Below are 72089 nucleotides of genomic sequence, written 5' to 3'. Positions count from 1 at the left end.
TGTTCTCCTTCAACTTTAAAATAATACATGATTAATATTATTAGAAAAATATAAATTGAATATTACATAGGAGTAGGCTAGCTTAGAGGGCCTGGATTTTCTTTTTAATGGGTTCAAATATGGTCCTGTATTTTATTTTCAATTGGTTCAAATATATTTGTTGGGTTCAATTTTTTTATATTAGTTCAAGAATATATATTCAGGTGGTTCAATTTTGGTTCAAATGTAAAGCTATTAAGCAAAATTTGAAATTCAGGATATTCGTTTAAATATCTTGGTGCTCATGTGGCTCCGCCCATACATATAAATGGAGAAATTATTTAAAAAGAAATAAAACATTAGAAAAGCAGAAAAAATAGTGCAGGGTGATAGACAAAAGAAGTGGGTCACGAATAAAAGATAATTAATTGATGTATTTTGTGTATATATATAGTCCCCTACCGACCAGAGAACAAAGGGAATAAAGTAAATTCATGCACCATGCAGCATATACTCCCATATGACATCAAACTAAAACACTCATGATGAATATATATGATCGATTTTATATTATATACACAATATTTCACACATTTATAGCAAGAAAAAGATGTTACATTACATCACCTGATCTTTTGAGTGTAAGTACTAATTAATTTTTATGGTTGTGCATTCTCTAGAAATGAGTAGTACTATATTGTTTATGATGGCCATAGAATGATTAGTACTATATGTGATCTGCCTAAATTCATTTACTCAACATTCAAAAAGACTGTATAAACTCTCCCTATCAAAGAAAAGAGTACTATAATATACAGTATATATACTCTCGTACCTTATGTTATTTCAATGATATCATACTCTCTACCGTGTAAAACCAAAAGTTGGTTTCCTTTTATTCAAGGTTTCCCTCAACACATACACTTTTTTTAAGTGTAGTACATTCAATAAGCGGTGTACGACCTAAAGTTTGCGTTTGTCACGCAGAACGATGAGACAACACATAACATGATAGAGAGAACTGGTCATCCTGATCACAAGATATATCATATGTATAGTGGTTTAATAAAAGAGAATTGACATCAGAATTAGACTTGTGAGATGATCGGTGGTACCGTTGTAGTTAACTATATATTTGAAACATGTGAATATTGATTAGTATTGTCAACTATAGACTATAAAATGATAAAGTAAAGAACATAAAAATGAGTTGGAAATGATAGGCACATGCCGGAATTCAGTTTTTTTAATTTGTATTAATTAGATTCAAAAGTAAGTAAGAATGATTTACATGAAGACGTGTCTTATTGCTTGATTAAATAATAATATAAATAAATAAATATAAAAAAAGCAAGTTATATAGGAGATCCATGAGTTTGCAAATTGCATGCAGGGAATGTGCACAACATGCTGTACAATTCATGCTGCTTCTCTGTCTCACCTTTACCTCTCACATGCCTTCGCCAATTTGCCAATTATCTCTCTCTCAAAAAGAGAAAGAAACAGAAGGGAAAAAAAGAAGTGGTATTTTCGTTATGTGTATGGGGTAAGATTGAGAGTCCTCGAAATAAAAAATAAGTAACTTTAAAAGGAGGAAGAAAGAAATGGAATGAAAGAATTAAAAAAAAAAAAAAAAAAAAAAAAACAAAACAAAACAAAAGCCGATCGATGTTATACATTTTGAATTCGATAATGAATTACAAACTTAGGATGAAATTAATCATATATATTTCACATCAAATTTTATTTTTCATTTAAAATGATTTTATACTTAATATTACGAATTAAAAATATTAGATTCGAGATTATAGAATTTGAAAAAAAGAAAATCGATTTTTTTTATAATATTATAATTGTGCGGACTGCACGATTCGAATCCCTCACCTCACGAATGAATGAGGAGATGCTTACCGATTGAGCCAAATCGAAAAAAAAAAAAGAATGTTGAAGGAAATAAATGTTTTGTAATTGTATTGAATTAAATTAAATAATTTGAAATGAAAATGGAAGTATGCATGTGCAGTCCATGTGCTTCTCTCATCCAGTATTGAGGCTTTGCTGGCCCATATCATCTTCACATGCTCCCTTTAGGCGAAGCCACGCCACTCCACAGTTTTACACTTAAACACTTTTTCTATCTTTCCCATTTTGCCCCTTCTTATCCACTAATCACCTCATCAATCTCTAAAGCTTGATTAATTTTAACTTTTTATTCCCACATTGTACTTGAAGTTTAAAAAATTATGAAAATATTCCTCTTCACAAGCAACAATCGAGCATTATATTAGTATTTAAGTAAGTTCGAAGTACAAACTAGTACTACATCCAATTTATCGATATTTGTCCATGTCCAGCCAAAAGATTACCTATAAAGAAGATAAATTTTAGATTTAGTAGATGAAGTACTTGAACCCATAGTTGTTGGGAACATAATTCCAGAATGTAGAAACACTCTTTCGGGAGAAAACATATAGGAACATATATAGGTAGAACGGTAAGAATACTGTCGTACAGTTGGAATTTAGAAACGTTAGAAATGAATGGATTTTTTTTGTTTGAATTTTGTTAACCAAAATGATGTCATTTAAGGCTAAAAAACTCATCAAATCAAATTGAAACAAAACGAGACGTGTTCCAAAGATAATACTAACATGATTATCTTAATTAGTAACAAAAGTATTATAATTATGAATTAGGTGGTGACTTGTACAAACCTCGTGCGAGAACATATAAATGTTAAGAATGAATGGAGTTTTTGAATTTTCTTTAACAAAAACGATTTCGTTTAGCGCTAAATAACTAAATCAAATAAAAGATATGTTCCAAACATAACACGAACGAATTATCGAACTTATAAATATGATTAAGGATGATGATAATAAGGGGATAGTTTGGAAACGAGTGATACATTAATGTATGAATGAATGACAGTATACCCTCAAGCCAAAAACTTCACATGTGCCGTTACAGATAGGCAGGCTTTTGCTGCTACAGCGTACTGGAAAATGGATCCCCACTTTCAATTTTCTTTAGCTAAGTTTTTTTAAAAAAGAAATAATAATTTTCCTAACATGGCCAATTTCTTTTTCCGACAATTTCTGACTCTGAGATTTTGAAAAAAATTTATGAGAAAATTACGAAAGGTAAAGTTTAAACATTTGACGAAGCATGCGTTATAAAAATATATTTATCTGTGATTAAGATGGTTGTCCTGAATTCCTGAGACCACCCACTGTGTACTGCTAGATTAATTAGAATCGGAATACAGACATCCTTTTTCATGTTCCTTTCAATCTAAACCTTATACTATTACATTAAATCATCTGGGTCCATTCAATTTTAGCACCAAAATCTATGTTTTAGATTTTTGTTGGTCCATTTTTACATCATTTTAAAGGGTATTTCCTTTAATTTGTGTCACATTATCAATCACATATATAATTTCTCCTTGTATGAATAAAATTTATTTTAATTTTCTAACTTAGTGTACCTTGAGAACATTACTTACATATAAAACAATTACTTAACCAATTGATCAATCTATTGTCGACAAATAATAATACTCCCTCCGGTCTACTTCAAATGTAGCGTAATGAAAGTTGTGAAATTTAAAAAAATCATTAATGATAGAAAAAGATACATATTTATCCATTATTTATTACTCTAAAATCATATATGTTTATATAAATATAAGGGCAATTAAGAGTGGAAAGAATATGTTTAATATGCATAGATTTCATAAAACGATACTTGAAATGGACCAAAATAATTTTTCATCGTGCGTCACTTGAAATAGACCAAAAGAAATAAATTAAAAATGTGTAATGAAGCAGGAGGATAATCGACTTTTACACTCATTAACTAATTTAAAACGAAATTCGAAAGACCACTTATCCTCATCTCTATACTATATAACTCTTTTCGATGTTGAATGAAACCATATCTTAATTTTTCTTAAAAAAAATGTAATTGACATCTTAGGTTTCTTCGAAACAAAATATCCTACGACATTCAAATCGCACAATTGATTTTTACTGTCCAGAAAGATATTTTTCCAAACAACAAAAAGTGGAGCGATCGAAAGTCCAAAAGAGACGGAATAGAAACATTAATAATCAAATTAATTATACATCACTAGACGACAAAACAAAAGCCGGCCTAGTGGTATTCTTGTAAAAAACACAAATCTCAATGTCAAATATATTAAGTTAACATTTACTTAAACACCATAAACCATCTCTCTCTGCTCATCCCTGAAACTTCGTAAACTCTCCAATTCTCTCCCCCTCTCTCTAAAAAATTTCTTTTTAGAGAGAAAGACAATTAGATATTTAATTAGTGAAACTAATTAAGCAATGAGAAATTGTACGAAGAAAATCAATAAATCTTGTCTAAGGAAAACTCAAAGAAGGAGAGCAGTGATTAGAGGAAGAAAGCTAGCACAAAAGAATGCGCGTGTTTACAAGACTCGCCGGAGCAATGCGGCGGCCAACGGTGGAGGAAACAAGCTTTCAGATAAGTTGGAGGCTTTAAAGCAGCTCATTAATCCAGATGGAGGCCATGAGACAGGGACGGTTCTGAAAGCCGACCAGTTGTTTCAGGACACAGCAGATTATATAATTCTATTGAGGACTCAAGTTGTCATTTTGCAAAAGTTGATTCAGTTCTATGGATCTTCTGCCAATGAGAACTCTAAGTCTAAGGCTCTTCTACTCTCATAGCTATATCTCTAGATTTTTATCTTTTTTTTTCCTTATTCAATTATCTTTTCTTAATTTATCACCACAATCTTTATTTTTTCCCCCTTTTTATTTTTATTAGGATTATTTTGACATGTCCTCTTTCTCATCCTTTTATATGCATTGTGTTTTATAATCTTTCATTTTTAAGAAAAAGATTTGATACTACTATTAAGCTGTACTTTACAGAGTTTAACTTATTGAATACAATAGAGTTTCATGAAATTAATGTTATAATACTAGTTCTTATGTCAGAATTGTAGGGTAAACATTCCTGGTAAGTAAAATACCCACTGTGTTTAGATGAATATTGTAGGTTCTAGTCATGAAATTTTACTTTCGATCAAGGTAAAGATAAATCATATATTTTCAAACTAGATGGAAGTATGCTTTTAGATAGTAAAGTTGCAAAATCTAATTAACCAAAATTATCTTTTAAGGTATTCCATTATCAATATTCACTTTGAGATAATTAATTTTTTTTTTATGGCATAATTAATTTTTATATACTAGTACATATTATATATATATAGTGCGCAAATATCACTTTATATTATTATTACAATGAATAATAGGATAAATGAAAATATGCAAAACTAATTAATTAAGTAGCTACAAGATCTAAAAAGAATTAGTCCCACATTTGTGCGAGTAAAAATAAGGTTTAGAAAAGATTAATCGATGACCCAACTAGTAAAAATGGAGACTACATTACTGTAAGAAACGTGATGTCCCCAAACCCCAAAAAGAGAATTAGGAAAAGAAAAAGAAAAAGAAAAAGAAAAAGAAAAATAATTAATATGTATATATACTGTGTATATATATATATATTTGAAAGGTAGGGGAGATGACATGCTTTCATGTTCATAATACAGCAATATTGTATGAGAGTGCTTAGGCGTGGGAAGGGGATTCAGGATTCGACATCGGGTGGGACCGAAATAGTCATGAATTTTTAGGTGCGGCTGTATGATTTAAGTTGGTGGGATTAAGGGAAGTTTATTATCGTTTTTCGAAATAAGTTAATGATATATATACTTATTTATTTTTAAGTAAGTCAGTACATTAAAATTATGGGGATTGTAGAAAATTTAAGTCGTATCGCGAATTTTTTTTATCATATCAAATATTGATTCATAAAAATTAGTCACAAATAATAATTACTTTTACTTATTGACTGAAATTTCAATACATTTTTTACTATTAAAATAAAATTGTAAAATTTACATGAAAACATAGTCATACTAATATGCCAATAGAAATAATTTATTTATATTAATCTAATTTATATTCGAAGATTAATAAAAAATTTATATTTTTATATTTAGAATGACTGTATATATTAATACAATTTATATTTAAAGATTAAAAATTTTAATAATCATATTTAAAGATGTATATGGATATAATAATATAATTTTAAAATTAGAAGAGAGAATAAAAAAAAAAACATAAAACAGAAAGAGAAAAAAAAAAAAAAAAAGCATAAAAGGCTATCCCATCTCTCAATAGGTTCAACCTGAGATTTTCCAGACTAATACTAACAAATCTAACCACTGCACCATACTTTTTATTAATGTATGTTTCCTGAAATATAAATTATATTTTTTTTTATAATTATTTTTTAAAAATATTAGATAGGATCCAGGTCCTCAAACAATACGTGGATCCGTCTTTGGGCGTGGGGAAATTGAGCCGATGACACCGTGACTGAGTCAGTTATATTAGACGGTCACCTTCATCCGCAAACTAAACCAAATTTGACATATTTTTTTTTAGTATAAAGTCTAACATATAGTAGAAAAGTTAAATTCACTTAGCGACATTACATCATTTTCTTTTCTGTACCTATATACAACTTCTCGTAGTTATTTCCCAAAAAAAAAAAGCTTCTCGTACAATAATTCAAATTTTTAATTCTATAAAGTTAATAAAATACTCTACGATTATAATTTATTTTTTTACATAAAAAGTTTAGGGTCCGTTCAGTAGAGAAAATTTTTCGTTTTTCGAAAACTACTGTACAATTCCAATTTTCATTTCGTTTTTATTTTTTATAAAACTTGTTCCGTGACCATTTTTCATTTCGTTTTCACTAATTTTGGTCAAATCCCTAATTTTAATCAAGCCAGTCGCCGCCGCCACCATCAGAGCTCGCCGTCGTCACCACCACCATCAGAGCTCGCCGTCGCCACTCCCGACGTCGTCTCCTTTTTGGATCCGGTCGTGACATGCTCATGACATGGCTGTGACGCGGCTCAGTGGTGCGAGGAGCAGAGTTGGCGCGGTGGTTGTCGGCTGCAGAGGGCTGGCGCCTGTGGTGGAGGTTCGATTTGATGGCGGAGAAGAGAGACGTGGTGGTGGCTCGACGAGCGGAGGAGTAGAGGCGGCGGGATCTGGTCCATCGTCGTGAATTCTCATCGGATCGACAACGTGGTCACTAATTCAATTCCAGGTATTATTTCTACGACTCTTGTACATTACTTACTACTGGTTAGGTATTTTTGTGATTGAAATTCTTGTATTTGATTGAATGTTAATTGGTGCGGTGGTAAGGGATCGGGATCGGGATCGGAATGGTCGGAGATGAAGGAGGTAGGCGGCGTGTGGTTGAACGCTTCCGATCGAAACTGGTGGTGGTAGGTGGTGATAATACACTTTGACCCCTGATGTTTCCTTTTGTTTTCATTCCAGTCCTTTGAGAATTTTGAAAATTTCAAATTTGACTATCTCATTTTTTTGAGAATTTTGCGAAAAACTAAAACGAGAACGAAAATCGTCTACTGAACGCATTTTCAAAGGAAAATGAGAATTTTGTGAAAAATGAGAAATTTTCGAAAATTTTCCGAAAACTGACTGCTACTGAACAGCCCCTTAAAATTTATTTATGTAACTATTTCAATCTATACTTTTAGTTAATTTACCCAATCTAGACTTTTTATATATACATATTGAATGTAAGAATTATCTATTCGTTAATAAAATAAGAAGCGAAAAAGAATACAATGTTTTAATAAATTTTCCATTATTTTGATCGACAATGGCCAAGCTGAAATAAGAAGTCGCCTACTTGGTTAGGATAAATAGCTAGAAAAGTATTGGACTGTTATCGGCGGATCCGGACTGCTATAAGCTCCTCTACAGGTTGTCCTATCATAGAAAAGTATCTGACTGAATTAGTTTAACAAAATACAAAGTTTTGAGGTAATTTTTTTTTTTTTTTTTAAAATAAGTCGAGGACTTGAATATGTTTAACTTAAAATGGAGTTTACTGCCATCACAGCGAAATAACTGCATGTACTAAAAACTTAACGGATTGTAATTAAGTTGAGAGGTAGTGATTTGTAAACGTTTGCAAGTTGAGATAGTGACTTTTAAAATAAGAAGTTGAGGTATGAATTTTTAAACCGAAAACAAGTTCAGAAATGTTCAATATATTTATCCCAAATAATAATCTGAAAACAAAATAATTTCAACATCTTATACTATAATGCCTCAACTTTGTTCAGTATATAACATGAAATCGCATCTACTTATATATTTTCACTATTAATTAATGAAATATAAGTTATTTTTTTAAAAAAAACATAAATATGCTAGAATAAGTAATGGGCCGTTGAAATAGTTGACAAATTGTCACATTCCTAAATCGATGGGCTGTCTGTTAAGGCGGGGTTTTGTGTTGTACAATATTGCTAAGTGCGATCATGAAAATTAAAAATCCGACTTGTGACTTAACGGGCCGTATTGAGTTAAATAACGATGGGCACGTTTACATTTACGTGGATTTGATTTATTAACGCAAATCAATCTTTCTTAGTAAAAACACACCACAAGTTGTGATGGTAAAAAAATTAAAATCAAATATTAGTGTCAGTAAGTGACACGTGTCACACCATTAATTACAAATTTTATAAAAAAAATAACATGTACTACTACATTAAAAATTATAATATAATATTATTTTATATTAAAATCAGCCATTAATTATAATTAATTAATCAAAGTCATAATTTGGTAAATATAATTAATATTAAAATATTTATATTTATATACCTGTAAGATTCGATAATAAATTTTTCATTATTGTCTAATCAAATCACATTCATAACCTAACTAATCAATATTTCCAATACAGTTATATATCGTAAATTTCATAATGATGTATTCCAAAATCTCTTTCAAAATACGTCATATATTTCCCTATAAATTGTCCTATATATGCAATCTTCTTTCATCTCAATTACTGCATGTCATTAATTTATAGTGTTTATCCTCATTTTTTATTTTTTCTCAAGTTGACTATTGTTTTTGGTGTTGTGTTGATTCGAAATAGTTTCTACTTTATTTTGTAATAAGTCTTTGATTGATTCATCTACTACTTCTACTTTCATTCCTTTTCATACACATTAAGCTTCCATTATCATTCTTTATGTACCATGATTTTATATTTTTTGAATTTTATAGATTTTTTTTTTAAGTTTGAATTTTGTAGATTTTTGTCTATTTTCTAACGATTTTATCATATTTTTTAAGATTATTGTGATGTTTGTTGCTTGATTTACATGATATATGGTGATTTCAATCATGTATAAAAGGTGATTTTTTTCATCTTAAATTTTTTACTTGATTGTATGTTTTTAATCGAGTATTTATGTTAATTCTTCATGTTTTTATTTATAATCTTATTCGTCGAGTTTCTATTTATGTTGCAAAATCAATTTTTGAACAATCTTTTCGAGTCTATTTTTTTAAATCATTGTTTAATTTATAGTGTCATGTTTTCTCCACAGGTGTTTAAATTTTATGTTTCTTAAATAAAAACTATCTCGAGGAGACGAAGAGATAAAAAATAGATCTTTGTACTCATACATGAGGAGAAGACCAAAGATACGAAGAAAAAAAAGGTTGATGGATGGTTTATTTAATTTATAGTGTTATTATTTTTAAAATTGTCTATCTTTTAATATAATTAATTTGATTCGATTTGATTCGATTCCAATTTATTTTTTTTAATCTAACTAATCAATATTTAATAGTATTTAATATAAAAGTTGGACTTTAATCTCTTCATATATATGTTAAATTATATCACGATTATTATTCTTATTTGAATTTAAGTTTTGACATTTTAAGCATCAGATATAACGTTTTCTGAGTTTTATACAAAATTATAGACTATGTATTTTGTAAGTTAAGTCATCCAACATTTAAAAGTAATATGTTGACTTGTGTAATTTAATTTATGTAAAGACTTTGAGTAATATTCCTTCTTTTACCATAATTTAGTGTTTTAAAAAATTAATATTTCTTTTATGGTAATAACTAAAATTTCTGCAAAAATTAAGGGAAGTTAATTTCCAAACTTTACATTTACCGTTTATGATACATGAATTTCTTAATTAATCTACAATATTATTTCAGTTTAATTGGAATTTTCTAAATTTATTCTTTCTTAAATTGAATATGTATGGAAATATAAATTTAAATATAAAATAATTATTATTTTTTAATATTGTGGATATTATAATTATGTCATTTTTATATGAACCTAAAAAAAACCAAAGTTACAATGATCCAAAAATCTAAAAGAATCTAACAGTTATGAAATAAATACTTTATATTCTCCCTAAATAATAATTATATTTGATCAATATGAACTAAAACGTTTATGTCATATTAGAACTCGCCTTAAGTGTAAATTTCATATTCTTAAATATTTGAAAATTACACGAGACTTTCCTTCGAATGTATCATGACTTGAAAATTTATAATGATTTATTTTTCTTCATTTATGTAAACCTTATTTTGATTTTATGTATTATTTATGAATCCAAAAAAATCAACTACACTTAGTATCTAATTGATTTATCATTAATTACCTTTTTTTTTACAGAAAATTTCCTTATTAGAAATGCATCAATGCATTTTGCTACCATTACATTTAGTGAATTTGCATTGAATTTACCATCAATAGTTAACGAATAATTTACCTTAATGTAAATTATGAAATAATTTAAATATACATGTAACGACCCGCCCCCGTCCCAGCTCGCTGGCCGTTCTCTTCTCGATCTCACCGGCACCGGCGGCACGACGAGCACGGCGTCGCCAAAGAATCGACAAGACTGTTTCCACAGACCAACACACGCTTTCCAACATGCTTTGTCTTCACTCGCACGCTCTCCGAGAAATTTCGAAAAACTTCCCAGACGGTCACCCATCCTCGACTACTCCAAGTTGAGCACGCTGAACCGTGGAGTTTCTATCGATGGGCTACCGAAAAAAAATTGCAACTTGTTGGTATGGATAGTATAAATCAATTCTTTTAGCCCATCGTCTTCCACGTACATTTCCCTTCTAATGCGGGTTGTCATATTTTCATGCGGGTGTTCACAATACAAATACTTTTTTTCTAAATAAAATAATTTTAAATATTCACTTTTTTTATCATAATGAAAAAAGAATCCTCTATTAAGAGTCATTAATAAAGTCATTTTATCCATAATGCAGTTTTCTTTTTTTAAGTAAATTTATTTTTAATAGTAATTACAAATAAAATGTTTATGAATAGTGATGCGATACAAATTTGAAAATAAAATAAAATGGTACGATAAATATTAAAATGATGAGATGAATCACCAAGAAATTCAGAAACAAATAAACTAATTATTTTATTAAAAATTTGTCAATATTTATATAATTATTTATAAGGTATTGAAATGAGTTTTTGAATACACTTAATTTGGTGAGATTTAATAAATTAAGAATAATAGATTTCATGATTTTTTGACCGATATTTAGGTATATTTAAATAAATTAATTAATTAAAATATTCATAATTAATAATTTTGTATATAATTAAGCAAAATAGTCACTAATCAAATTAGGAGAGAAAATGATTATGGTTAATTCAAGATCAGAAATTTGATAGTATCGTTTTTTATTTTTCCTCGACTTCCATCTTAATTTTAAAATAGACTCTTTTTGGTTCAAATATATTTAATAATTGAGTTGATTAAAGTTTTATTTTACCTTATTTTAAGTAGTAATATTATTATCATCAATAAATTATTTTAATGTGATTTTTTAAGAAAATTACCTTTCATCCTCTTTAATTTTTTAAGGAAAAAATTAATGTTAGAAAGACATTTGTAGCTCATCTTAGAGATGTGCAATTCAATAGATGCATTGCGATTTTTTTATCCGCTCATTATAATTAAATAGATCTCCTTATATTCTCGATTATATACGAGTTGAATGGTTTTTTTTTGGATGCTAATTTTTATTAATTGTTATTTTCTTGACAAAGTATAATTTTAAATCGGAAAAAAGATTCGAGGAATTTATAAAATTAATTTGATTCGTCGTAACCATAGTTCATGCCTTTTACATAGATAGTTGTCTATTTTTTTTTTTAAAAAAACAGTACATTTCAAAGAGTAGTGAAAATATTGCATGCATATGTTTTAATCAATTTTCACTTAATTAATCATGTTCACATATTTGATTCCTAAATAATTTTGACAAAAAATATTATAATCACCCTTAAAATAATTATAATAAATGATTGAGGATTATTTCTTTCATATTTTTTAAATTTGGATATTTTTAAACTACATGACCATTTAATTAATAGTTTTTACATTTTATGTTCATCTTTTTTTTTAAGCTATCCTAACATAAATAAAGGCGATAAAAATCTATTGATGTAGGTTTTTTTTTGTCTCCTCTATTCTCGATTCTATGCAAATTTATAAAGAGATTATCAAATCAATATTGGAATTATTATCGAAAGAATATGCAATTTAAACTATTATCTTGAAAGTTAATTTAAATTATGAAATTTGATTTTTAACGATAGAACATTGCATTTATCACCTTAAATTTTTGGAAAAAATATATTCATTCAAACCACCTAGCACATGTTTAAGTATAAAGAAAAAAAAAGAAATATATGAGATTGTACTAAGTAAAGTCGTGCACTATGAGATTGTTGTGGTATCTTTGTATCGCCATATTAAAACAACAAAATGGAATTGCTATGTTTTTTTCTTCTTTTATCACTCTTTGATGAATATAAAATTACAAGTTATAGTCTCCCTTAGGTCGAATGTAGATAAGTATGTAAAGAGTATTTTCTTCTCAAGTTGATGAATGCTTGTAGAAGAAAAAACTATGTGTTTCCATTTCTCATATCATATCTTCATTATGTCATATACTTTTTATTGATTTCTATTTTTCCACTTACACTTTTTTATATATAAAATATTGATTTCCATTTTACCACTTACATCTTCTTTTGGTTTTATTATTTCTTTTAATTTTCATTGATGTAACGTATTACAACTCTTTATAATATTTACTATAATCATACCATCATATTCACCAATTTTCAAGAAACTATTTTCATATTTGAATTGTCTCGGTATTAATACGATTCATATGTAACTTGATGAAATACTAAAAAATCAAGTTCCTAATTGCTATGTAATTGTGAGATACGATAAATACTATATGTATAGCTGTACTGTGAAAGTTTACTAATTGAATAATAATACTCGATCTATAGTACATTTAATGTCAGCATCATGTATAATTTTTTTCATCCAGTTTATTTATTACATCTTTAATCTCAACCACATGAATTTGTTTTTCTTTTCTTCTAAAAAAAATTATTCGTAAGGAAATTAATAAATTGATACATCATCCGTGAATGTTGGTTTAAATAATGAAAAGTTTTTTGATTTTTCAAAGTCGGTAAAACATGAAATTATCAATGGTATAATTGATAATTACAACATTGAATTGACACATGTAATAAATGTTATGATAATGTAAAATAATATTCCTAATAAATAATGTCTCATTTCTTACTTTATTATCATTAATCAAACGATGTTAATGACATGTGAATTGAATTTTATTGGAGCATAAATTAATGGATCATATTCTTGAATAAAATTATATGGAGGGAATCTCTCGATCTGAATACATACATGGACACAATATTAATATTGAGAAAATCATGTATATTCCTTAATTGCCTCTATGGAATGTGTTGGAAATTTTCTATGAAAAGTTTGTGTTGTTATCGATTATCCCACCAAACAAATTTATGATTCGTTAATCAATCAATTATTGTCATTATATTTTTTTCCAAATTAAATTGATTCTTTAATTTGCTAATCAGAGCATGGCTCAATGGTTGAGACGTTTCCTCCATCGAAAAATCATGGATTTGATTCCTGGAGGACCGAATTTTGGATGGATAAATTTGTATTACGAATATAAAAAAAAAATGATTCTTTAATTTAAGGAAAAAGAAATTTGAAATATTCTTTACAATATAAATTCAATTAAGAAAATGTCAAAAACTTCAACTCTAATAAATTTTAAGCTAAAAATTACACAGTAAAATTATAAATAATTAATAAAAAATACGACATATTTTTAATAAGAATGAATTACGTAATAAAAAATTTAATTTATAATTGAAGATTCATCCTCATAAATATTAATTATGGTTTATTTTTATTTTTAGAAGTTTTACATACTTATACAACACCGAAAGTATTCTGGTCAGTAGAAGACGCGTTCTTCTTCTTCTTCAGAGTGGCCTACAATTCAAGATTGAATACAAAGTCAAAATTAACAAAATCAGGCTTGAAAAAAAAATTGTAAATAGTCTCATACAACTAGATCTGCATGTCGAGACTTATCAAGCAACAACAAAATTCAGTTTAGTAGAAAGATTCTAGAAATTAAAGAAAATCATATCATAACTCACGAGTAATAAAAGTTACTAGACGAAGCCAGTAAACAAACAATTATAACATAACATGCCACATTACAAAGAAAACTAATATTTTGATAATATCATAATTATATACTATTTTCGTCCCAAAATAGATGTAAATTTTTCAATACAAATTATATATAAAAATTTATATCGTTCTAGTATATTATACCTAGCTAGAATTAGCAATTCTTCAGCCGTCACGGGATCTTAACTACATTCTTAACCCTATATATGTATGAGATCATATGCATGTATATTCCAACAACTAAATAAATGATTTCAAAAAAAAAAAAAAAAAAAAAAAAACTAACTAAATAAATAAAATATAAAGAGGGTGCTAGAATATCCAAACCCCCGATATGCCGGTATGACATTATAAAATCCTTTAGCCCTTCCATCACCAGTAGACACTTGGAACGACTAGTTCTGTCCTGATAAATACTTTCCGGTTTGCCAATTTTGTCCTCAAGTCCGAGAGATCGTTATCCAAATTGTTTTCGAATCTTTGATTTTTACCAATACAACATTACCCGAACCAGCAACATTGAACGGCAACATAACAAACCAATACTGCATTCCCAATATTTGAAATTTTACTCCTCCTTGCTTGGAAGACAAGATTCTGCGATATTTAACAGGGACGATTCCAGCTTGGTATTCCGTGATAGCGAGGAACATATTCAGCTACAAATCGAAATGTTTTTGAGGAGGATTACACCACATGTCAAATGTCGCTGATAACGGGTGTGATAAATGGACTAAGTCAAACATAGACTCATTGAACTCATTACATTTTATGGCAAAGTTCGATGAGTTCAATGTGCACTTTGTGGGTTTCCTAGAAACGCGAAAAAATACGATGAGTTCAATGAGTCCATGGATTAATGAGTCCAAAAATCAGGCCTCGAATATCTTGGAGGGAAAAAATTTCGAAACAAGCTCCACAACTGAGTTCATTCTCGAACAATGGAATGCTTAGTGCTGCTGTCTCCAGTCCGTATCCTTGTTCAAAGAGATCACAATATCCACAAGCTCCCTCTGTTAAATTCAAAAAGGTAAATTAACTTATAAGTCTCGGGGCGAGTAATTAGTTTATGCATACAAATATTAACTAAAATTATTCTACTTCTAAAGGTTCTTTGGGATTCTTATATGATGAGGATTAAAGGGATATCATCACTTTTGAAAAGTGGTAATTACGGGATTATTGTTAGAATAAAACAAAGCTCAATGGTTCTATATTTTGAAATTTGCAGAACAAAAGTTAAAAACAGTATGGCACATATATCCTACTAAACTCAAAATCTCGAACTCAACTTTTATTTGCTAAGAGTGCAAAAATGAAAAACGAGTGAAGGAACCAATGGACACTGCGTACGATCCTAAAAGGTGAGTCGAAAAGCGGGCGTCACTGGTTGGTTGGGGAAAGCTGCAACACTTTCCTCTCTTGATTGTCATTATTCGTAGCGAAGAAATTGTAATATACGGGAGGGTCGATCAAATCTTCAATAACTTGCAATGCAAGCTTCAGAGTGCTTGGTGCACCTGGATTCTGTTAGAAGAGGCTTTTTTTAGATTGAAAAACGCTTGTACAGTCTACATTAAAAACGACTACAACCATCAAAAAGAGAAGATTTCTTCACAGTTCTGTACTACTATAGCAATTATAACAAAGCAAAAGGAGAAGATTTCTGAATTTTCTAATTCTTAGAAGAGACTTGGTCACAGATGATGATGCACGTTTAAAATTTTTTGCACATCTCATGATTCTAACGAAACAAGTTCCGCAAAAAGGGATAGGTAAACTGAATGAGCATACTTTATAAGTCATTTATTTTTCTATTTGCAAAATATATACACTGTAATTTTTTCTTTTGAGACAACCAAAAGTCCTAAACTAATTGTCTTTATGAAATCACCCAATATATTAAACCTAATTTTAAATTTGTTTTCGAGTTTTGGCTGGTTGGGGGAAGCAGCTCTTGCAGATCAACAACAAAATTAACTCCACTGCATTTTTTTTTTCGATAAGAAAATGTATTTCATTTGGATTTTGATGTACTGTGCATAAATCCTAAAAACCCTCAACAGGCATTGAAACGGAATTACATGCATGTATAATGGATCTAATATTTCTGATCAGGCCTTCGACATAGTTTCTCCAATCCAACTCTTTCCTCCATGTTATCATGGTTGTATCGAATCAGGAAGACGCATCTACAGCCTCTAATATCGTGCTTCTTCCTTTGGACGTGAACGACACAAGCATCATAGTGTCTTGCTTGATCTTCTCCTTCCTGGAAACAGAAGACTAGATCTCCCGGCTTCAACATACGGCACCCAGAATGCTCTTAGGGGATGGAGTGTAGCGTATTCACCTTTTCACATTAACCCACTCATCATGTTTTTGGTCCAAATCCAACATATCTGACACGAGCTTCAGTTTCTCTAGAAGTGAGAAATTTGTGAGCGAGAAACTTCTCAACATCATACAATGCACCTGCATATACATGTAAAATTGAAACAGAAAGAACAATACAGAAAAAGGTTTTAATCACAATCAATAAGTAACAATTAATCATAACAAGTCATCAATTTCCATCATGCATGTTAAGAGTAATTTTGCTTATATCCACGTTTAAGCCTGGTTTGCTCTGAATTTTAAAGAACCCAAGTTAAGAGATCATGAAATTCAACTAATGAAAGATGTTTGGTTCTATTCATTTTACATAAAATTTATTAGTATGAAAAATAAATTAAATTGATGATAGCAATCAACTAAAAAGAGACAAACCAGGGCGTGACCCAATTGGTTAAGCCGTTTGCCTCCTACGGGAAGTCATGGGTTCGACTCTTGAGGGAGCGAACTTTGGGTGAGTAGATTGTATTAGGGTATGTCAAAAAAAAAATCAACTAAAAAGAGAAGCATACTTATAGATTCTGGTACGTCGTTAATCCGATAAGAGTGATTCATTGATTGATCATATATATTCCCCTTATGTATGGTTTCTCGATCAATGAACCAACCATATATTTAATCAAAACGATCCCACGGCTGCATATAAACGGTTTGTGTGTCTAAGTGTGTGTGTCTTTTAGGGTTGTGGTTGGGGGTGGATGATTATGTATATGGCATCTAATTAGATGCATTCTGTGATAATGAATTGAAGAGATTGATCAAGACGGTGATTTAAGAAGCTCGATAAAAGCGTTGCATCAAGAATATTATTATGCACAAATCATTCTAGGGTTTTTTATATTTTACAATTTCGTACATTCGAGTAATTGAATTGCTAGCAAACGACATCGTTTTTATGCAGCTTTCCAATGAGCAATATTTCACCATAGTTTGCGCAACTAGGTTTCCGTGCACCATCAATTGACTTAATCTCGGATAACAATCCTGATAACCTAAGTGGCTAAGCCCAAGCCTACAACGCTTGTGTTTTTATCAGGTTTTTAAACTACTAAAGAAGACTATTAATTATTTTAGGCCTACACTGGAGTAGTTAGGTAGTAGAAGACGCATTCTTCTTCTTCTTGGAAGTGACCTATAATTCATAACTTGAATACAAAGTCAAAATTAACAAATCAAACTTACAGAATTGTAATTAATCTCATAAACCTAGATCTGGATGTCGAAAATTATATCAAGAAAAAAAAAATTTCAGTTTTTAGTTGAAAGATTCTAGAAATCAAAGAAAATCACATTTCACCAGTAATAAAAGATCCTAGACGAAACAAACAAGTAAACATTCAATTATAACATAACATGTATGACAAAGAAAGCTAATATTTTGATAACGTATACTGATCGTACATAATATATTATACCTAGCTAAACAGAAAATTACTCTTCAATAGTCACATGATCTCAACTACAATATATGTTTGACATCATATTCCGACAACCAAATAAATGACTAAAAAATAAAGAGGGTGCTAGAATACTTGCTAGAAATTTCCTTGACCTTCATAAGTATATCCAAACCCCCAATTTGCAGGTACGATATTATAAAATCTTTTAGTCCTTCCATCGCCAGTAGTGACTTGGAACGACAAGCTCTGTCCTGATAAATTCTCTCCGGTTTGCCAATTTTGCCCCCAATTCCGAGTCATCGTTATCCAATTTGTGTTAGAACCTTTAATTTTTACCAATGCAACATTACCCGAACCTGCAACATTGAATGGCAACACAACAAACCAATATTGCATTCCCGAAATCTGAAATTTTACCCCTCCTTGCTTGGAACACAAGATTCTACGATATTGAACAGGGACGATTCCAGCTCGGTATTCCGCGATAGCAAGGAACATTTTCAGCGACAAATCGAAATGTTTTTGAGGAGGATTACACCAAGCGTCGAATGTCGCTGGATATCTTGGAGGGCAAAAATTTGTGCCCGTGATTTTGATTGATTCTACATTTGGTTTGCACCATTTCGAGTCTTTGCACTTAATTTCGAAACAAGCTCCACAGCTGAGTCCATAATCGAACAATGGAGTGCTTAGTGCTGCTGTCTCCAGTCCGTATCCTTGTTGAAAGAGATCACCATATCCACAAGCTCCCACTGTTAAATTCAAAAGGTTAAGTAATTAGTTTATGCATACAAATATTAACTAAAATTAATCTACTTTTAAAGGTTTTTTTTTTGGGGATTTTTCATATGTATAAGATTAAAGGGATATAATCACTCTAGAAAAGTGGTAATTAGGGGATTATTGTTAGAATAAAACAAAGCTCATCGGTTATTTAATTTGCAATTTACCATTTGATCTACATTTTCAAATTTGAAGAACAAAGTTAGAAACTGTATGGCACATAATTCGTACCCGCGAAGGCATCTATTTTTGGACGAAGGTAATACTAAACTAGATTCTAAAGAGTGGCAAAATCGAAAAGACGACGACTTACTCATAGTTTCTCCACCACTGATATCACCATAGAAAGTTGCATGAGCGTCATACCATCCATGATCGATACGACCTTCAATGGCTATACTCAAAAAACCCAGTAAAGTTAAGAAACCCATCAAATTGCCAGAAATATTTGCCATAATAGTTACACCTTTTTTTTTTTTTGCATATGATAACAAAAAAGACTTCGATCGATCCGTATTTTATAGGAGTTTACTTGTGGAATTAAATCTGTATTTAACGAAAATAATTCTTTTTTCTATTTGATGTAGATAATAATTCGGTGATAGATGGAATGTAATAAATATTATTTCGAAATTTGGAATAGAATCTTTTTATTTGATGCTAAAACTAATTAATTGCATTCTTTATTTGGTAAGAAGTAGGAAGATCAAATTTTAAAAATGGAAAATAATTGACCGTTCAACTACAGTTAAGAGAATGTAATGTAACGTATTTATATGTTTGGAAACTTAATATCAGATTAACCTTTTCATTTGACGCAGTTAATGCCATTAGCAATAATTACCCATACCCATCACAATTTGACGATAGAGAATTAATTAAACCATTTATATTTTACTCCCTCCGGTCTACTTCCGACGTCTCGGAATGAAATTTTTTTTACATCAAATGTCGTTTTATGAAATCAATGTATATTTAAGTTATTTTTTTTTTCAGTATTATCTTGCATTTATTTCAATTAATACTCCATTTTAAATAAACTTATAAACATCGGTTTTTCTAACCAGTGCAATATTGCACTCGATAAGCATTAAATACTCTTTATTGTTATAGAAAAGTTGTAAATATTTATGAAAAAACAAACAATTTAACACAACTTTTGGAAATATTATATATCGTGGGTAGTTATGTATGAATTAATTTTACGATCTTTCTATTATATTGTGTTTTATTAAATGTTTATTTTATGCAATATTGCCGTATAAATATTTATGATTTTTGAACAATAAATGATGGACTGACAAATAATTTTTTTTATCATTAATTTTTTTTTTCAATTCAAAATTTTTATTACGAGACACTTAAAATGAACCGGAGTGAATATTTTTAAATGTTCCTTGATCATGATTTACGTTCGCATTCTGGATTTTATTGCGCAGATTATTTGGCGGGCAAGAAAACTTGTAACCTTTTCTTTCTTTTGAGAATAGAAAGCTCGCGTAACCTGATAAGTGATAAAGTTGAAGTTAAAAATCATATTGGCCTAATAATACAGAAAGAATTTTAATATATGAGAGAATATTTTTTTAGATTCTTTTCGTTTTTAAAATATTTTTAATGGCGAATGTCTTATCCATTCGATCACATCGTGATTGGCTATTTTTTTAGATTATATAGTATTAAAGCAATCCCATATGAACTGAAATATTCCAGATAGAAACTAGTTAATTTAGCTATATTTAAGAACCAATAGAGCAGTACACAATTAAAAAAAAAAAAAAAAAACCTTGTTAAAAACATATATAAGAACAATCTAGAGCATAGGACGGTCTTGATTAGGAACTTCAAAACTAGGAAGTCATCTGATCAATGCTGAATAAAGATGGGTTTGGACTTTATATGGTTCGACCCATTCTGACTAATCGATTCTGATTCTGTATCAAGCATGGCCCGGCCAACACTCTTGTAAGTTTTAAAGAGTAGCTATATTTTTTTTAAAAAATAATAATTTTAAAGAGTTATCATACGAATTGTCTTGTCATAAAAAGAATCATATGAATTCAAGAAATAATTTATGGCGTAATTTTTTTCTTTTTTTATATACCTATTCATCATAAATGTGTTCTCTGAATCCATTATCATACATAAGAAAAAACGGCTTATTCACGCTCAAAAATATACATACAATTATTTTTTGAATATGTGGGAAAAGTGTATTTTGGATAACTTTTTTTGGAATTGACGGATTATTATTATTTAGCACTGATAGAATATTATTTTGTTTTTTTTAGAATTAGTTCTAATTTTTTTTTTCTCTTTTTTTCTTTTTGATGAAAAAAGGAAAATTACTTAATATAGATGTACGCTTAATATCTTCTTGTGACATTTTTCTGTATGGAGAAATAAAAATACAACATATTGAAGAACAAACTTTAAATTTGAAACATGATATATCTTTTCATTTGTAAATTTCAATCTACATACTGAAGAACACAATTGGACTGTAATTTTTTTGTAAAGTAAAACAAAAAAACTGTATTTCACTAGTAATTGTACTTTTTACAGATCAGGGGAATCGACAGGTAATTAAAACCAAAGTTGAACACCTTTAGTCCTAGCTAATATTCCTATCTCAAATAATATTCCTATCTTGTGTTTCTCAATTCCTCAATGGGAACGAATGCTGAAGGAGATATCCTGTGGCTGGGCGAACCATGCCGGAATCAGCTTCGGAAAATCAGGGTTCAGGTCCCTTAAGCATTTCCTTATCGTCCCTTCCGCAACTCCGGCAATCCTAGCCACATCTGTACTCAATACAATTATCAGTACAACGAAATACAATTCCTATTTCACCCTAGGAATAAGTTAATTATCGATTATATCTAATTAATTAATACGAATAAAATTAAGGTTTTATAAATTATATAAGGGATCACCTCGGATTTTCTGCTTGTTGTCATCGGTAAGCTGCGAGACAGCGTAAATAATGGCGGCAAGAATCGAGTGAGGATTCCTCCTTATATCGATCGCTTCCGATTTCTGATAAGCTTCTTGAACGGCTTTAATGGCTAGATGACCCATTCCAAGATTACTACAAAACCTCCTCACGAGATCTTCAACTCCATAATTATGCTGTCCAGTACCACCACCATTATTACTACTAACGATTTTATTCACATTGATCCCTGTTTCCTTCTCGATCATCTTCTCCGCCTTAAGAATCTCTTTCGTCGAAATGCCATTCGCCGTAGCTTCGCTAATTTCCTTAAAAGTCCGCGTCAACTTCTCTTCTTTGCTAGCAAGATGGAGGCAAGCTGCTATTACCGATAGAATCTTCCGTCCTCTCAAACACTTTTTCTCCTCGACTTCCTTGTAAATCTGACAAGCACGATTCTTAATCGTCGCGACGAGACCTAATCGATCCGCAATTGTTGCCAGGGTTTCGAAATTGGAGAGGAGGGGTTTATCCGGGTTTGAAATTTGGGCGTTTTTGAATCGCAACATGGAATTACTCGGCGATATCGATTTAGGATTCACAATTACTGTGGTCAGGTTCCCGTCGAGGAAAGGGTTTGTCGCGGCGCCAACGCGATTGGGATCTCTGTCGTTGTTGCCATCGTCAGCGAAGGTTCGCCATTCGGCTGAATCTTCGATATAATGTGAATTGAATACTAGGCCGCACTCCGAGCAGATGACATCACCCGACATGTGATCCACAATTACCTCTGTATCTTTCTTGCATTCTAGACAAGTGTGGATTTCTTGATCCATTGCCATTATGTTGGTTCTTTTTTTGGCAGGAGGAAGAGAATAGGAGAAGAGAAGCAGATGAATGAACTGATTAGTGAAGAATTACATAAGCAGAAGGTTTATATATAGAGAGAGCTAGTGAGTTGGATTAGGAATCTTTTTCGAGTAGAATTAGGACCTTGTTTTTAATTGCATGCCGCCGCCGCCTTAATTAAAACAAATACTAGGAATCAATTATTATTAATATTTAATTATACTAATAAATAAATAAAGATACTTGTCCTCCAAGTTTCAAGAGGAGTAAAAGTACAACCACAGCCTTGTCCTCCAAGGATTGGATATTAGTAATAGTTCGGTTTAATAAAGAGAAAAAAGTTAAACTAAATCAAACCCAATCAAATCATTTATTTTTACTCGATTTATTATCTTAAAAAAATAAATAAAAAATCTAATAGGATTATTGAAATAAACTCAAAAGAATTGCAACATTGGGGACCTCATGTTATGACAATAAGGTATGTTAACTGTAGCAATTACAACCCAATTGTGTCTAAATAACTATTCAATTTAAGAAAATCACTATTGCATTTACGTAGATTTAACACCCAAATCACTGTTCATGCCCTCTTCCTTAATATTATCCGTCCGATGTTGGCTTGGACGGATCTTGGTCGTCCATATTTTAACTAAACTTACTAGAACAAAATGGATAATGCTAACCATAACAATTAAATTTTTCGAAGATAGAAAAAAAAACTACAATACTCAATTTATAAACTCAATATTCGCATCAATTACTTCTTTGCAGCTAGGGCACTCCAACAAACATCCCAAGTAAACCCTTAGGTTCTTCCACTTAATGCCGCATCGTACACACAAAATCCAAAAATGATCCTCCTCACTGTTTCTGTCTCCACCTCTTCCCCTACCCATCCCTTTACCTCGGCCTCCGCCTCCACGTGATTGGGAAGGACTGCCTCTACCTCTTCCCCTACTCATGCCTCTACCTCGGCCTCCGCCTCTACGTGATTGAGAAGGAGTTGATCCATCGGTGTTAGCAAACACATTTTCACTGTTAAATGTAAATGCCGGTCCTGGAAAAGGATTAGTATGAGTTTGACCTGGTTGGTTGGGGAAAGAACCAGTAGTACTACTACTTTCCTGATTCTCCTTTTTTGTGGAAGAAAGTACCCTCATAAGGGGTAAGTTGAAGCTGAGGACCGAGGGCATTTTCTTTTTTCATTGAAGCATCCGCGGCATTGTCCATATTTCTGATATGATTGCCTGTAAAGAGGAAAAACAAATTATTTAATGATGGGACAATTAAATGAAAGGCAATATGTTAAGAACAACATTAATATGAAAAAAAAGGATAAAATATGATAACGATCGGTCAAAAACAAAGGCATACTTACATTCTGGTAGAACGCTAATTCGATAAGAATAATTGGTTGATTCACTTCCCCTTTGTGTATGGATTCTCCATCAATGCGCCACAAATATATTTTAATCAAAACAATCACAAGAATAGGTTGAGAGTGAAGGTTTTTGAGCGTGTGTGTTTGTGGGTTGTAGATGGGGGAATAGGGCTATATATATAGGATCTTTACAATATGTGTTTAATGATAATGAGTAAAAATGATCAAGGCGGCGATTCACAAAAAACTGGATAAACGTGTCTCATCGAGAGGTATCCTCTAGCATAAATTATCTAGGGGTTTGTTATATTTTACAATTCTGTACATTTCACTAACTCGGCTCGTTCTAGGGTCTTTGTTTTACAATTTTATACATTTCACTAACTCAACTCATTGAGATGCGATGTCGTTTTATGCAGCTTATCCTATGAAAGGTGTTTCAGGTAGCTAGCGAGTTGCAGTCTTATTCATATTGGATATTAATGTATGTAGCGAGCTGTAGTGCTGCTGATATTGGACAATAATTTTGGTAGCGAGTTGTAGTGCTATTGATATCAGAACATAATTTGTGTAGCGAGTCATAATGTTATTGATATCGGGTCGTAATTCTGGTAGCGAGTCATAGTGTTATATACCACGAAGGGAAGAAAATTCATTCATGATTCCTATTAAATCTTTTATGACGGCGATAGGAATTTTCCTATGTTCCATTCCAACCTCAAGAAGATGATCACTATCTATATATATATTGAAAACAGATTCAATAATCTCACTTGATGCCCACGGCCACGAGCATATATTGGTGGATCCATTCAAGGGCAACATGTAGGAATGGCATAAACCGCCCCACCAAACCGAAACAGAAAAGCCAATAGATTTTATCCAGTTTTCTCTAGGTTCGGTCTGTTTATGGTTTCCTGTATGGTTTAAAAAAATTAGTGAATTTTGAGTCGGTTCTGAGTTGTAGTCTTGTTTACACCCTTCCGAATTGTATGTCTGTTTATGTAGATTCGTAGTTTCGTACCAAGGTGGATTAACTTTGTTTTAGTCTTTAATTAGAAACTAGCTTTATTTATTTCTAATTCAATTCAACGATGATTTGTTTGAAACTCTATAACAAAAATCTGCCTTTCAAAGGTCACTCGATTAATTATAGCTGGCCTGTTGTCTCTAAAATTTACACTATAAAAAAGCATGGAAAAAGTCTGACTACTAGAGACTAACGTATGCTGGCAACCAGAACGTGACCTAATGATTAAGACGTTTCCTCTTATAGGAATTATGTGTTCGACTCTTAAGGAGTATGCTTTGGGTGGGTAGATTGTATTAGGTATATCAAAAAAAAGTAATGTCTTGAGTTGAAACTTCTCCCAGTGTTTATTTGCAATACTACATAAATCATGAAATTTAAAGGTTCCATTTTTATGAAATTTTTGCAGTTTCTTGAAAAAAACTTTATTACGGTTACATCAGTGTATTGAGAGAAAAAAACGAAAATATTCTTTGACAAAAATTACATTTAGGATTCTAAAAACACAATATCCTATTACAATATGCATTTTCTCATCAGATCAAAATCATGGAAGTAGTTGGACGAGGAGCTGTTGGACCAGGTTGATTGGGGAACGAACCACCTGCACTCCCTTGATTCTTATTGTTTGTAGGGAAGAAATCATGCAATATTGGACCTTCATTTATTCTTGATGATCCAGCTTCAGTACTTTGAATGTCTTGGTATACTTGCTTCCTCCATTTATCGTAGTCTGTTTTCTTATTTACCAAGTAGTCCCAGGTAGTAACCAAAGCCTGGGTTGCTTCTGTAGCGTACTTGGAATCAATCTTGTCCCGGTGGAGGGCCAAGGCTTGCTTCCTGAACTGTTTTCTGATTTCTTCGATCTCACAATAGGGTTCCGCACCAAGCAACTTGTAGTAGTCTGGCTTCTCTCTGTTGAGCAGCGTTGCAGAGTCAATGAGAACGTCAATAATTGACCAATTCCATCAAGGTTAGGATAGAGGCCCTTTGCCTGTAAAGCCAACTGTCGCGCTCCGTGATAGTCTTTTCTCTTTATGAGCTCTTCAGCATTTTGTCTTTTCATTGAGGCAGATGCATGGTTGTCCATATTTCTGATATGATTGCCTGTAAAGAGGAAAAACGAATTTTTTTATAATAATGATCGGGCAAATTAAATGAAAGGAAATATGTCAACGTAAAGAACGTCATTGGAGGATAAAATAAAATATGATAACAATCAATCAAAAAGAAAGGCATACTTACGAATTCTGGTAGAACGTTAATCCGATAAGAGTAATTCATTGATTCATTTTCTCTTTGTTTATGGATTCTCCATCGATACGCCAGAGGTATATTTTAATCAAAACGATGGCACATGTAGGTTGAGAGCGAAGGTTTTTATGCATGTGTGTGTTTATGGGTTGTGGATGGGGGAGAGAGTTATATATATATGGTCTCTCTAATGTGTTTAATGATAATGAGTACAATGATCAAGGCGGCGAATTATGAAAACCGGATAAACGTGTTGCGTCAAGAGTTTACTCTAGCACAAATTAGACTAGAGTTTTTTATATTTTACAATTGTGTACATTTCACTAACCCGGCTCGTTCTAGGGTTTTCTAAATTTTACAATTATATATATTTCATTTTCACTAGTGCGACATTTTTTTATGCAGCTTACCTGATGAAAGGTGGTTCACACGTCATGCTAAATGCATACCCTTCTGTGTGCACATCATATACACCATAATTTTAAATGATTTTACATAATTTAAAGCTATTGTATGCATGATGTGCACACTAAAAAAGACACATTTAATTTCATCATTCACGACCTATAAAATGATCGTGAGTTATGACATGAAATAACTTTTTGAGAGAGTGAAACGTCTTAATCACTAAGTCTATAATTATACTAAGTCTATAATTATAGCTATAGGATTGATTTGTTTTATTTATAAAAATGAAGAAAAAAGTTGTCTTCCACTTTTAATTAAGCTCGCTGGATGCTCGGGTCAGAATTTAAATCGAAACAAAACGACAAAAAAGTTTAGGAGCAAAAGCAGAAGAATGCAGCCAATCAGGGTGTGGCGGTCTAAGCGTTTACTTCCTATGAGAAGTCATAGGTTCTACTCCTTGAGGAGCGAACATTAGACATGGATAGGGGTGTAAAAAAACCCAACACCCAACTTTCATTCCAACTCCATCCCATTTCAATCCATAAAAATGGATTTTTTTATAAATATGGAAATGAAAGTTGGGTCTTACTTCCAACCCATTAATATTGGATTGAGTTGGTGATTTATATTGGGTAATCTAACCCAACAATTACCCAACAAAAATCCATTAATTGAAAAATTTGTGTCTCCCAAATCAAACCGAATATTTTTCTAAGAAACTAATTTCTCTTCATGGATTGTGCTTAACTGCTTCGTCCTCAACTCCTCATGGCAGTCACACTCACACCACCACCACCACTGTTAGTTAGACCTGAACTCCGATGAACCCGTTCGAGCCAAACCCAACGGCGTTGAGTGGAAAAGAGAGAGAGAGAGGATCGTGCGACGCCGAGTCGAGCCCGAACGCCGCCGTCCGAAACTTTAGACGGTAAGAAACCCATCAAAAACTTGTCATTTTTCCCTATAAATCACATAGAGAGAATCAATAGGAGGTCTATTACCACATATATCAAGATTATAACGAGATCTAAAGAATTAAAAACCGACCGGAACTTTGATCGGTCGGTAGGACCTCCAAAACTCACTGTTTTAAACCGAAAAACACGTAGAAAGGATGAGGAGGGTGTCTAGTATAACATATATGAAGGAGAAGACCGGATCTGAACTTTTTAAAAATTGAAACCGAGATTTTGAGCGGATTTCTAGGCTAAACGGAGTGAGATATTGGAAAACTAACCTTGTAATCGAGATCCTTGCGTCGAGACGAATCCAACCATATAAAAATCGCCGGAATTTGACGCCAACCGCCGACGCCGTGAATGGTGGTCCGCCGTGGAGGTCGCCGGCTAGCTTGAGAGCATCTCTAACTTAAAGAGAGACTTAAAAAAAAATTAAAAATATATTTTGGACTGAAAAAATAAAAATTAAACTATGAAGACTATATAATATATATGAATTGCAAGAAGTTGGAAGCCCAATATCCAACCCATTAGTGATGGATTTGGAATGAGTTTAGTTTAATTGGAAAAAGTTGAGTTGGAGCCCAATTTTACGAAATCCATTAAAATTGAATTGGATTTGATATATAGTTGGATAGTGATTGGTGGGTTTTTTTTACACCTCTAGACGTGGATAGATTTTATTAGGCATATAAAAAAAATAAAAAATAAATAAAGCAGAAGAGTGCGAGCGCAGTAGTTAAAAATAAATTCTGACGCCATATGGTATTAACAATAAAATACATGACCAAGATGTTAAAACATACAAACTACAAGGACCAAAATGTCGTCTTCGACATGAAAAAAGAAAACTGGGAATAAAAGCTGTAAACTTGAGCATCACGGTTGTCAATGGTCCCATTTGACTGCCGCAACACAGTACCAAATATCCAAAAGAAAGTCCAAATCAGAAGAGATCGGTAAGAAAAGAATCAGATTATGATGGTAGGAGAAAGCGTGACATTTCTAATGAAGCCAAATAGATAAAATCTTGTTTTACCTCATTATTACACAGATATTCCGGAAGAAATGCGCAGTTTAGAATCGGCCCCTCCACTGATCACACTGTCATCTCTCCACCAGTCGGCAGAAAAAACCTGAATAACAAGGGCTACGAATTTAGAGAAAGAACTAAAAAGCTTAGAGTGTGATGGAAGAAGGTAGATAAAGGGTAACGTTATACGTTATACCTTATCTTTGTGCGTATCAATGATAGACAATGGCCACTGCAATACAGACTTAGGAGTTTTAGAATACATAATATGAAAAAGACTTGGTCTGTGCATATAAAAAATCAAAACTAGAGAGAGAACAGATGTGATACCGCCGTTCTTAAATCCCATAGCATAACTTTTCCATCATAGGATGAAGAAAGCAAATGAAACCAAGATCTTTTGTGCCATTTGCAAGCTGAAATCCAAGAACTGTGAGACGAGAACTGATATACAGGAGCAGTAGATCCTACAAAGATGAAACCTTTTATATTAGATGCCTTGTGTTGGAAGTTTCACGGACACAAAGCAGAAAAGCGGAAAGAATGGCAGGATGAGATTAACTAATTCACAATTCAACATACCTGGTATACGAGGGTCCCATATTCTGAGAATCGTATCGGAACCTCCAGCTGCTATGAGAGATGAACCTTCACCGCCAACATCGATGCAATTCAAGGCCTTTCCAGAAAACTGAGAAAGGACGGAATGTTTTCATTTAGATTTTGAACTAAGAATTTTCTAGTCTTGTACTACAACTTTGATCAGAATAAAGTTCAAACAAGACACGCATTGTTTCAAGGATATTTCCAGGAAGGTCAAAAGAACACAATGTCTAAGTTAGGACAATTAGTAGCTCTTTTGAACTTCACAAGAATGTCTTTCAGGATGCACAAGATGTATGCAAAATGAGAAGGGGTGGGTTGGGAGAAGAAGCGATTGAAAAGGACCCAGAGGCACATACTATTTTTGTTGAATCTTTGCCCGTCTCAACATCCCATTCTATAATATCGTGATCCCATGATGCAGAGTAGATGGTATCACGTTGAGGCCAAACCAGGGATGATACTTGTTGTTTATGACCCACAAGTGTAGAGACAGCTTCCCCCTGTATGAAACAAAGTACAGTAAATACTATGATTTTACCCAACCTCACAGCACAGTAATAATGATCAGCAGATGTACACATCCCAGCCAGGTAATCATAGGTTGCTCAAGTCATCATTTTACATCTATAGTTTCCTTTCATCATTTTCCAAACTTATATAGTAATGTTTATTTCTAAAGAAACATAAATGCGAGGCTAAACAAAAGGAAGGACAAACATATGGAAAGCGTTCAGCTTTAAAGATCTCACTTTTCAGAACACAACTAATATTTATTTTCAATATTTATGTCGCCTTTATTAATTAAAAAAAATTAAAATCAATGCAGTACTAGTCCCTTTTGAGAATCCTAGCTAAAGGGTGGAAGTTTGAAACGGAAGTTTTACAAGAAATATGAAACAACTTGAGTAACTTGAAACAAAGATCTTCAACGGAAGCTAATATTATACCTGTGATAGGGAGTCAACTTTATTATTTCCCTTTCTTTTTTTAATTGACACATGGTCACCTTCTGAATCCATGTCGTTTGTCTGCCATAAATTGATTGTAGCATCCCAAGAACCTGAACAAACCTAAAAGAATAAAAACGCACAAATGTAAAATATAGTTTCATGTAAGTCACTGCAAGATTCATGCACTTTAAACTGAAAAAATACCATGTCTCCTGAAGTCTGAGCTGCAACACTTTGTACAGATGCTTTATGCCCACACAACATTTTATATGCCCCTATCTTTGCGGGTTGATCAAAAGATTCTTCTGCATTAAACTTTTACAGGAAAAACACAGATAAGTTGCTGAAAGCATCAACTTTGTATTTAAATGAACAATTCATCTATTTCACTTACTTTCCACAGCCTCAGGGTTCTATCTTTTGAAGCAGTGGCAGCAGTGACATTTTGTGGATCTGCATATGAAAATGTAATCAATATAATAAGATAATACCAACCACATACAACAGAACATCGCACTATTTTATTCACAGACAATTAAGACAATTCACATGAAATTTTAGATAAAAAATGTATCCAAGCTCGCATTTCATTTCCCAACAGAATTATATAGTGACATTGGCAGTGCCATTGTCACGGGCTATAATACTTGAAAAGGAAAATATATTTTATAGCAAGCAGCTAATAGTCATATGACATTGGTACAAATCCATTAATTGTCATCATTTCTAATTAATTATGAATCTAAATGCTCGGTTTCATACCTTCGGAGTTGATGATACATACAGAAGAGACTGGTCCAGTGTGACCTTCGAGCAAGTGAGTACACAAGCCAGGACCTTTCCATACTCTACACAAATAAAATTAAAAAATCATAAGTTCGCGATAGATGTGACAATCAATATATATCAAGAAGAAAAATAAGCAAATCTACAGGGAATTTGTGTATTACCGAGCAAAGTTATCGTAGCACCCAGTCAGAATGAACCTGCCAAGCACACAACCCAGAATGAAAGTAAATGAGTGTGATGTCTGATAGATGCCAGGAATGACGTTATCTTTACCCATATCTAAATAAATACTAACCCAGAGGAAGAACCATCAACCGCACTGACCCAGTCATCATGTAACGAAGGCTCTTCCTCTTTTCGAGGGGCCACAGCCTTAATATATTCAATTTCAAGCGTCCTCTCCTGTAATACACATCAAACATCATCACCCTCTAGTAGTACTCAAAAAGTACAAAATGAAAGCACAAATGATTTATTCACTCAGCAGATTATGAAATAATTGATATAGGGGTAGAGAATAAAACATACAGCAGTAATGCCCTTGGCAAGAAGGAATTGCTGGAGAGACAATCGAACCAGCTCCCCATCAATTAGAAAATCAAATGGCTCCGTTTTCCAATCAGGTTTCCCTAATTCATCACAATGGAACTCTCATTAACAAACATTGTAAAGACTAAAGCATCGACACAGTGACCAAATTCTACAATTTTACAGTTCCATAATACATTAACGCATACAATACAAGAAACCCAGAAATGAACAGAACCCAATACAACTATTTAGCTCGAATGACTGCTCTATAACTGAATTCGTACCGGATTTGAGAAGACCGTTGACGATGGAGGATAGCCCAAGCCGTGTGAGATTGGAAGGGATGGCGATTGGCCTTAACTCGGCATTAAATGGTTCTTCAAGCTTAGTAACGAACCTGACCAGAATATTTTTCTCATCTTCTCTGTCAATATCCATCTCTGTAAATTTTCTCAGCAGCTGTTTCAGTAGAGATGGAGAAAAATAGCGTTTTGGGTTTTAGTTAGAAGAAGCTTGAAGGAAGAGTAGGGTTTTAGAGAAGAATCAGTAAAACGATGTCGTATGACTAATTTAGTAATTGATCCCTATACTTCAAATAGTTCTTCTAAAAGATCCTTATTGTTTCAAATCGACTACTTTCATCACGAAAATTTAAAATGCTGTGTTGTCAGGTACTTTATAACGTGGCATGTGCTAATTGGGTACGAGAACCGGTTCCACCTCTCTTCAATCTCATCTTCTCTGTCGATCGATACATTCACCTAAAAACCTTGCCTTTACAAATCCCAGAATTCAAATCAAATCTTATTTAAGAAACAAAAATCACAGATTCTGGGAAGTGGGAAGTTGGAACCAATTATTCAATTCTAAAACAGAAACATAAAAAATTATGACAGAGGAGAGGAACCCTAAGCTTTCTTCAGATGATTCTAACAGCAAGGATGCTGCTTCCCAAACGAGACAGAGGTAAATGTACACAATTATTTGATCTTTGCTGCATAAACCCTTTGAATTTTTAGTCGTTGTGTTCTCCTTACATTGATTTTTTTCTACTTGTAACTTTATGAAAGAAGACTAGTTCAATTTCAATCTTCTGGAAATGGGTTTTGTGTAGAGTCTTGTTTTGTGGCTTTGTTGTGATTGTATTTTTTAAATTACTTCACTTGGGTTTTATTTTATTGTAGAAAGTTTTGTTTTTTAAGCATATTCTTGTGTATTGCTGTGGAACTTTTCACATTGCTTATGCTCGTGTTACTTCATGGAAGTATTTCTGATTGGTAACAAGTTGATGCTCGGTTTTCTGAGGTTTTCATGTATTTCTTATGGAGTCATCGGTCATAATTTGCATATTCTATCGTAATTCTAATTGCAATTGTTATCATGACTCCATTGTTTATAAAAAAATTGTGCTATGTTTTGTTATTTGTTGTGTAAATCCTCTTACCATCTTCATAATTGTAACTCTTTATCAACCAGGAAGAAGAGAAAGTGGGACCAACCAGCAGAATCGTTGGTTTCGGCTGGTGTAACTTTACCCCTAGGCAATGTGGGATTTTTTGGTGGGGTTTCGCTTCCTGGTGTAGTTCCTCCAGTCTCTGGTTCTGTATTATCAAATCCTCTAGCAGCAATTTGTGCAAATCTGCCTTCAGTATTTCAGACATCCTCTGTACTGCAAAACCCCACTCCAGTGATCTCAAAAGTAAGCCAAGTTAGAACTTTCTCTGATTACTTTCTCTATCATTTTGTTTCTTTTTCGAATCTTATATAAACTGTATGATTTGTGCTGTAATTTTTGCTAGTTATAGGTTCATCATCATACTCTCGTCACCTCCAGCTAGCTGTAAAAATATTCACATTTTTTGTGTTTGTAATGTGTTGTTTATTCTGTTGTGGACTTTAGAGTAAAATCCAAGATGAGTTAATTATAGCTCGGGAAATTGTGATAAATGATGCAGAGTCCTCCGTTCGCTACAAGCTCACAAAGCGCCAGACGCAGGAGGAGGTGATTTCTGTTTAGTTTGTTATGTTTCAATGAAGTTTTTGTGTTGTTGATATTTATGCCCAGGAGATTGCTAAGTTTATTCTTTTTGCAGATTCAAAAGTGCACAGGTGCTGTGGTGATAACGAGGTCCGTAGGTCATTGAGTACTTCAGATATGGATTAAAGTTTTCTTTTCATAAACTTATAAGTGTGCCATTTTTTCGTTCAGAGGCAAGTTTCATCCCCCAGGTGCACCACCTGATGGTGAAAAGCCATTATATCTTCACATATCTGCTGGGGCCCATGTAAGTGTGGATATTGTTATAGAGCATGTAAAGGATGCTAAAAAGTAGAGTCTATTTTAGTTTTATTGGTTTATTTTTCCATTCAAAGGAGTTTTATTGTGTTTAGTTGTTAATTTGGATTGCCTCTTCAGCTAAAAGATACAGCAGAGAGGATTATAGCAGTTGATCGTGCTGCTGCCATGGTTGAAGAAATGCTGAAGCAGGGTCACTTGTCACAGCCCACCTTAACAACATTTTCCAATGGATTAAAGGTATTCTTGTCATGTCTGAAACCATGTAGATCTCTGGCATGGAAGCGAATACTGCAACTGTTAATATCTATTTCCTCCAGGTTACTCAGCCTCACAGCACTTGTGTGTACTTGGGTTTTGACGCTGATCCATCGTTGAATATTGTTGCTCGCATTCGTGGACCAAACGTGAGTGTATAATTTCTTCAGTGTAACTTTCTATTTATGGTCTATCACTCATGCCACAGTAGGCTGTTGTTACTTGTTACTATGAGCATTATAAATTACTTTTAATTATGGTCTTTCACCAATTTCTAATGGCCTTGTGGAGCCTTTAGTCTAAATGCACCCTTTAGTCTTTCAGTGTTCTCTTACACTTCCAGCTTCTGTTTTGTCCCTACTTCATGACGAAGTCATTCTGAAATGTTTATTTGAGTTGTACTTGATTATTTATTATGAAGCTTATTTCCTCATGACTTAAAAAGATTCTAATGTTTGAGCTTTCTTTGACATCTCCGTACAATTGGGAGAGATTGTTTTTGTGTTGGTGGTGGTTCGGATTTGTGCTTGCAGGACCAGTATATAAATCATATTATGAATGAAACAGGAGCGTCTGTTTTATTAAGAGGGTGGGATTCAGGAAACTCTGAAAGCCAGCAAGGGGAAGGTATTCATATCGTTAACTTGGTGCAATTTTTTTGCCATATTAGAACATATGTTGTTTTGCCACCTCATAACTTACTTCCTTTTTTTGCAGAGCCACTGCACTTGTTCTTGTCTAGTAACAGTTCAAAAAGTCTTGAAGATGCCAAACGCTTGGCTGAACATCTTCTAGACACCATCAGTATTGAATTCGGCGCCTCCAGGTAAATAAGACTTGGATACTGCTAGCCTCAGTATTTGTGCTAGTGGTGAACTGATGGTGTTTTCTCACTGCCTGTTTCAGGGTTTCGTCGTCCAAGGTTTATGGTGCAGTTCCTCCTCCACAGCGATTGATGGCCGGAGTTGAGCAAAACTTGAATGCAAATTCTGTAGCCATGTGCTTGACAACTCCGGCAGTTGCTACTTCGTCGCTTTTAGTACCTTCCTATTCTCAGCCAATAATAAGTGGAGGAACAAGCTACAGTGGATACGATGGAATTTATCCTCAGGCCACTCCTTTGCAACAAGTTGCCCTGGCCCTTAGACAAGCACCTAGTCCCATTAACTCTACAGTTCCTCCTACGGCGTCAATGGGAATCACTATTTCTAATTCAGCTACAAACTTGAACAGTGGCTCCTCCTCTGAGAAGGAGAAGAGGCCTCCACAGAGACGGAAGTTTCAAGAGTTGCCAAGCACTGGGAAGTCTCCTGCCAGAACAGAACAGGTATTCTATGTAAAAGATATGATCTGTTATAACTTGAATGCTTCAAGAAATGGTTGTAAATATCTCTTGCTCTATTGATATTTTCACATACAAGATAAATAACAGTGTACCTTATCAAGCACTAGGGGTAGAGAGAGAGAGAGAAGGGTTAATGAATCCAATGGTTATAATGTAGCAGAGAATACTGATTGTCTAAAGAGAGCAGTTTGTATATCTTCTGAATGTAAAATGCACTTTTAAATCAAATTTATTAATCGTTGTACATGTTGTGGATCCGTTTGTCAACTTTTCTTCTTTTTAATAAACAAATAGTTACGTGGAAAAACTTATCAAAGATTCGTGTAGAAAAAATGATTTAGATTGCTTGTTCATGGAGTTTCAGTTTGCGATATGTTGTGTTTTTCCTTTTCCTCCCTCAGTAGTGCAGGTGCAGGATAATTTCTTCCTTTGTGATGCATGTTCCCCTTCTTCTATTCTGTATGGACGTGAACATCTATATACTGAATATTGTTCAAAATTGCTATTATCTTGTGCTGACTCTTACTGCTTAATATTCCAGGTATTTTCTCTGACCTTCTATGAAGCTAACAGGCTGATTCTGGACCTGTGTTTGGGCCATTGGTTTGTATGTTTCACAGGATATTCAGTTTTGGAGATGCAATCTGATCTGCCTCTGCTGCTCCAACGCTGCCTATGCTCTCAGGATGATTCGTGATTTTTATGCTGAGTGGATATATATTCATATATATATATATTTATATATATATATAATTTCTGAATGCATGCCCTGTTGAAAAACCTATCTCCATACATGGGTTTTATAGCTTAGTAGTAATAGCAATACTAGAATCCTATGGTTTCTAGTATTGATTTAGAAAATTTTTCTGCTTGAACAAGAAATAAAAGGTCAATTATTTTTACCGTGTGCATGAAAATCCAAGATCCATAACTCACTCTTTGATTTCCTATATGTGACAATCTTCTTCCAAATTCTTGAATGTGATTTTCTCCTCTCACCTTTTGAAATTTGTCCTTGGGTACACTTTGTGTAGCACTAGTTCGACTTAGTTGAACTCATAACAAAGCTTATTTTGTAAAGTCTGCTTGAGTTCCTGATATTACATAGTTGTGTACTTTTTTTGTCGAATATTAAGTATTAGGTTGGCTTGTTTTCCTCATCACGCAGGGCATGGGATCGTTGAAGTCATATGAACAAAATACTGGCTTGGGAGACCGTATCATGAAAACTATTCCTGCTCCAAAGGAGTTGGTTCCATCACCAAATTGTATGCCTCCGCCTCCTCCACCCAAATTTCCGTCATCGGCATGGGGTCCACCTCCTCCTCCACCTCCACCAAAGTTCAGTTCATCATCACCTCTCCCACCAAAATTTACTTCATCAAACCCTTCTCCTAAATTGGACGACAAGAGCAATATTCTGAACAAAGCAAGATCCGATAATGTACCAGGTGAGTTATTTTTTAATTTCTTTATTTGTTCATCCTGCAAAAAAGCTGATTTATCTGGAATCAATCCGACAATCTGATATGGTTTCACTATCTCAGATACTTTGGTCAAACTAATGGAATACGGAGATGAAGATGATGATGACTTGGAGGAAACCGATGAAGATGTCAGTGCAAACTCCCACACAGTTGCAACCCAGAAGCCATTTTGGGCTGTATAATCAATTTATTACTCTGAGCTTCACCGTTTTTTGGGGGATACTAGAACTTGTGTGGCTAGCTCTTTCATTATCATTATCAATGTAATTGTATTTGTACCTTTTAGACGTAGCAACAGATTTTTTTACATACCAATGCCATATTCCTTTGGCTGTCTGTTGTAATGAATTGCAATTTGAGAATAATAGAGTTTCAGAATCGCTCTTTCTTTTACTTAGTCGTCTTCAAGAGTGGACCATTTCTTTCTTTCTATCTATCAGATGAAGATTTTCAGGTTTCTCGCAAACTAAATTTCTTATTTTTACCCTTTTTTTTTTTTTTTTTGGAACTAAGCAAACATTTATTCTAAGTTGATCGAAATTAGTCGGAAATAAGAATCTCATGGAAACTTGGCCCATAAACAAGGGTATTGTCTTATGGAAGTTTCCTTGGGCAGTGTAGACTTCTAAACAGTTTTACTAAGGGTGTGTTCGTTGTGCGTTTGGAACGTGCTCCGCCTTACTCTAGACAATCTCAAAAGATATTTTTTTGCCATTTTCAGAAAAAAAAACGCGACTTTTGAAGGTGTCTAGAACAAGACGGAACATGTTAAAGACACGCAACGAACATACCCTTAGTCTTGGGTCCACATACAATTTCAGTTGTCCACAACAAGTCGACACTAGAAGTAAATATTTATGACCATTGATGTTGTTAGGTACCTTTACAAGGATAGATTCTACATGTGAAACTCATACATAAGATCAGATACATTGAACGTACAATTCCTCTGTTGAAAGGCTACTTGAAACAAGTTGGTTTCATTAAATTCGTCAAAAAGACGAAAACTATACATGCAGATACAATTTCTCTGATAATGACATGGCTACGAACATTTATCCACAGCTTCTGGCACTTACAAATATCAGCCAGGACTCAATTTTCAAAATATTAGTTTATGCCAGCCTCAAGCCGCCTAATCAATGAACCAGGACACCATTGTCATATGCTTGATTGAATAGGACGTTACCTTTACTTGAATAATTTCACTAACATTATCACCTTCTCACGCTTCATTGGATAGGATATTACCTTCCTGCAAGCCATTGAACAATTCTAACCTGATCTCTTGTGCATCGACTTTGGTGATCCATTGAAGAGATCCATTAAGTAGTTCTCTAGATCATCAGCACTATATTTAATGTGCTTATCACTAATGTTATTGTTATGTCTTCCGCAAAATGTTCGGTAAGCCTGGATCACCTTGAGCGAAGTCGAAATCCTTAAATCCTCCCTAAGCTCAACATCTCGAACAACCCAAGCTGTCTGAGTCTTATAAACCTCTTCAAAAGAAACATAAAAGCTCCTAAACTTCTCTTTCACAACAGTTTTTGAGCCGTCTTCCCTGAGTAAACCCAGGATCGAACTCCAAGTTGCTCTCTCATAATCCATTGCATGCTGCTGAAATTTCCTGTTGTGCTTCCGAATCCAGTCGTCTCCAAAGATGTCTCTTAATTCTGAATTTTTAACCTTCTGTGTCAAGTAATGGACGTTGTTCATTAAAAAGAAGTGCTGCAAGGCAACATCCTTGTATAGCTTCGACTTGTCATAAAGATTGGATTCAAGAATCAAAACCACAGACTGGAAATGGTGAGCCATTGGTGAATACTTGCATGGCAAGCCTCCGCCTGTTTCGTCAAGGAGGAGTAAATCAAGCGTCTTGCTGTAGTCTGTGAGAATTTTGAGGTAATTCATAACATAGCCAGTCAGATGGTGAATTCCGCCTCCCGCAAAAGGGTTCACCGACGTGTTCTCTGCCACGGCATTCTCGAATTCAATGAAAGTTAACCTCACACAATCGCCCAATCTCTGTAACACGCCGTGAAACCCGTTCCTTACCGACGAACCGGCCTCATCTGAATACAGAGCATCGACATCAGGAAGAAGCTCAGATAGCATCTCATACATATCCAGAATGCGAATCAATTTCTCCGGCCGATGAGGGCCGATAGATATGGCCTCACCAAAGTTCAGTAGCCGAAGCATAAAAGCTTTTGATATCTCAATGAAGCACAATAAACTAGCAGAAGATCCAGTCTCCTCGAAAATACGGTCACTTAGCCATTTCTCACTTGGAAGACAGATGCGGACAAAGTGCTTCGTCACTCGGACCCATCTCCTGATCTTGGAATCCAATGTACCCCACTCCATCTTCAGCAGTGGACCCATCTCACTCATTTTCTCCATTTCAAGAGTCGACAGGGACTCACCCAATGATTCTTTCCGAACACTGATATAGCCCTCTGTGCATTCATTTTCACGATTTGAATTGAACATCACTTGCGAAATGAATCTAAGATAAGGAATAACATCAGTATGGATCAAATCTATCATGGACTCTGCTGAAGCTCTGCTGATACTATCTCTTTGAAGTGAGTCCTCAGTAGACTCCTCCTCGAATGATGCCGTGGAACCCATGTCTAAACAATCCTCATCAACCGAACGAAAAGACATATGCTCTGGCTCGAAGGGTTGCTTATTCTGAACAAGCACCTGCCTGAACTCTTCTTCAAGCCTCGACAATGCCGTTTGAAGGATATCGCGAGCCTTCTGTAAAAGTTCCTTATCTTTATCTAAACAGATATTTTCCAATCTCTCGGTTAATTTCCGTGCTTCATTAGTAGCATTTAGATACTCAAAAGCTTCATCTTGGCCAGAGTTCCATATCGTTGATTGATCAACTTCCCAGCTCATGATTTTATCCTGAATAACATTGAGCCGTTCCGCAATCTCGGAAATATCGTCACCCACCTCATCATTTAAAGTAGTCACCTCATCATTTAGAGTAGACACATTTATGTTGGAGTTGGACAACTGGGAGCCAAGATCAACCAAAGCTTTCCTAACACCATCAGTAAGGTGTTTCCCTGATCCTAAGGCCTTCACGATCTTTTCCGCTGCAGTAATTAAGCTTTCATCTTCTAGTGACTCCAGATTGGTGGGTTCACAGCTTTCCATAGCCAAGTCCTGATTCAATCGAATAAACTGATTTCCAATCAATAGCTGATATTACCAAGAACAGTTTAATTCAGCTAAAACCAAAACCCAATTGAATCACAGAGCAGATAACCCAAAATTAAACAAAACCCATCTTCTAGAATCTCAAACTGTGCCAGTAAACATATAGAAATAGACTCAGAAATGGGAAAAATACAAACTTCGAAGCACCCAATACATACAAAATTCAGATTAGAGTGAGTCAAATATTTAGTTTGAAGCTTTTCCTATTACGAACTAAGAAACAATCATCAAGCTATAGTTCAGAGCTACACAAAGGAACTAAAAACCAATCTGCTCTCACACACACACACACACATAAAGAAGGAAATTATACAGATAGAAATACATATTATACGAGCAAGGAAAACGAAAAGACTGACCTTTGATTAATTTTTTTGGAGCTTTTGAATCTGAGAATGATTGGAAGAAGAACACAAGATATTTGGAGGCTACTGAAGACAGACAGTGCTGTGCTACTCTCAAAAAACCAAAGTAGCTCAAGCCTCAAGTTGCTTTTACACATCTTTCTCTCTCTCTCTCTTAATAGTCAAGACTTTGACTTTCTGGATGCTCAAGCTAATTTGACTATTTTGCTTAGAAAATATGTTTTCTATATCTTTTTTGACAATGTAAATGTTACTCATGTTGTAGTTTTAAATTATTTGATAAGATGATCCGCTCGAAAGACTAGACATTTTAGAGCACTTTCCTCACATTTATGAAGACCGATTTTATAATTTTTAAAAATAATTTTTGGAATGAAATTTATCTTCATAATAATTTGGTCAACAAGTCTCGATTTATTTTACAATGTTTTTAAATTTTAGTTTTTCTAATAAAAGAATAATTTATTGGTAATATTAATACATACTTTGTCTTGCTATGTATTTTTTATTTAAAAAAAAAAAGCCAATATTATATATAGAAAAGTTTACAAATAGAGATTTTTTTTCTATTATTTTTTTCAAAATAAAGTTAACAACTTTTGCTCTGCGACATATTGGATCAAAAGTCATTTATTTTTTTATTTTTATGATAATCAAAAGTAGTTTAAACAGGCTACAAATTTAATTTAGAATTCCCACTGGCTATTATTTGCCTTTCTTTTATGAAAGCTTTCAATCACAGACTACCGTTAGCCAATGACAAAGGAAATCAATATGACTTGCTTTCTTTTCTTACAAAGGAAATCAAGCTAATTTTCAAATCAAAATTATACCAACTTTGTGTTTCAAACAAATTATTATTGGATAAATATTACAACATGAAGATAGAAAACACCCTTTTTCATCAACCCCAAATTGCCTTTTTTTTTTATATTCAATTGATTCCTTTTTGTCCTCACTGCTTAAATATTTTCAATTGTCAACTAATTAACAATGGTACATAATCTAATTTCTAGAACAGTAACTAACAATTAATTAAAGACATAATTATAAATTAAAAACAAACTAGGTAAAGTTCCCAAGCTCTGTTTTTTTTCTAGGAATTAATTATTAAGATTTAGGAAGATGTTCTCCTCTCAAGAATGACTTGACAAGTTGAAGAGCAGCTCTTGGCTTAAACATTGGAACTTCATGTCCTGCTCCTCTCACTGTTGCAAATGTTAGCCCTTCATACACCTCTGTCCATCCTCCAACCTTATTTTATATATAAAATAAAAAATATTAGTACATAATTAACATTTAATCGATCTGAACTTGAATATCTATATTTTTAAACGATTTGACATTCCAATACGTTATTTATAAAGGTCAAAAACTTACATGTGATGGTACGTTGAATTCTTGTACATAATAATCAATTGGTGGGGTAGATATTGTCAATTGATGGATGCAAATTAGAGAGCTTGACTTACATATACTTTACATGTTTATAAAAAAATGATTGTACAATTAACTATATTTCATTGATTATTATTTTAAAAGTCTAAATGTACAATCATTTTATTAAAAAATATGTGTAAGATACTATGAAAATTTATCTAAATTTTTTCCCAAATTAGAGGTCTATTTTAAAATAAGGACAGTTATGAGTACAGATATGGTGAGATATAGTGTTAGACATTATGAATTACAGGTTGACATTACCATGTCCGGTTAGATCCCATTTCGATTTAAAATCGATGATTTACGGTTATTAATTTATGGAATCGAAATAAAATCGGACACTTTTTAAAATAGACTATTACAATTCAATTCTATATAATTTTTTTAAAAATAAAAACAAGATTAGAACTGCAAAAGAATCCGATCCAATTTAATTCGATTTTGACCATGTTCGATTTCAAATCGGACAGTGTTCAGGTCTAGAACCACAAATAAGTCAAGTTCCAATTCAATTCAATTTTAACCAAGTTCGATTTCAAACCTGACCGTGGTCATGTCCAGTTACAGGGCACATCAAAATTTCCACAGAAAAGCTTTAGAAGGTTGAAGAAAAAAAAGTTGGGGTAAGTTGAAAATAATTCCTAATGAAGACAAACATTTTGGTTTCACAATCTAATCAAAGCTTCAAGCGTGCACAATAATAGTCCTCCTTTCATCATAATTATTAAGCCAATCTTTGTAATTTTCTGGTAGGAATTAGGATTGAATTAAAGCAGCCTAAAAGTACTATCTTTTCACATTAAAACAAAAGACCTATCTTTTTTTTCAACGGATGCATATGAATTTGGCTATTGAAGGACAAATTTAATTATATATGTACAATAAATAAGAAAATAAAATAATGTAGGATGTAGATATACTGACCTGTTTTTTAACATACCAAGGGTACCATGAAACTTTGGTTGTTAATTTGAGTTGTGCAAGAGAGAATCTAGTAGCTGTTACTGGCACCACTGAGTCCACATCCCCACTGCAAATCAAATTATGTTTATAATGTGATTAACAATATATTAGCCATCTTAAAATCAACATTAATGAATGTCTATATCATACTCAGAATTCATACCTGAAAACCCAAACTCTCAAGCCACCAGCAATCATTTCCCTGTAAATCGGAAGGATGGATACTTCCGTGTCGTTCCAATTCCGATTCAAGACTTCACTGCAGCAGTTAATGTAACTATTTCAGAACCTCATGATTAAGAAAAGGATTAACGATTCATAATTCTTAAAATACAAAGACTAATTCATCCAATAAATATATAGGTTAACAAGTTAACTTGACCTGCAAGCAGTCCATTTGTAGGGGATTTTTGTAATGTTAGCATGGAGTGCCTTTTGCACATCAGCTCTGTTGTAGTAAATTTCTGCATGTTTTTCCGTACATGGATCATAACCTGATAGTTGCCTGACTACCTGCAAATCCATGCCAAGTAATCAAATTTTGAAAATCCCGGATATTTAAATTTTAAATCCATCATACTATGCGTGCACTAAGGTACGTTACCATGTGTGGTTGATGAGGTAATCGGATGTTTCGCTTGGAGGAAATTGTAGTTCCATCAGAAATGACATTGCAAGGAGGAGCGTAAATGTTGTACTGATCAATGTTGCCGAATTCTTTATCCATAGCATAGCTATACAAAGATTCACACTCGTCGGATTCCTTTTGCCTTTTGAAATCACAAGTGTTGATGAGTTGCTTGTAGGTTTTATCAGAGATCATTGCATGGCTCCACCAATATGTCACCGTTCCTAAGTTGTCGTAGTAATTGTCCGTTACCGCATTCCCAACCTAATCATCAATTAAGAAGAGATTATTACTCCCTCCGTATCAAAATACTTGATATTTCGTAATCTTAGATTCATTCATATGATATGTTTAGTCAATAAGTATGTGCATTTAGATAATGAATAATTAGGAAAGTGATTAATTACCATAATGCCTTTAAGATTAATGGGATGCTTTGAATTCTTGTTGTAGATCATAATCTGTCTGGCCAGCTGTGGAACATAATGGCCAGCATAGCTTTCTCCGGTGATGTACAATTCACGGTTCTTGTATCTTGGAAATCGATTCAGCCATTGAATCATGAATTTCAGAGAGTCCTTTGCTGAAAAACAATCAAAAATATATTGATCAGTCAATACTCAATCATACTTCTCAAATATTATGCAATTAGTCAACATATATATAAAATATTTTGATACAGTATGGAAAAGACATTTAGTAATATAGTAATTTTTACTCTTTCTATTATTTATTTTGGTCAAAGCCCAGGACCACTTAAATATATATATGGACAACAAAATCCTCTATCTCAGCTCCATCAAAAAAGGTCATGCAAAGTCCTTAGATTACGTTTATTGTGTCTTATCTATATATCCATTGCATGCCAGTCCAAAAACTAAGTCAATGTCTTCAATGACTATATGACCATTTTATATTTATTTAATTTATATTGTACCATAGCAAAGGATTAAAATTTTGAACCATGAAATATTTCGAATGCAAAATATATACCAGTGCGAATGTCGCCGGTGTCGAGCAAATCGGAGGAGCGGTTGCTGTAAGAGAAGCCGACGCCTGCGGGAGCTTCTAGGAAGAGGAGATTGGCGACGGTGTTCCAAGAGAACTTGTTGATGTACAAACCAGAGGCCGTCTTGTTAATTCTAAATGGCCCTATTTCTTCCGATGCTCCATAGGCTACCGACGAACATCCCGGCCCTGAATCAATGAAATTAATTAAATTGTTAGTATAAAATAAAATTGTTCAATAGAACTATGCTAGATAGATTACTCAAAGTCTATGTCCAATAAAATGTTGACTGTTTGTCGAAATGTACAAGTTCTTAAAGAATTTCAAATGATGAATCATTTTCCCTTTATTCAATAAGGTCAGATAGATGTTACATAAATAAATTCAAGACTCTGAAGTTAAAATGGCATGCAAAACACACGGATTTTGAGATCCGTGTTGCTCCAAATACAAAACACTCCAAATACAAAATGAACATGCCTGAGATAACTCAAGATGACAAAGTTTGGCATAGATGGTTTACAGCAAATACACATACTATAGAAGCTGACAAGTTTGGCTGTAAACTTAACTACAGTGTATGATAATTGAACAAGCAAACTTAAATGACGCAAGTAATTTTGGTTCTTCTGTGCTTTGATTGATTGCTTCATGCAGAGAGACTGTTGTGTATGCAAAATTGGAAGCTAGTTGAAGAGTCAGAGAGAGTAACATGGGTCATGAACAGAGAAATAAGAGAGATAACACTATTTGGCTAAGTCATTTTCTATACAATTGGGTGGTTAGGTCATCATTTCATTTCTTTCTTCCACTATTTACAACCAGATGGTAGGCCATCCAGCCAGCCATCTTCTTGCTTTTACTGCCACTAAATTCAATTTAACCCCATTACTATTAGCTAGGAAGCACTCCAAGTTATCTCAGAAGAAAGCTTCTTCACTCTTCGTAAACACATCTTTTTCAATATTTACAATATATATATTTGAGTTCAAGCATAGAAAATAAATAAAGGGTGATAGTGATTTTTCTATTTTTTGAACTTGCACTCTTCCTAGGAGAAAAGATAATTAAGGTAATTAATTATACTAGTAATTAAGCATTTATAAAGGATCTAGCTCATGACATTTTTATTAATAATTCATGTCGGCAAAGGACAATCTTCTAAAATATGTCTTCCCTGTACAACAACAACATTACTATTGAAGAGTATACTTGGAGAAAATTTTTACTGTTTAGAGAAAAAGTTATTTTTTTTTTTTTACTTGTCAAATGTCCCAAAACTAGAACTTAATTAACCCAATATGAGAAGTTAAAATTTTTACTAATGGGCAGCAATATAACAGTAAGTAAGCTGCAAAAAAACGAAACTAAGTATATACCTCCATTAAGCCAGAGAACCAAAGGTTTAGAGATTGGATTTTGTTGAGCCTCAGTAAAATAGTAAAAAAGAGCTCGACCAGCAACTTTGTTGACAGTAACATAGCCTGAGAATTGTTGAAATGTGACTTTAGGCTGTCCTGGAAGTTGAAAAATCCTATCTTTATCTTCTTCTTTGTAATTCACTTCATGAGCTCTTATAACACTTGTTAGAAAGACCATCACCAAGATAAAAACCATGGAAACAGAGATCTGAGCTCTGTTTTTCATTTCCTTGGTTCTTTGTTGTTGTTGTTCTTCTTTCTAGTCGTGTTATGTGATGAAGTAAATGAGGACTGATATCAGCTTTTATGTAGCAGGATTGATTTAAATAGGAGAGAGAGTATATATCTAACTGAAACTGTTGACTTGTGTCATCACGGCAATTATTATTTTGGACACTGTCCGCTCCTTAATTATGTCTCATTTCTTTTTTTTGGGTTATTAATCCACTCAAATGGTCCTCAATGTTTCTGATATGTGTTTAAAATACCCTTAAACTATTATTAATCATGTCCACTCAATGCCAACGCTATACTCCATCCATCCATGTTTCATTGACAAAATATGGGATTTTGATGGGATCAAGAATTATAAATCATTAGTGATGCTAATGACTAAAACAACCTTATAAATAGTTATTACTCCATATTTTTATTTTGACTATGAAGGTATAAATGCAATGTTTACTAAAAATTATTCTCAAAATAGTGATGTGATAATGAAATATTGAGAAAATAAAATGAAACTAGCGCCAATTATTCGCCGATGAATGGAATACTTTTCGATGGAAAAATAAAATGAATGGCGTTTTCTTTGCTTTTATTAGTAAATTCAACTCTAAACGTCAAGGACCTTTTTGCATTTAAAGTCATAATATTATGCAGAAAGGAAATAAGTTTAGAAACGTTAGTGGTATTTAAGACATGTGTCAGAAACGATGAGGACCATTTGATAGATTTACCATTTTACTGGTATTTTTACTTGGTGTTCTGGTGATTGAATGAAGCAACTGTTAAACCTTTAATCAGAGGGGATAAGTCAATGACTACATAAATATTACACTCAATTAAATTCATTTTTTTTATATAGTAATCAAATTCATTTTTAAAGTTCCAAAAACATTTTGGTAATACTACTAACTAGACTGACTAGTAGCCGCTGCTACTAATAAGTGATAATTTTGTGTTAATTACGACGAATTAATAGATAGATATTGTAGGGTAGGGGAGGCATGCAATGACTGATCACATGGTTTTCATAAGCAATCCTCCATTAATTCCTATTGACCTTTGACTTTAATTTCTATTTTCTTCTCTTCCTCTTACCATCATTATTATATTTAAATACATCAATTTTTTTAATAAAATAATAAATTTAAATATCTATTTAAATATTACTTAGTCTAAAAAACATATGATCATCTCCTTACATATAGTGTTCATCGACTTAAAAAATACGTATAATAAAATCTCTACAAAAATTTTTTGGTGAGTTTTGGTCAAATAAGAGGTATCTGATCAATATATACACTTTATCCAAAATATATATGAGAGAGTATGAATTAGTGTCAGGACTAATGGAGAAGACACGTCTAATTTCCCAATCATCATCGGTGTACATCAAGACTCGGCTCAAAGTCCATATCTTTTCACCTTAGTGCTGGATGTCCTGACTCGACATATCCATGATGACATACCGTGATGTATGTTATTTGCAGATGATGTCATTTTGATAGACGAGAGCAGAAAGGAAGTAAATGAGAAGTTAGAGCTGTGGAGGAAACCTTGAAGTCAAAAGGTTTCAGGTTGAGTCGTAGTAAGACGGAATATATGCACTGTAACTTCAGTGGAGAAAGCAGAAGTCAAACTAGTACGATCCAGCTAGGAGGAGTGGATGTATCGAGGTGTGATAAATTTCGATATCTAAGGTCTATCCTACAAGAAGATGGAGAGCTTGACAGGCATGTCACCCACCATATACAAGCAGGATGGGCAAAATGGAGAAGTGCAATAGGTATCTTGTGTGATCAACATATGTCGAGTCGGCTAAAAGGAAAGTTCTATAGAATAATAGTGAGACCAGCTAATCTATATGGGAGCAAATGTTAGCCAATAAAGAAACAACAAGAGCACAAGATTAAAGTGGCAGAGATGCGAATGCTAAGGTGGACAAGTGGACGTACTCTTAGAGATAAAGTCCGAAATGAGACTATAAGGAGCGATTTAAACATTGCACCTATAAACAAAAAGATAAGAGAGGATAGACTTAGGTAGTTTGGACATGTGAGGCGTAGACCTAGAGAAGCTTCCGTCCGAAAATGTGAGAAAAAAGATATAGGAACAGAGAGGAGAAGGAGAGGGAGACCTAGACTGGGAGAGGGTAGTTAGAAAGAATTTAGAAATTTTAGGTATTTCATAAAATTTAATAGTCGAAAGAGAAAAGTGGCACCGTAATATCCACGTAGATGACTTCTTATAGATAGTATGATAGGATTAGAAAAACTAGTTATAGGATATACGCTACTAGGGATATAAAAACTATGTATATTAATAGATAGTATATCTTTATATTATATAGCATGATTTATTATTTACATTTGTATTATCGTATTTTATACATAATATTATTATTATTTGATTTATGTATAAGATGTGATCTACATATTACTCTTAAACTTAAACGTGAAGATTCATATAACCGACTCCACTCGATAAAATTGAGACTGATTGTTATTATATTACAAGTTATATGTCTAGACATAAAAATAAACATTTACATTGACTTTTCAATAAACTTAAAAAAATAAAAATGACAGAGGTAATATTACCGTAAATCTCACTATACAACTCTAAAAAAAGAATGATATCAACAAAATCATTTATATTTGGAAATATTCAAATATTCTTCGGAACTTCTTAATCAGTGGGATCAAATTATATTAACGTTGTCGACTTTAATTTAGGACGATATATCTTTTTCAAAGTATTAAATAAAACTATATCAAGTCAACATCTAATTTCAGATGCTATATAACCGAAAGAAGATTTTGTTTTCCTATGGCTGCAAAAAGAAAGAATTAGCCAAAAGCGTAACAAGAATATGACCAAAAAGCCAAAAAGGAAATATAAATTGTAAAGATACTAAAAAGGGAATTTCTCTTTTCCTCCTCCTCGATGAGTTAGTTCAAAAAGTTTTCATGTAACTCAATAAATTTTTAATTTTTTTTTTCTTTTGACAATCCATTTTTTAATATATATATAATGAATTTCCATTTGAAAAAGATTGAATAATGGAGTATATGTCATGATATGCCATCATTAATATCCATTTCTATGTTTTCTAATTTTAAGCTAGCTTAGGTGTTTTCGTTATTAAAAAATATACATAAAAACAAATAAATAAATAAAAAGATGTCTTTACGGCCACGCGAGGTGGGGATGCCACTGAATTCCGCAAATGGCATTGTGTGTATGGCCATGGGTGATCATAGCCATTATGAATGGCCTTTTTAAATTTGTTCTTCAATGCCTCTTTTGGATTTGTCTCTATTCATCATGTATTGCTTAATTATGCCCTACACATTTCTATATGATCGGTCTTAATCCCAACAATTATCATATATACTTTGCGTTTGCCTTTTCTATTGATTAAAACATTTGCTCCGACCATTTGTGGAGGAGTCGGACTCAAACGATAAGCATAGATTAACCTTAATCAATTAAGCAATAGATTGTACTCTAAACAAAATCTAAAAGTTATTCCAAAAAAAAAAAAAAAATTCTAACAAACTATTTTCATATAACAAAAAGTGCTCGACCTTTTTTTTCAATAAAAACTAATTTTTCTTCTATTTTTATTACTACTTCCGTCTCAAAATATATTATATTTTCCATAATATATTTTGAGATGGAGAGAATACTATTAATTTGCCATCAATTTTTTCTAGATATTCTTGTGAGTATAATTAATAATTCATTAATCAATTCTTTGAACAATGCAAGTAAATGGTCACTATTGGTTGCGCCATTTAGGGCAAAACCGACGGTATGGCTCTCGGATACCTTATATTCTTGATATAATATATAAATCAAACCTATTTTTATGTATCTTCAGTGCGACAACCGTGCATATTTCTTAGTCAACAATTCATCATGAATAGCTATTTGAATTAAATCCATACTATTTCACATGTGTGATGCCGGTAGTGGTGGATGCAAGAATATTTCTTTTGAAGGATATGTGGAGAAAATTTATATTTCTTTATAAGGATGTCATTTATAGTTCCTTTTTGTTGGAAGAACACCTCTCATTATAAGCATTGACCTCTCAACCTATTTTGAAGCCCTATACGAAACTGTAAAATGGGACCTTGATATTTCGATCTTGATTAATAGTAGATCCTTAATTATATAAATTAATTAATTAAATACAAGAAACATTTAGTACGTGTATAGGGTAGGAAGGAAAACACAGTCGTAATGAATGAATATTACTTAAATTGCATAGGGTAGCTAGTTGTGCCTACAAATTGAAGGGGCAATTGCCAGACTGTACGATTATATATATTGTTAGAAAGAGTTATTGAAGAGAGAGTGTCGATTTAGTCACTTTCAAAGTCGAATTGATGAATCCCTGCCTGAGTAGATTGGCGAGTCTGCGTTTGCACCAACCCAACAACCATCGGAATGCTATCACATACAACTTCCGTCCCAAAATATATAGATGAAAAAATTTCAATATTAATTGACTGTAAAAATTTGCATCTATTTCGATACGGAAGTAGTATATACTAGTAGTATAATATATAGTTTTCAACTACCTTCTCATACTTTATAATTCGTGCCTCATAATCCCCAATCTTAATTTCTCTTCTTTCATAGTCCTAGCTAAGCTATATAGTGGATGGGCCAACTCAATTATTTATGTCGATATATTTCGTACCTATCTTTCTAGATTTATTTATCATTGAGTTTATGAAAGTTCACATTCATTATGTATTTATGTTTTATTATTTCAATTAACTAAATTTATAGTAGTAATGAAAATATATGTGCTTGCTCAATTTCTTTAGGTTCATCAAAGTCAAACAAAACAAATCAAAGTGAAATAAAAATAAAAATAAAAATGTTTTGGTATAGACGTGTGGGGGGAATGTTAACGTGATACATGATACATGTATACGTAGTCAGTCAGAGACCCGTACTGTACTATGTATCTTTTGAGTTAATTTAATACTCCACCCCCAATATTTGATTTATTAAGTAATTTGTTGATTGTTAAAAAAAAAAGTACTTGTTTGATTGAAATTAATTTAATTTAATTATGATGAAGTTGGTTTGTAGCGTCGTCATTAAAGGAAAGGAGTCTGCTTAAGCACACGTGCATTGACGTCACCGTCTCAGCATTGTTTTTTGCTCATACTACAAATGGGAGAATAATGTCGCACCATTTTATATTTTCTTTTCTCCTTGTTTTTAAGCAAAACTATCTCAAATATTTTACCTGATTTTCGATTATTTTTATACTCTCTTCGCTCTCTTGTAACTAAAGTTGTAATATTAAAAAATTAATTAATAATAAAAAAATTGGACAGATATCTCTTTTTATGTGAGAATTTGGATTCGATTTTTGGGGAAATAGACTTTCAATGGATGGATTGTATTACCGGTGAAAAAAATTAGACACCAAACTGGAGCATATTAATGAATGGGCTGAGCCTCTTATATGCTTGGAGGCCTCCTTAGCTTTATTACTTAAATGGGTCTTTTATGGGCTTGACTTATAATCCAACTACCCCCTTAAACAGAAACGCCACGTCATCATGCCAAAGTCTCACTCCTTTTTTGAATCCCAACGGGCAAAAGCCGGAAACGGAAAAACAAAAAAAAAATGACAAAACCCAAAAGCGTTACTTTCCTTCCTCTCAAAACTTTCAACGGTCACATTCCATTTCATTCCGTTGCTGTTCTTTGTCTCTTCTCTAAGTCCATCTAATATAAATTAAAACCCAAAATCTTAAGTCTTTCTCTCATTACCTGTTCATTAATCTCAACTGTGTTCATTTGTTAAGCAGAGCGAACAGTGTTTAAATTCAATGGAGGAAGTAATCGAAAATATACCCATCAAAGGTGAGCCGGAATCGAATCCTGTTCAGAAATTAACAGATGATAAACGGTCATTCAACGATTTGAACAAGGCAACCACCCCGAATCGTCTAAGAGTTCCCATAGCATTCAAGTATCCAGAGAGGTGAGTACTTCATTCTTTCTTCTTCTTCTTTTAATGATCATATGTAAAATTAATTCATAGGTTTACATTTATGAAATTTGATTAATATTTTCAGGTATAGAAGCCCAACAGATTCAATAATGTCCCCAGTTTCAAAAGGAATCCTAGCAAGAAACAGAAAGGCTGCTGCTCTCTTGCCTCCTAGTATTAATCATACCAAGGTACCGTACGTACTAAATTTTATTAATTCTCAAATGTTACACGTCTCGAATTGTAACTTATTAATTGGGTTACCGTTGCAGATTCAAGAACTACGAGTTCAGGATGCTGATAAAGACAGAATGCCTCTAAATCTGCTGGAAAATCAGATGGATTAACTTTTTTGAATGAAATTGTTTTTGAGAGTGCCCTTTCTTCTTCAAAGACTTCTCAAGCTTCTTTGTACTTATGATTGTTGACTTTGACAGTCACTGTGTAATAAGTATAAAAAATAAATAAAAGAAGGATCTTTATTTAAGAATGCTAAAAATGTAAACTTTTGTTCAATGAGCAATCAAACTTTGGCAAATTTCTGAAATGTGTTGCTACTTAAACCCTAAATTGACATATTGATTACATTTATTTCATCATTCTGAAGGCAACTGAGCCTTTGAATTGGACCAATTTAACTTCTGCTCAAAACGCCCAAAAGTGATTCCAAACCCTAGCATCGATTCAGCGATTTTCAGAGTGAATTTTCAAATCCATTAGGACCATTACCACAGAAACTTCAACAATATCCCTGATATTTTACAGTTCTGTCAATTAGGTCCTCGCCTTTTTTCTGATCCCCTGTTGTCGACATCTCCTTTTAATCTCTTGAGCTTCAGTTTTATCTAAAAGCACTTCTCCTCGAAAAATTTTTGGATGGGAACTTCCCACGATATAAACATTTAGAAATGTAAGTCATAATTTGATATGTGTTAGAATTGATGATTTAAAGTGACATGGTGGAAAATTAAAAATTAATTCATTTATTTAAATCAACAATAAAACCCCCCTCTATCCTCTCCCTTAATTTCAACGACTTCACCCGAAAACAAATTTATGATCAATTTTCATGAAAAAGATGGGAAACATACACACCAATTAGATGCAAAACTAAAACCGATTTCAAAATTAGAAAAAAAAATTAGATGCAAAACCACCTTAAAATTTATTCTACAGAGACAATTTAATTAAATGACAAGAAAACAAATTGAAAATTGCATTACAATACTTATAGCTTATTTTAACTCACAGAGATGGATTTCATTAGTTTTTTAGTTATATTAAAAAAAAATGAATTCCAATTGATGAAAAGGTCGATTTCATTTGTTTACTTTTCCGCATTTCATGAGTTTCCATCAAATTATAGTTAATCTGATTTTTGATGAACAATGGTCACTAGACTATTGAATTTTCAATGGAGATATAAGAATATTAATGGTGGTTTATTTATGAGGGAGAGAAATGGTGAAAGAGATGTGATTATCGAAATTTTAGGAGAAGAGAGAGGGATTAATTAAATTTAATTTTGTTAAAATCCAAATTATATTTATCAAGTAAAATGAGTCATCAATTCTTACACATGTCAATTATGACTTACATTTCTAAATATTTTTATGGTGGAAAGTTCCCAAACTAAGAATCTCTCTCCTCTTCTTTTCTCATTTCCTCACTTCTTTCCTAGCCATTTTCCACATTTTCTCCAGCTTAATTCAACTTTGGTACTTAACTTTCTTCGCAAGCTTCGGTTGCTTCACTTTCAAGTTACTCTGGATGTCTTATGTTTGGTTTTTCCAAAACTCGATGGGCTACCAAGATCAACAAACCAGTGGTAAAAATTACACCTACTCTCAATCATAAGCCTTGCCGTCGAATCCCACAAAAGCATAATAAAATGACATTAAATATTTGTATTATAGATATTAATTCAAACTTTTAAAAAATAAAAGTTAAAATCACAAAGATTATTTGAGCTCGTGGATGAACAAACAATGAAGCAAAAGCTTGGAGTTCCTCTCGACTTTTCATGACCAAACCAATCTCGATTCCTCCACTTCGATCGCTACTCTCTACCATAGAAAAGCTTGTTGACTTATCAATGGAGACAAAATCTACCTTCTTCGGCTTCCCCCATCCGAAATCGACTCCATAAAACTCTAACTTAGGGGATCCTCCTACATTGATCATCCCTAATGGACCAGGTTCCAATTTGGAGTATGAATTTTTAATATCTTCAAGTCTTTCCACGTATCCATCTTTTCCCAAGTCTTTAATCGAATTGCTTATATGCTCAGCCAAAATTACAAGCCCTAATTCGTCTCCGATGATATCTTTTGCTTCTACCGTCGTTGGCTTATCACTACCAATGCAATTACCAAAATAATTCTCTGGTACCGGTGGCACAAGGCGTCTCCTTAAATCAGCCGCAAAGGAGAAACTGACTTTTACAATACCTTCCAACCCTTTTACTTTAACAAAGCAGATGATTGCATGAGCATAAGTTAGAGTAAAACTCGACAAGCGAAGATTAGTATGATCAATATTCGAGATAGATTGGATTTTCTCTCTTAACTTATTGATATCTTCTCGTTTCAAATCAAACGTGGCACGAACAAAGTCTTGATGATCAACTCTGGCTCCAAATTCTAGCACCTTCAAGCTTCTCGGATTTGCTTCCGGATTCATTCTGGCCGTATTTTTTGTCCACATGTCTAAGTAGAGCATGTCGAGTTTTCCAGTTGGGTCCTTAATAACCGTCCAATCAAAACTCGGAACTAAATCTGAAGGAAAATTTTCTGGATCAAAATTTTTGGATAAATAGGCCCATGATTTTACGAACATGGCCAAACTTTCTCCGTCAAGAATTCCATGGTGTGCAGCGATTCCAATACAGAGTCCGAAACCTGGAACGTATGTTATCTTCAAGGAAATGATTGATGCTTTTTCGTCAGATATCCAAGGATGGAGCATAATTTCAGCGAAGCTCCGCAGCATTTACGATAGTTCCCTTGCTAGATAGTTTGTCAAAATCTTCATTGGACTCGGCTATCACAAATGAGACGGTGTCGTCTTTAGAGCAGAGGATGTAGGGTTTGGGCTCTTGTGGGGTCCACATGAGTCTGCCGGCTAGAGGCCGGTAGTGTGAGAGAGGGAGTGTTTGAGTCTAGGAAGGATTGTTGAGTAGAAATCTGTAGCCGACGAACCGGTGAATTCGTATAAGAAGAGAAGATCTGTCGGATGAAATTTGATATAAAGCAAATCGAAGAAGGTTAGATTAAGAGATTTAATCTGATTTGAATCATTTTCTGATGGAAAGATTTGGGTGACCTCAACAATTTTGACCGAGCTTTGTGGCGTTTCCATTAGATATATAAATTTCCTTCAATTTGTTCGTGCAATGCATATATATATCGGACAACAACATTATGAAGATAAATTTTCAATACTGTACATTATCTAACAGTTCCTCCACGGCAAACATTTCAATACTGTCGGCTGGGACTTGAATGGAAGATCACAATGAAATTTTGGTCAATGTGTTTCATAAATATTTGCCGCTTTCATTTAATATCATTAATTTGTGTCTATGTTAAAGAAATTTTCTTGACATTAAACCAAATAGTCAGATGCAAGAAAATCTCTTCAAGTCTTTCCATATATCCATCCATCTTTTCCCAAGTCTTTAATCGATTTGCTTATATATATTCTCAGCCAAAATTACAATTCCTAATTCATCTCTAATGATAGCTTTTGCTTCTAACGTCTTCGGCTTATTGCTACCGACGCAATTACCAAAATAATTCTCTGGTACCGGTGGCACAAGGCAGCTCCTTAAATCAGCCGCAAAGGAGAAACTGACTTTTACATTACCTTCCAACCCTTTTGCTTTAACAAAGCAAATAATTGCATCAGCATACGTTAGAGTAAAACTCGACAACTAAAGATTAATATGATCAATATTCGAGATCGATTGGATCTTCTCTCTTAATTTATTTATATCTTCTCGAGTCAAATCAAGCGTGGCTAGCTCGAACAAAGTCTTGATGTTTAACTCTGGCCCAAATTCTGGTACCTTCAAGCTTCTAGGGTTGCTTCCGGATTCATTCTGACCGTATTTTTTATCCACATGTCTAAGTAGAGCATTTCGAGTTTTCCAGTTGGGTCTTCAATAACCGTTCGTTCAAAACTCGGAACTAAATCCGAAGGAAAATTTTCTTGATCAAAAGTTTTAGATAAATAGCCCCATGATTTTATGAACATGGCAAACATTTTCAGTCAAGAAATCCACGGTGCAGCCATTCCAATACAGAGTCCGAAACCTGAAAAATACGTTATCTTCAAGGAAATGATTGATGCGTTTTCGGCAGATATCTCCAAGGATGGAGCATAATTACCCCGAAGCTCCTCAGCATTTATGTTAGTGCCCTTCCTACATAGTTTGTCGAAATCTTCATCGGACTCGGCTACAACAAATGAGACAACGTTGTCTTTAGAGCAGGTGATGTAGTGTTTAAGGTCTTTTGGAGTCCACGTGAGTCTGCCGGCAACAGTGTAAAAGAGCGAGTGAGAGGAAGTGTTTGAGTCTAGGAAGGATTCTTGAGTAGTTAGAAATCTATAGCCGACGAACCCGTAAAATTGTAGAAGAAGAGAAGATCGGTCAGATGAATTTTGATATGAAGCAAGTCGAAGAAAGTGAGATTAAGAGATTTAATCTGATTGAATTCATTTTCCTATGGAGAGATTTGGATGACCTCAACAATTTTGATCGAGTTTTGTTGTGTCTCCTTTAGATATAGAAGTTTGGTATCACTTTCTTGCACAATGTATATAAATAATACTCCTATTATTATTCGCAACAACTGACAACACATCATTCGAAACAAGTGAGACAGAACCAGATCTCACCTTATTAGACATCGCAAACAAGACAGAGAAGAACACAAACAGAACCAGTGAAGAACGCAATCGGAAATAGCCTCCTCCGATCACAGCGATAGCTACAAACAGCCGAGAGAGACCCATACCCAAACGCGTTTTTGTAAAATCATTTACTTTGCTTACAAGGTTTAATACAAGGTTTTGCAAAGAAAAAGAAAATGAGTTTTATATTTTGTACAGCCATAGTGAGCCTATAACTCTCTGTGAGTGAAATTTTTTATCACTACTTCTGTCGCAAAATAGATGCAAATTTATGTAAATTATTGACTTTACATATATCAACAATATGACAACATAATGAAAAATTCATAAAGAGCACATAAACTATATCACCTTCGTCACAAAATAGATGCAAATTTTTACATACAATTATCATGTTGATATATATAAAGTTAATAGTTTATACTTAACAAATCAGGCAAGTGCATTTTAATAAAGACACGTGAAAAACATAACTCATTCTTTTATGTATATATACTTCCACCCGATCTTCTTTCTACGGATCTTGACTTCAAAGAGTTTATTTACTAGATCAAGTTAAAAAGGATATGATATGATTGATATTTGGTGTGTATTATACGAAATTAATCCTCCGACACTTACATCTTCACCATAATGGGTAGTAAGTTGAAGTAGTGATTTGTAAATGTTTGCAAATTCATGTAGTAATTGTACAAAAAATAAGTTGATGTATGAATTCGTAAATTGAAGATAAATTCAGGTATTATGACCCATGTAAAGAGGGCTCATATAATCATAATGTAGAAACAGTCGATAAGAATACTGGATAAGGAATTTGTGGGATCTATCAAAAATTATCGGCTTCATGATCCCTCACATAGGTGCATCAGTAAATTCTCGACTTCATGATCCCTCACGCAGTGGAATATTGATCATAGTTTTTGACATGTGATACCATCTTTGAATCGGCTGATGCACCCATGTGTTCCACATCCACGGGTTCTACAAGAGGACTGGCTACTAATGCTACTATTGATTGGAGTAAATTTCTTCCTCCTCTTGTCAATCAGGGGCGTACATGTAAGTATTTAAAATTGTGAAAAAACTATTAACTATCGATTTTCGTTATTTTGTGCATCTATTGCTGCATGCTCTTATTTATCGGCAAAAAGATTCATTAAAGGCCGGACCACAAGATTATTGAATATTCATATCAAGAACTAGCACATGAATTTGCGTTATATGGTCGAGCGAGGCATCGACCATTTGGATGAGTATGGAGGATTTTTTATATAATGAATTCTTGGGGTCTCTCTAGGGGAAACAATGGTTTTGCTAAGGTAAGTAAAGATTTATTCTCTGATTTCCGTTACCCGGTTTGTAAATAGGTGGTTTAGGGCGCTCACTAACTTCTGCTCCAAGTAAAGTGTAGGCTTTTGTTTCTTGGGAATTTTGACTTGTTTTATGCTATATTTTCATTTTCCATGTTCTATGAAACTCTTTGTTTATTTCAATGAATGCCTCAGTCTTCTTATGGCCCTTTCCAAACTCAGCAGCACCGTCTCGTAAGTGTTTGAAATACAAGAATATTTTTTCCATCATTCATGGAGTATATATGCAGTTTCAAAATTCAGTTTTGTTTCTTTGTGTGGAAAGCAAACTTTGTGAAGTGGAGATTTAAGCACCACTCTACTCAGATGACGTCAATAATATTTTGAACGAAATGGCAACGAAAATGGAAATATTATGACATCGTTGGAGAAATTCCTGGAAACATTAATGAGCGTGTGATTAGAGGGATTATGGAGGAATTAAAATCAACTGAAAATGGATTAGTACTGAACTTGAAAACTAACAAACTACTACCCACAATACTTGTAATTAGTTTTAGATTTTATTAACACAATCTCAAAAATTGGCTCATTGACGATGAAAGTTTCGGATCACATGTTACTATCTTGGTAGACTAATTGGGTGTGTGTATTAGCAGGCTCCTTTTTTGCTGTTCACACGGTATCTATATGTTTGCAACGATCGTTAAATCTATAACACTGCCTCTTTCAACCAATCTTATCTAATAAAAAATTGAAAAAAAATATAAGTGGACTCACATCTCCCTCTTTCTTCCTTCCTTCCTGGACTCATCTCCTCTTTCCCACTCTTCGTCGTTATCTCTCGTCTCCTCTCGTCCTCTGCAACTTTTTTTTTTTATTAATGTCACAACCCCAAATCCGATTGGATGTGAAGAAAATTAAGGTACTAGCGAATTCATGAAACAATTCAAGATAATATTGGGCTGAGTTCATCAAGTGGGTCATAAACGAGTATTTCTCTGTTTCATGTATACATATACATAGTTCCTGTTTTGGGTTTATAGGAAACATAGTAGCTCTGGGCTTGGATTGAGATGGATAAAGTCATGCGTTCTAAAGTGAAGTGAAAAGATTGGATGGAAAAATAGGGAAAAAGCTGTAATTATTTAATCTTAGAAAATTACGATCGAGTTGAATTTCAAAAGGAAAAAAACAGATTTGGAATAGAAAACAAGTCAAGGTAAAGAAAAGGATAATTTCGTCAGTTCACTATAACTAGCGTGTGAACGGCAAAAAAAGAGCGTGTTAATAGACACACCCATTATATTACAACCAAAAGAAACAAATAACCTATCAAAAGGAAGGTGAGCCAACGAGTGAGCTTCTTGATAATCTTCGTGACTAATAAAAACAAACGAACACGAATCAAAACAATGATAACCAAGATGTTGAGGTCCACGATGAATCCCAAATTTATCACGTCTTCAGAGAACTCATTTGCAGAAATTCCGATTATTTGGCTTATCATTATGGTGCAAAGAATATGGTTGGCATAAAGACTTAATATATCGATTTATTATATGATCACATGTGACATAAAAAATCTAATATTTTACAGATTTCTGATTTGAACCAGAATCTTACACATCCTTCATTTGTAAATTAAATTCTTGGTGATAGATTAAATATTTACTTTAATTTCTAAAGGAAAAGGTACGTTAATTGCTCGAAATCGACCAATAGTAATCATTATTATCACAATTACATGTTGGTTTAATGAATTGACCCGAAAATAACCGATTTTACCCACTATCGAATCGAGCCAATTAAAATTCGGTTCAAGATCTGAACCGACAATGAGAAAGCCCAATGAATAATCGAGCCATTTTAAGTTGGACCAAATGCTATCAAATTTCAGCATGGGCCAAACGTATCTGTCATCAATGTTAATGGACTTCGGACTTCCCCATTTACATTTTAGGGATAATTATACTTGGATCCCTAAACTATTGTCCGACTAACGCTTGGGTCCATAAACTAACTCCATTTAACAACTGGGCCCACGACCGAGACTCCGAGCCGTTATGACACCGTTATTTCTTGTCTATTTGTGCCGTTTACTGCCAGAAGGTTCTTGAGAATTGAGATGACACTTTATGGTTTTGAAAAATGGCATTTTAGATCCTGATTTTATAAAGAAGATGAAAAATTTGCCCAAATTTTATAAACAGTCGAATTCATTTCTATGCCTTTTTTATATCTTTATTTCATCAAATGTCTATGCCCTTAACTCTCTCTATATGATAATACATCCAGTTTTAGGCTTTTAGCCGCAAATTTTTTGTATCAAATCAAAATACTCCCTATAGTATTGCTTTAATTTGTTCGTGCAATGCATATATCGGACAACAGAAGTGCAAATAATACATTATCAAGAAAAATTTTCAATACTGTACACTGTCTAACAGTTTCATGGCAAACATTTCAATAATATCGGCCTGTTGGCCAAGTGGTTCTCCAAATGAACTCATTATGAACACAATTCTTTAAATTGTATGGGGTTGGGATGGACTACCCCTTGTATAGTCCAAATGTATAAAAAGAAATACTGTCGTCTGGGACTTGAATGGAAGGTCACATTGGAATTTTGGTTAATGTGTCTATATTTGCATATTGCATTTAATATCATTAATTTGTGGACCATTCCTATCTCTGCCGACATAATACTCACATGTATGCTACTGCCGAGTTAACCTTGGACATGGACCATGATGTATGGCCTTTTTTTTTGGATAGAATAAGAGCAACTAAGAGTAGTTAAAAAAGTTCAATGAAGCTAAAAAGTATAGGAAAGGATAACGTCTGCGACCCCACCATCAAATAGCAACCCTTCCCGAGGAAAAACTTTATAAAACACCATCAAGTGAAAGAAACAAGAGAATAGGAAACAATTATCCTGCAACCGGTTGTGATAAATTGATTCATTCAAATATGGATTCATTGAATTCATCGTATTTTGTGGTATTTCTACAAACACCACAAAATGCACAATACACTTTGTGACGTTTCTATAAATCCCACAAAATACGATGAATTTAATTAGTCCATAAAATAATGAGTCTAACAATCAGGCCTCCCGTAACGGGGACGACAATCAATCGAGATTACAAATAGGATTTCAAAGCATAATAATAAGTCGGGTCATTCAGGAAATTAAAAAGACAATGAAAGCATCCTAGGATAAGGTGTTCGTCGTTCATTAACTTCTTCAAACGGCTAGGCAACAATAAATCCAAAAAAGACAATGACAATTTTCTTTTGGAAGTTCAAAACATTTGGAGAAAATAAAGATCATAAATAATATGATTACTTGTGTCCTTGAACAAATAATGAAGCAAAAGCTTGGAGTTCCTCTTGAGTTTTCATGACCAAACCAATCTCAATCCCTCCAATTTGATCTCTACTCTCCGTCATAGAAAAACTGCCTGCCTTATCAATTGACACGATATCTACCTTCTTTGGCTTTCCCCATCCGAAATCTACACCATAAATCTCTAACTTCGGCGATCCTGCTACACCAATAATCCCTAACAGACTAGGTTCCAATTTCGAATATGAATTGAAAATCTCTTCAATCCTTTCCAAATATCCATCTTTCCCCAATTCTTTAATCGAATCGCTTATATTCTTAGCCACAATTACAAGGCCTAATTCATCTCGAACAATATCTTTTACTTCTACCGTCTTCACCCTTTTGCTACCCACATAATTACCCAAATAATTCTCCGGCACTGGTGGGACAAGACGGCTCCTAAAATCAGCCGCGAAAGCAAAATTGACTTTCTCATTACTTTCCAAACCTTTTGCTTTAACAAAGCAAATAATTGCATGAGCATACGTTAGAGTGAAACTCGATATGTAAAGATTAGTATGATCAATCGAGTTCGATTGAACCTTCTCTCTTAATTTCTTAATATCTTCTCGAGAAAAATCAAACGTGGCTCGAACTAAATCGTCACCTTTATTGGCTCCAAAATCTAGTTCCTTCAAGCTTCTAGGGTTTTCTTTCGAATTCATTTTGGCCGCCAAATTTACCCACATGTCTAAGTAAAACATGTCGAGTTTTCCAGTTTGGTCCTTAATAACTGTCCGATCAAAACATGGAACTAAATCTGATGGCAAATTTTCTTGATCAAAATTCTTAGATAAGTAAGCCCATGATTTTATAAACATGGCCGAACTTTTTCCGTCAAGAATTGCATGGTGTCCGGCTATTCCAATACAAAATCCGAAATTGGGAAAATATGTAATTTTCAAAGAAATAATTGTCGAAGTTTCTTCTAATCTGTCTAAAGACGGAGCATAATTATTGCGAAGCTTGGTTGCATTAATGATTTCGCCCTTGCTAGATAGTTTGTCGAAATCTTCATTGGACTCGGCTACCACGAACGAGATGGCGTCGTCTTGGGAGCAGAGGATGTAGAGTTTAGGGTCATGCGAGGTCAGAAAATTATAAATTTAATACTAAACCCTAATACCTAAACATTAATTTGATTTTTTTTTGTAAACATTTGTACGCTTCCCGGAAACAGTATTTCCGTGACAATTAAGCTAATTACGTGATTAGCGTGTAATGCGGAAACGTCAAATACGGGACACAGAGTCCCGGAAACCTCAAATCCGGAACAAGGGGAGTCCGCCACGTGGCGGACATGCAGAGAGAGCGTCGTCCCGTATACGTTGTACCCGGGACAAGGAGACGTCGACACGTGGAACACATGCGCAGAACTGTTGACCCGAAAATACTGTATCCGAGACAAGGAATTCAAAAATTCCAAATCCCCTTTCTTCTTCACAGTTTACCCGAAAACTCTCTCCCTCCCACCACTTTTTCTCAAAATCCGATCGGAACACTCTACCAGACGGCGTAAGATTTCATTTTCTTCTCCGATAAATTAAGGAATTTGCTCTCTCTCGTCAAGTACTCTGAAGAAGACATTTTTTCAGGTATTTTTTACTCTAAATTTGTTTGTAATTTCGCGGATTAAATCAATTTGTTAAATTTTTTTCGCCGGAATTTCTTCAAATTGGAGTTCTTGGCTGCCACGATCCGTTATTGTTGTGAATTTTTTACGATCTTGAGGTTTAGGTGGGTGATTCGAGCTTGTTTTGGGTTAGATTTTATCTGTTGGGTTGATTTCCGTTAGCTCCGTATCGAATCTGTTGCTGTTCGGTCTGAATTTCCGGTATGATTTTTCTCTGTCATTGATCCGGTTCGATTTTTCGGTTCGATTTTTTCGGTTCAATATTTCGGTTCGTTTTTTGGTTCGGTTTTTGTGGTTCGGTTTTCCTGGTTCGGATCTTTTGGTTCGGTTGTCCCTGGTTTGGTATGTTTCGTTTCGATTTTTTTCCGTTTGGTTTTTTGCCGATTCGATTACGTCGTTTCGATTTAGCGGGAAGGGAGTTTTCAGTTCGGTTATTAGGTTCGATTTTTCGGTTCTATTTTTCCAGTTCGATTTCCCGGTTCGGATTTTTAGGTTCGCTATCTTTGGCTCGGTGTTTTTTGGTTCGGTTTTTTTGGTTGGGTTTGTTCCGTACTGATTTTTTTTACAGGTTATGGCGCAGAGATCTTCATGGATTCCTCAGGGACCTAGGGAGCACGATCTATTGTGGTTTCAGCCGCAACATAGATTGCTTCACATTTATGCATCTAACGAGGAGTGTGATAGGCCACTACTTGTGAGGAAAGCCGACGCTTTCTTTTGGGAGTGTATGCGGGATGGCGTTTATTGCATACCTCGGGTGATGGAGTTTATACAGATGATGGAGTTTGGGTTGGTTTCGACAATAGGATTTATGGAGTATGACTATCATCTGCTGACGGCACTTGCCAAACGATGGAGGCCCGAGACTCACACTTTCCACCTATCCGTTGGCGAGGCCACCATCACGCTTGAAGATGTTGGGGTATTGCTAGGCCTGCATATTGACGGTTTACCCATTACGGGTAGAGAGTCTTATCTCGCCGACATCGACGGGTATCTCCATAGGCTGTTGGGCTTTGTTCTGGAAAGGGATGGGAAGACCGCTATTCGGCTCACCAGCATTAGGGAGCACTTGCAGCGCCATAGGGAAAGGTTAGATATTTCAGACGAGGAGGCGGTACAGAGGGCGCGATGTCACCTCGCGTTCTTGCTGGCTGGTTGCTTCTTCCCGGATAAAGCCAGAACAAGATCGATATTTTCCTACTGAAGCTCCTAGAAGATCCAAAGGCTTGCGGTCAGTTGAGCTGGGGCAGCGCCCTTCTTGCATACACCTACCGCACATTGTGCGACTCTGCCCGTTCAGGAGAGCATTACACGAACATGTACGGGCTACTCGTGCAGTCCTGGGCATGGTCGAGGATTCTTAAGGTCAGACCGAGATTTGGTCGAGGACATGTGGCGCCGGACGGTTTGCCATTTGCTACACGGTAAGTTCACGACTCTGTTTAAGTTATAACAAAATTAGTTGATTTATGGCGTACAAATAAATTACCGGACGATTTTTCTATGTAGGTAGACGAGACCTTTGTCCAGGACTAATGTTACGAGTCACGTCCTTCTGGCTTACCAGGGATCAGCTGTCCATGATGACTTCGTCGCAGGTATTTTGTCATCTAAGTTCCTGTTGACATTTAATAATTCTTTCAAAACATAAATTTATTTTTAACAATTAATTTTGTCATCCCGTTTTAGTTCTTATGGACACCCTACGCCGACCACATGCACACTCTACTGGATGGATGCCGTCAGGGTGAGTACATTTGGAGGTCTAGGACATACCTCCACTATTACTACACCGTGGAGGGACACTACCCCGACAGGATGATACGCCAGTTTGGATTCCTCCAAAATCAGCCGGACGCTCCTCTGGATGAGACCGAGACTCAGAGATTGCACAGAATCAAGAGGTCGTCACACTATAGGAATTGAGAACGAGACCATGATATTTACGTTCAATAGTGGCACGATCGAGCTAACTGTATCGTGGAGGGTCTCCCTACACCTTACCCTACGGCCGTGGAGGATTATAGTTCTTGGTACCGTCATAAGACCGTACTGTTTGTCTAGGATCCTAGTCATGAGCCACCCGTTGCAGGTTACCATGGCCGAACAGATTCATTGCATGTCCTGGTACGTACTAATTATTTCTTATTAGTATTCCGATTCAGCAATCTCTATTGGGCCGTATCCCCGGTCGTCCGCGAGGCCTACTACTCGACTCTTCCCCGGCATTGAATCCTGGTGTTCGACCCGAATTATGAATCGAATGGTAGCTTATGAACAAGTCACGACTCTAAGAATAATGTTGATACATCAATGATAATGTAGCATCATCATTAATAGCGATACATTATTTTTCACCGTTATCAATCGCGCATACGTAGATTAGCCTCAATTGTACCCCTTCTCTTTCAATGTCGGCATAATTGCACATTACTTGGGAAAAATCATCATAACTCAACCTATCTTCGATCAAATACGTTGCGTCGAGAAAACTACCAACAACGACCTTGCCATCAACATATTGTACAGAACTCCTCCAATATAAATTTAAATATGAAGACATATTTAATAATACTTTAAAATTAGTACGAAGAAAAAATTAGGATTTTAAAAAATGTTAAGAAAGATTGTGAATATATGAAGAAAGATTGTGAAAATGTATATCGTGCGGTGAGCCTTTTATAGGGAAAAACTTTCCCGGAAATGGGATTTTCGGACTTTTAATCCCGTGTGTGGCAATTACGGATTAAATATTCCCGTACACTTTATTTCCGGGACAATAGAAGACCCGGATTTACCATTTCCGGATCAAGCTTTAACCGGATACACCATTTCCGGGACAAAGGGAGTCCCGGATTTACCATTTCCGGAACCATTAAATCTGGATCAAGCTTCACCCGGGTACATCATTTCCGGGACAAAACTCTACCCGGATACCCCATTTCCGGGACAAAGAAAAACTCTACCCGGGTACACCATTTCCGGATCAAGCCTTAATTAATTATCATTAGCAATCCCGGAAATACGATTTCCGGGAATAGTAAATCGTGCCCACCTTTTAGAGCTCGGTTATACAAAAGTGTCGCGCCCCATGCGAGGTCAACGTGAGTTTTCCGGCTAAAGGCCGGAAGTGTGATAGAGCGAGAGAGAGGGAGTGTTTGAGTCTACGAAGGATTGTGGAGTAGAAATTTGTTGTTGATAAACCTGTAAATTCATAGAAGAAGAGACGTTCGATCGGATGAAACTTGATCCAAAGCAAGTCGAAGAAAGTGAGGTTGAGAGATTTAATCTGATCGGTTTCATTATTTTCCGATGGAGAGATTTGGGAGACCTCAACAATTTTGATCGAGTTTTGTGGTGTTTCCATTAGAAAAGCGTTTGGTATAAATCGAGTTTTTGCACAATATATACTGCTTTGAGTCGTTACTGAGATGCATATATCAAGGATAGAAGTGCAAAGAATATATATATATATATGTATATATATAATCAAGATAAACTTTTAGGTAAATAATTTGTAACAATTCATTCATCAATTTTTATGCAAATAAATCACAAATTAGTATTTATAAAATTGTTTGAATTGATAATTAAAAATGTATTGATAATATCTTTTTTTTTTTGGGAACAATTGATATTATTGTTTATGCCTTGATTTAAGAAATTTTGTAAGATTTTCTCATAATTTCGAAAAGGTATATTGATTTTGTATTCTTATTTTCATAAGATTTGGTTAATTATTAGGAATGCTCCAAATTTTAACTTCAAAAAAAATTATTAATCATCATGACCTGGCCTAGTGATTATCAGAATGGATTTCATCTTGAAAGTCATAGGATCGATCTTTTATGGGTGTGGTGAGTATTACCCATTTATGTAGTCCAAAACCATTAAAAAAAATTATTAGGAATGTTTGAAATGATGTACTTTTCTTTTCTACTTCTAGAAGAACCAGTAGATCGATGCAATAATGCATTATTATGTACTTGAAGCCAAACAAAAATTTGGCCAGAACTATTAGCTGTATTTGTTCCTTTTATATGTAAAAGACAGTGTATTTCATGTGGGAAGTAATAGTTCATGATTGCCATACTATGTATGGCTCAGATTTCAATGGTTGTAGTGAAAGACTTGGATTTGAATTCTCAGTTACGATAATTCAATTCTTCTTTTTTGAAGTAAACAGGGACTTTCATTGCATATCAAGTTCAGTTACATGAAGAAGGGAGGAAGGTAAATTGTCTTTCTCATTTCGTTTTACATTAGCTAACGAATGAGCTAGGCGGTTACACTCCCTCTTCGCGAAATTGAAATTAAAATTTACAAAATATGAGAGTATGATCTAATTGTTTCTATCCAGACATGGCTAGACAAAAAATAGGAGTTAGGATCCTGTATAAAGTTGATCAGAGAAAGGGAGTCTGATTCAAAAATAGCATGTTGGTAGTCTAGATCGAATGCAAGCTGCATTCCCATGGCCATAGCTCGTGCTTCCGTGAGAAGGATGTCGAGCTCGCCAACTTCAAAAGTCGAGAGGCTGCATAAGACCAGTCCCTCATGATTCCTAATCACCACACCAATTCCAATTTTTCCAAGCTTGGCAAAAATAGTCCCATCAGTGTTAATTTTAACAAAACCATGTGGTGGTTAAGACCACTTTTCTACTTGCCTTGGCTGCAGAGTGTTGTCAGGGTGGTGCGAACAGGGCTGCATCATAATCATCTTGCCAATTTCTCGCTGTAATGCAGGTCTTTCCGGGCAAACTGCATTTCCCATTGAATAACGAGCAAATTTCGATTTTTCCAAATGCACCAAATCGTGGTGTTGACAAGGTTCCATAACGAGTTCAGCAGCAATTTGTGTAACCTGATGTACCAATCTATCACGTTCTCATTCGGAAATGAGGAGGTGTGTATCATAGGCAGAGTTTCCTTCCAAACCATAAGCGACCAAGGACAAGCAAGCAGCATATGTGCACGATTCTCAGGGCACAAACCACACGTAGGACAAGTCAAAATTGGAGACATACCTCTGATGACAAGCTGATCCGTTGTCGGAAGACTGTTATGGCCTATTCTTCAAAGGAAGAAGCGAACCCTTGGAAGGACACGTAATTTCCAGATCAGGTCCCAGAAATGGATCAATTTAGGCCGCTGATTGCAGTGAGCAGGTCGCTGCTTCGACAAGTGATATGCACTTTTGACGATAAATTTACCGTCTTGAGTCCCCGACCAAGCAAAGACATCATGGCCGTGTGATTTTAAGTGAATTATGGATATTGAGAAAGCTACATCAGGTGAGAAAACTCTCTGAAGTAGCGGTATATTCAATTTGCGTTCACCCATCACCATAAGTTGAGAGGCCCAATCAATGCGACCATTCCAAGAGGGAGAAGGCGAGATCAGTATTTGCTAATTTGGAATCCAATTGTCCTTCCAAATGTTGACCTGACTTCCAGTGCCTCATCTCCAAATACCTCCTTTCTCAAGTAGCTCTCTGCCTATTAGGATACTCCTCCATGTATAAGACGGATTCAAACCTAATTTGGCATCCAGGAATCTTACGTGGGGATAGTACTTTGCTTTGAGGGATTTGGTAAGCAACGAATCGGGGTCCTGCATCAAACGCCATCCTTGTTTTGCGAGAAGGGCTGTGTTGAAAAGCTTCAGGTCTCAAAGTCTAAGTCCTCTTAGTTTCTTAGCACGTGACATTTTTTTCCAGCTAACTCAACAAATCTTGTTAGCTCCACCCCACCAAAACCGCCTAATGCTTGTCTTAATATCCTTGGTGATTTTTCGAGGAATCTTGAAACACGACATCAAGTATGTTGAAATTGATTGAATGACTGACTTTACCAAGATTTTTCTTCCTGTCTTTGATAAGAAACGAGATGACCAGTTGTTAATTCTTTTCCAGGCCTTGCTCGACAACTCTTTGAACACACTGATTTTTGATCATCCAACCATCATCGGTATGCCCAAGTAAGTGTCAGTCGGAAGCGAATAATTAACTCCCAGTAGGCCTTTCATAAGATCTCTGGTTGAAAGAATGACATTCTTGCTGAAGTGGATATCGGATTTGTTAAAATTCACTAACTGTCTGGATGCCTTGCCATAAGTTTCCAGGGTTCTCTTTAATTTATCAGCTACCGATAAGGAGGCTTTACCAAAGAAGAGCGCATCGTCGGCGAATAAAAGGTGCGTGATGGAGGGAGCTCCTCTACAAGCGCCGAAACCCTGAAAGCTTCCATCCAATTATGTCTTGTGAATAAGACTGATCAGACCCTCTGCACATATGATGAAAAGAAATGGTGACAGTAGATCACCCTGTCTAATCCCTCTCCCCGGAGAGAAACGCCGCCCTCGCTACCCGTTAATGATACAGAGTTGACGCAACTGCAAAATGGAAATAAGTGTGATAATGATATTTTCCGAAATCAAATTAATGCAATACGTGTACATTCATATTGCCACACAATGACTGGAGGACCTAGCTAAGATTTGGTCGTTAGATCCTCCAAAAAAGGTAAGATTTGACAATTCTTAGTAAACGAGTTTTGTTACGTTGTTCCTTTTTTATACTATTATTACTAGAAAATACCTTAGATCTTTCCGTTAAATCTATTTTATGAGTTATTTTCAACCAATTATAAGCCATGGCACGTCACATTCTACATGGGTTTAAAGATTGTCACGCGTCATAAAATATTACTAGAAAATACCTTAGATTTTTTTGAAATAAGAATTTCCTATATTTAGATCACTCTTAATTTTATTGAAATATGTAGACTGAACCTATCAAACCAAACTGAACTAGTTATCGTTGATTTGACATTAAACCAAATCGATCGTCATCGATGCGAGAAAATGAGATTAAGTAACCTTTTTTTTTTTAAAGTAGTGTTGGAAAATTTGCACAGAATTCGACAAGTAATCGACAAGAGGCAAATGAATACTGAATAATTCGCTGAATATTATTAATTATGTGAGCAAAAGAACATAATCATATGATTCGAAACATAACAAATAAAGCAGCACATACATAAACGATTAAAAACAAACAAATAAAGATTTAAGGGAAAGAGGATGCAAACTTGATTCGGAGGCACGATCAGATCGCTTTCCTTAAAGCGTATTACGCCCCGTACTGTGCTTCAGTTACAATGGCGTAGAGTTTCCCAGGATACAACCGAATGAACAACGATAACCAGCACAAGATTTAATCGGAGTTCGGCGAGACTAACGCTAGCTAAACTCTCCGACGACACAAGAAAAGAGAAGACAGAAAGACAGATGGGTTATGAGCCAACCTTTTTGCTAAAAGGGTTTTTCAGAGAGATCTGAGCACTGTGGTGTCAATAATTAGGATACAATTATCAACCTTTTTGGACTGTGCACTCTTATCAATTCAAAACTTGATAGTCAAACTTCTTTCAGTTCTTGCGCAATTAAAATTCCATTCAAACGGAAGATAAATCCCATTATAATTAGGATACAAAAACCGAATTAATTAGGATACAATTATTCTATTAATTTTCAGTAATATCATGTAACAGTGGACGAATCCACTTAAACACGGATACATAATTAAGAGATAAAATCTCATTAATTAAATAGACAAAAATCAAACCGGCTTCATCCCAAAAATAAGCGAACCGAACCGGTATGATCCGCGAAACCGAACCGCTCCGGGACGTGCGTGGTGGTGGTACGCGCGTGTGGAACCTTGTAGACTTCCTCTACAACACACTTTAAACTCCAACACACACAAACCACTATATAAATGACTTGTGTTTCTAGAGAATTTTCAATGTGGGACTTTGTACATTCATGCACAAATCACCACTATAAGCACTATCATTTCTCATTCATCCTTTGACACAAATGCCAAATAAAAGATTGAACACTCATCTATGTAGTATAGACTATCCATAGAAATTAATTTCAATTTATTCCGTCATACGAATTCACCTACACATGTGGTCAAACTACCATTGACCATGCAATTTGTCATTTTGTCTAACAAGTAGATTAAGTAACCTTGAACCATGATGAATGACATTTTTTTTAATGGAAATTAAAAACATTAGGAAAAGAAACCACAAAGAATGTTACTTGTGCCTACGAGTAAATAATGAAGCAAAGGCTTGGAGTTCCTCTTGACTATCCATGACCAAACCAATCTCAATCCCTCCACTTTGATCTCTACTCTCCGCCATAGAAAAACTTGTCGACCTATCAATTGAAACGATATCTACCTTCTTCGGTCTTC

The 72089-nt window shown here is 34.1% G+C and overlaps 8 protein-coding genes across 8 annotated transcripts; 1 reads left to right on the top strand and 7 right to left on the bottom strand.

The window, feature by feature from the left end:
* Positions 1-18474: 18474 nt before the first annotated feature.
* LOC139882419 (expansin-A23-like) lies at positions 18475-19577 on the bottom strand. The gene is made up of 2 exons (XM_071866743.1): positions 19436-19577; positions 18475-19091 (listed from the first exon to the last, which is right to left on the bottom strand). The coding sequence occupies exons 1-2, from the start codon at positions 19575-19577 to the stop codon at positions 18475-18477; spliced, it is 759 nt and encodes a 252-aa protein (XP_071722844.1).
* A 2212-nt stretch (positions 19578-21789) lies between these two features.
* On the bottom strand, positions 21790-22899 carry LOC139882418 (transcription initiation factor IIB-2-like). The gene is made up of 2 exons (XM_071866742.1): positions 22059-22899; positions 21790-21926 (listed from the first exon to the last, which is right to left on the bottom strand). The coding sequence occupies exons 1-2, from the start codon at positions 22897-22899 to the stop codon at positions 21790-21792; spliced, it is 978 nt and encodes a 325-aa protein (XP_071722843.1).
* Positions 22900-28987: 6088 nt separating this feature from the next.
* On the bottom strand, positions 28988-32288 carry LOC139882420 (ribosome biogenesis protein WDR12 homolog). The gene is made up of 13 exons (XM_071866745.1): positions 32135-32288; positions 31848-31948; positions 31615-31721; positions 31481-31516; positions 31293-31378; positions 30925-30983; positions 30735-30845; positions 30528-30650; positions 29937-30080; positions 29557-29665; positions 29305-29441; positions 29171-29206; positions 28988-29077 (listed from the first exon to the last, which is right to left on the bottom strand). Exons 1-13 carry the CDS (start codon positions 32286-32288, stop codon positions 28988-28990), a joined length of 1293 nt encoding a protein of 430 aa, XP_071722846.1.
* A 451-nt stretch (positions 32289-32739) lies between these two features.
* Positions 32740-37418, top strand: LOC139882417 (protein RIK-like). The gene is made up of 12 exons (XM_071866741.1): positions 32740-32816; positions 33327-33558; positions 33751-33852; positions 33944-33978; positions 34060-34135; positions 34267-34394; positions 34484-34553; positions 34938-35042; positions 35124-35230; positions 35311-35731; positions 36918-37200; positions 37297-37418. Exons 1-12 carry the CDS (start codon positions 32740-32742, stop codon positions 37416-37418), a joined length of 1758 nt encoding a protein of 585 aa, XP_071722842.1.
* A 412-nt stretch (positions 37419-37830) lies between these two features.
* LOC139882415 (exocyst complex component EXO70E2-like) lies at positions 37831-40413 on the bottom strand. The gene is made up of 2 exons (XM_071866740.1): positions 38537-40413; positions 37831-37861 (listed from the first exon to the last, which is right to left on the bottom strand). Exons 1-2 carry the CDS (start codon positions 40411-40413, stop codon positions 37831-37833), a joined length of 1908 nt encoding a protein of 635 aa, XP_071722841.1.
* Positions 40414-41951: 1538 nt separating this feature from the next.
* LOC139882414 (serine carboxypeptidase-like 25) lies at positions 41952-46531 on the bottom strand. The gene is made up of 8 exons (XM_071866739.1): positions 46264-46531; positions 44869-45072; positions 44283-44458; positions 43852-44139; positions 43630-43760; positions 43411-43506; positions 43209-43314; positions 41952-42095 (listed from the first exon to the last, which is right to left on the bottom strand). The coding sequence occupies exons 1-8, from the start codon at positions 46529-46531 to the stop codon at positions 41952-41954; spliced, it is 1413 nt and encodes a 470-aa protein (XP_071722840.1).
* Positions 46532-54493: 7962 nt separating this feature from the next.
* LOC139882413 (malonyl-CoA:anthocyanidin 5-O-glucoside-6''-O-malonyltransferase-like) lies at positions 54494-55552 on the bottom strand. Its single transcript, XM_071866738.1, has one exon. It carries the CDS (start codon positions 55550-55552, stop codon positions 54494-54496), a length of 1059 nt encoding a protein of 352 aa, XP_071722839.1.
* Positions 55553-61096: 5544 nt separating this feature from the next.
* Positions 61097-67185, bottom strand: LOC139882412 (phenolic glucoside malonyltransferase 1-like). Its single transcript, XM_071866737.1, has 5 exons — positions 66923-67185; positions 66177-66352; positions 65595-65681; positions 62145-63041; positions 61097-61167 (listed from the first exon to the last, which is right to left on the bottom strand). Exons 1-5 carry the CDS (start codon positions 67183-67185, stop codon positions 61097-61099), a joined length of 1494 nt encoding a protein of 497 aa, XP_071722838.1.
* Between the last annotated feature and the right edge of the window lie 4904 nt (positions 67186-72089).

Source organism: Rutidosis leptorrhynchoides, unplaced genomic scaffold, assembly GCF_046630445.1.
Source record: "Rutidosis leptorrhynchoides isolate AG116_Rl617_1_P2 unplaced genomic scaffold, CSIRO_AGI_Rlap_v1 contig268, whole genome shotgun sequence".
In the NCBI taxonomy this organism is placed as follows: domain Eukaryota; kingdom Viridiplantae; phylum Streptophyta; class Magnoliopsida; order Asterales; family Asteraceae; genus Rutidosis; species Rutidosis leptorrhynchoides.
This window is presented reverse-complemented; position numbering and strand designations above follow the sequence as displayed.

Bases quoted from the DNA above. Each gene is read 5' to 3' on its own strand.
- LOC139882419 (XM_071866743.1), bottom strand. From the start codon at position 19,577: ATGGCAAATATTTCTGGCAATTTGATGGGTTTCTTAACTTTACTGGGT. The intron at 19,092-19,435 runs GTAAGTCGTCGT...TGAATTTAACAG, and splicing joins CAGTGGTGGAGAAACTATGA to TGGGAGCTTGTGGATATGGT.
- LOC139882418 (XM_071866742.1), bottom strand. From the start codon at position 22,899: ATGGCAATGGATCAAGAAATCCACACTTGTCTAGAATGCAAGAAAGAT. The intron at 21,927-22,058 runs GTGATCCCTTAT...TATTGAGTACAG, and splicing joins CAACAAGCAGAAAATCCGAG to ATGTGGCTAGGATTGCCGGA.
- LOC139882420 (XM_071866745.1), bottom strand. From the start codon at position 32,288: ATGGATATTGACAGAGAAGATGAGAAAAATATTCTGGTCAGGTTCGTT. The intron at 31,517-31,614 runs GTTAGTATTTAT...TGTGCTTGGCAG, and splicing joins GTTGATGGTTCTTCCTCTGG to GTTCATTCTGACTGGGTGCT. The intron at 30,846-30,924 runs GTAAGTGAAATA...TTCCTGTAAAAG, and splicing joins GAACCCTGAGGCTGTGGAAA to TTTAATGCAGAAGAATCTTT.
- LOC139882417 (XM_071866741.1), top strand. From the start codon at position 32,740: ATGACAGAGGAGAGGAACCCTAAGCTTTCTTCAGATGATTCTAACAGC. The intron at 33,559-33,750 runs GTTAGAACTTTC...TGTGGACTTTAG, and splicing joins TGATCTCAAAAGTAAGCCAA to AGTAAAATCCAAGATGAGTT. The intron at 34,136-34,266 runs GTAAGTGTGGAT...TTGCCTCTTCAG, and splicing joins ACATATCTGCTGGGGCCCAT to CTAAAAGATACAGCAGAGAG.
- LOC139882415 (XM_071866740.1), bottom strand. From the start codon at position 40,413: ATGGAAAGCTGTGAACCCACCAATCTGGAGTCACTAGAAGATGAAAGC. The intron at 37,862-38,536 runs GTCGATGCACAA...AAAACTGTTTAG, and splicing joins CTCTTCAATGGATCACCAAA to AAGTCTACACTGCCCAAGGA.
- LOC139882414 (XM_071866739.1), bottom strand. From the start codon at position 46,531: ATGAAAAACAGAGCTCAGATCTCTGTTTCCATGGTTTTTATCTTGGTG. The intron at 45,073-46,263 runs GTATATACTTAG...TCATTGATTCAG, and splicing joins GGTTCTCTGGCTTAATGGAG to GGCCGGGATGTTCGTCGGTA. The intron at 44,140-44,282 runs GTAATTAATCAC...ATTGATGATTAG, and splicing joins TTAATCTTAAAGGCATTATG to GTTGGGAATGCGGTAACGGA.
- LOC139882413 (XM_071866738.1), bottom strand. From the start codon at position 55,552: ATGCTGCGGAGCTTCGCTGAAATTATGCTCCATCCTTGGATATCTGAC.
- LOC139882412 (XM_071866737.1), bottom strand. From the start codon at position 67,185: ATGGAAACACCACAAAACTCGATCAAAATTGTTGAGGTCTCCCAAATC. The intron at 66,353-66,922 runs GTTGACCTCGCA...TTTATATTGGAG, and splicing joins CCTTTAGCCGGAAAACTCAC to GAGTTCTGTACAATATGTTG. The intron at 63,042-65,594 runs GTATGTCCTAGA...GTATTGGAATAG, and splicing joins ACGGTGTAGTAATAGTGGAG to CCGGACACCATGCAATTCTT.